The 70,289-nt window shown below is 37.6% G+C and overlaps 7 protein-coding genes across 11 annotated transcripts in view; 5 read left to right on the top strand and 2 right to left on the bottom strand.

Moving 5' to 3' along the window:
- LOC109012769 (flavonol synthase/flavanone 3-hydroxylase-like) overlaps positions 1-538 on the top strand; it is a 2,373-nt gene extending 1,835 nt beyond the window's left edge. The window contains exon 3 of the mRNA XM_035695146.1: positions 184-538. Coding sequence (XP_035551039.1) covers positions 184-396 — 213 coding nt within the window. The 3' untranslated portion in view covers positions 397-538. The remainder of the gene's footprint in view (positions 1-183) is intronic.
- Positions 539-2,491: 1,953 nt separating this feature from the next.
- LOC109012768 (oxysterol-binding protein-related protein 1C-like) lies at positions 2,492-9,453 on the top strand. Of its 2 annotated transcripts, XM_018994570.2 has the most exons (10): positions 2,492-3,147; positions 3,274-3,633; positions 4,577-4,676; positions 5,372-5,802; positions 6,414-6,569; positions 6,769-6,936; positions 7,011-7,151; positions 7,712-7,942; positions 8,034-8,147; positions 8,546-9,453. In XM_018994570.2, the coding sequence occupies exons 1-10, from the start codon at positions 2,590-2,592 to the stop codon at positions 8,711-8,713; spliced, it is 2,427 nt and encodes an 808-aa protein (XP_018850115.1). In that variant the 5' UTR covers positions 2,492-2,589; the 3' UTR covers positions 8,714-9,453. The 2 variants fall into 2 exon arrangements, with proteins under 2 accessions (XP_018850115.1, XP_018850117.1); XM_018994572.2 differs by lacking the exons at positions 8,034-8,147; positions 8,546-9,453 and having other exon boundaries at positions 7,701-7,872.
- A 17,366-nt stretch (positions 9,454-26,819) lies between these two features.
- LOC109012767 lies at positions 26,820-28,706 on the bottom strand. The gene is made up of 2 exons (XM_018994569.2): positions 28,609-28,706; positions 26,820-27,591 (listed from the first exon to the last, which is right to left on the bottom strand). Exon 2 carries the CDS (start codon positions 27,512-27,514, stop codon positions 26,837-26,839), a length of 678 nt encoding a protein of 225 aa, XP_018850114.1. The 5' UTR covers positions 27,515-27,591; positions 28,609-28,706; the 3' UTR covers positions 26,820-26,836.
- Positions 28,707-28,805: 99 nt separating this feature from the next.
- Positions 28,806-30,543, top strand: LOC109012764 (tyrosine--tRNA ligase, chloroplastic/mitochondrial). Its single transcript, XM_035693154.1, has one exon. It carries the CDS (start codon positions 28,866-28,868, stop codon positions 30,312-30,314), a length of 1,449 nt encoding a protein of 482 aa, XP_035549047.1. The 5' UTR covers positions 28,806-28,865; the 3' UTR covers positions 30,315-30,543.
- Positions 30,544-34,618: 4,075 nt separating this feature from the next.
- LOC109012763 (DDT domain-containing protein DDB_G0282237-like) lies at positions 34,619-40,996 on the top strand. Of its 3 annotated transcripts, XM_018994556.2 has the most exons (13): positions 34,619-34,779; positions 35,379-35,467; positions 35,893-36,060; positions 36,355-36,527; positions 37,560-38,002; positions 38,085-38,163; positions 38,392-38,738; positions 38,829-39,274; positions 39,367-39,526; positions 39,632-39,793; positions 39,871-39,959; positions 40,064-40,108; positions 40,581-40,996. In XM_018994556.2, exons 3-13 carry the CDS (start codon positions 35,948-35,950, stop codon positions 40,729-40,731), a joined length of 2,208 nt encoding a protein of 735 aa, XP_018850101.1. In that variant the 5' UTR covers positions 34,619-34,779; positions 35,379-35,467; positions 35,893-35,947; the 3' UTR covers positions 40,732-40,996. The 3 variants fall into 3 exon arrangements, with proteins under 3 accessions (XP_018850101.1, XP_018850100.1, XP_018850103.1); XM_018994555.2 differs by lacking the exon at positions 35,379-35,467; XM_018994558.2 differs by lacking the exons at positions 35,379-35,467; positions 40,064-40,108.
- Positions 40,997-41,586: 590 nt separating this feature from the next.
- Positions 41,587-52,547, bottom strand: LOC109012766 (alcohol dehydrogenase). Its single transcript, XM_018994567.2, has 8 exons — positions 52,134-52,547; positions 46,413-46,548; positions 46,204-46,273; positions 45,948-46,041; positions 44,848-45,061; positions 43,782-43,923; positions 43,417-43,587; positions 41,587-42,203 (listed from the first exon to the last, which is right to left on the bottom strand). The coding sequence occupies exons 1-8, from the start codon at positions 52,450-52,452 to the stop codon at positions 42,012-42,014; spliced, it is 1,338 nt and encodes a 445-aa protein (XP_018850112.1). The 5' UTR covers positions 52,453-52,547; the 3' UTR covers positions 41,587-42,011.
- A 2,352-nt stretch (positions 52,548-54,899) lies between these two features.
- LOC109012762 (TOM1-like protein 5) lies at positions 54,900-69,890 on the top strand. 2 transcript variants are annotated; one of them, XM_018994551.2, is made up of 11 exons: positions 54,900-55,340; positions 55,717-55,805; positions 56,914-57,027; positions 61,806-61,884; positions 62,126-62,227; positions 62,332-62,445; positions 65,915-66,072; positions 66,744-66,819; positions 67,676-67,761; positions 68,852-69,010; positions 69,204-69,890. In XM_018994551.2, exons 3-11 carry the CDS (start codon positions 56,927-56,929, stop codon positions 69,625-69,627), a joined length of 1,299 nt encoding a protein of 432 aa, XP_018850096.2. In that variant the 5' UTR covers positions 54,900-55,340; positions 55,717-55,805; positions 56,914-56,926; the 3' UTR covers positions 69,628-69,890. The 2 variants fall into 2 exon arrangements, with proteins under 2 accessions (XP_018850096.2, XP_018850097.2); XM_018994552.2 differs by having other exon boundaries at positions 55,083-55,340; positions 56,909-57,027; positions 69,204-69,847.
- Positions 69,891-70,289: the final 399 nt, after the last annotated feature.

The following is a 70,289-nucleotide window of genomic DNA, read 5'->3' as shown; positions in this document are numbered from 1 at the left end:
AATATATATACGGCAAGTTGATCATGATTAGATCTCAAACAATTAAACTGAGACTAACTATTGAGCTTAAAAATGGTTAACTTATTTTGGTTGGTATATATAAATATATATATTTATATAGTTGATTAATTAACGGTTGAGATCACAGATACTTATCACGGTACTTAATAACTTGGCACGCAGATTCTCAGCAACGGTATATACAAGGGCGTGCTGCACCGTACCACAGTGGATAAAGAAAAGGCGAGGATGTCTTGGCCTGTATTCTTGGAGCCACCTACGGAATGCGTAGTCGGACCTCTTCCTCAACTTGTTAATGAAGCAAACCCTCCCAAGTATAAGGTCAAGAAATTCAAGGACTATGCTTATTGTAAACTCAACAAGCTTCCCCAGTAATCAAATTATTTAATTAAACCTAATTAAGAGTACTATGACTATGAGGATATCCGAATAATAAGGGTATTAAAAGGGTTCTCCTGTTTTTTCTTGTGATTTTTTGGCAATGATGGAGACATGATGTTGACATTATTTGTGTGTTTCTATATGTGTATTATGTTTTTAATTTATATTTATGAGTTGGATGATTTTGTTTTTCAATTTTTTCATGGTGGTAACTTGATTATAGAAGTGATACAGTTACAAAGAGATCAAAAGCAAACCTCCAATTGATATAGTTTTATACGTTAAATCTATTTTATAATAAAAGTAATTTTATAATCTAATATACTAAATCAAGTCACGTCAATTTATAAATTTATTTTAATAAATTTATTTGTGATTAAAACTTAAAATATTTCTCTCTCTATCAAGATAAGAAAAAATCTTGGGCTGGATTGAAAAGGCATTTCGAGCACAAGATTAAATGGGCCCATGATCAACAAAGAAAGAGGCCCAGAAAATGCCTCAAAACAGCTTAAACCTATCTAATCGAGATTGAGTAGTCCACGTGCGATCCAAAGACTTTATATCTTTTGGTTTGCTAATAAGATTGAAAGCCCAATCTATGCACCCTCGTTGTATTTTGAGGAAGAAAAATTTATTTTCAAATGGGTGTTTAAAATATATCTAAAAAATTATTTAATTTGAAAGATAAATTTTAATTTTATAAATTAAATTTTATAATTTAAATAAAATAAATAATGTGATTCATCCATTTGATAATAAAATAACTTTTTAGTGAATTATGTCACTTAATTTATAATTGATAAGAGAATATAAATTATATCATATATATAAATATTGTGTGATATAAAGAATTTCAACACTTTTCATAATTGGTATAATTATCTCGTAGAGAAAAAAGGGGATGAAATAAAGATATCAGTGACATTGCTCTTCGCATTCAGTTTTCAAGTCTTTTAGATGGAAAATTCTAAAGTCAAGCGAAATTGCGTACCGAAGTGCACCCATGTGCTGACATGGATCAATTTAATGAAACGAACCGTTTTTGATTTTACGTGAAGGAGCTAAAGTTTGAGAGGGATCTGAAGATAAGTAAAATATTTTGACAAAACGCATAGTTTTGAACGAAGGGCACAGTCTTCGTGCCTTCTCTCTTCCTCTTCCTCTTCGCGCCCTCTCTCTTCTCTGGTTTTTTCTCCTTCGTGGTTGCACGCAGAGGAGACCCTCGCCATCCCGTCGCTGTCGCGCACAGAGGAGACCGTTGCGGTCGCGCGCAGAGGAGACCCTCGCCATCCCGTCGTCCTCGCGCGCAGAGGAGACCATCGCGGTCGCGCGCAGAGGAGACCTTCGCCATCCCGTCGTCCTCGCGCGCAGAGGAGACCCTCGCCATCCCGTCGCTGTCGCGCACAGAGGAGACCGTCGCGGTCGCGCGCAGAGGAGACCCTCGCCATCCCGTCGAGGTCGCGCACAGAGGAGACCGTCGCCATCCCGTCGTCCTCGCGCGCAAAGGAGACCGTCGCGGTCGCGTGCAGAGGAGACCCTCGCCATCCCGTCATCCTCGTGCGCAGAGGAGCCTCGCCATCTTGTCGTCGTTGCGCGCAGAGGAGATTTGGGAGAGATGCCTGTGTTGAGGAAGAAATTTGGGGGAGATAATGCGTTGGGATCACTAGATTTGGGGGATTTGAACGCTGGCTGCCTTTTTTTTTCCTCCGTTCTTTCTATTCTCTGCGTTTTCTTTCATTTTATATTTTTTTTTTATTCTTTGACAAAGTTCTCCACGTAGGCCGTTGGTACGCAATTGGTACGCGGCATCGCTTGCACCCAGAAGAACTGCTTTTAGATAGACCCGACCGCTTGGCATTCACGCACGCATGCGGAGGAATTTTGCTTACGTCGCCAACTCGTCGTCGCAAACCAGTCAAATCCAAACCGCGTCCCAATTTACGTTTCGTTCTCCGGCGGAGTTTTCGGAATCGCCATCTCCTGATAATTTCTTAATTAATTAAATATTTATATATATAACAAAACAAAAACCCATTTAATTTTTACTTTTGAAATTTAACCATGCTTCTCACTTTAAAGAGAAAATTCGAAAACAAATAATCACAAATTACCGCCCGATTTTCGCGGCGAGCCACCACCGTTAACAACTCATTATGATCATTCTCTGATCGTCGGATCCAGAATATGTATCAGTTCTGCTGCGTCGCGCCCGTACCGGATCGCACTACCCAGGCCGCGGCCGCCGCCTCTACTCATTCGTTCTCCTCGTCCTTATCGGAGCTCCTGAACATGCAACGCCGGACGATGTCGGTTCGATCGCTATCCACCCCGAGCCGCAACCCTGGGTCCTCCCATAGCTTACGCATCCCCACCAATAACGGCGACGACGACCAAGACAACCGTCTGATCCCGCGATCCAAATCCTCAGTGTCGGAGTGGTTCTCTAGGCAGCTGTCCATTCGGGATCACCGGGAGGTCGTGATCAACGACATTGTCGGGAATGGGATCTCCGGCATTCTGTACAAGTGGGTCAACTACGGCCGGGGATGGCGTCCCCGGTGGTTCGTTCTCCAGGACGGTGTTCTTTCCTATTTCAAAATCCACGGCCCCGATAAGATTACGATCAATCACGAAACCGAAAGAGGATCGATGGTTATCGGCGAAGACTCCATCCGTCGACTCTCCCGCCGAACCCGCTCTCAATCCCGCGTCCGTAAACCCGTCGGTGAAATCCACCTCAAGGTCGGTCTGATTAGAAGCAGTTTTCGTTAATTAAACAGCGGTTTTCGGAAACAATATCCACGGGAAATTTGTTGCAATGTGATGTGATATATGATGTATGATGATGTATGTGTGTGTTGTTCATAGGTGTGTTCTATTCGGGAGAGTAAGTCGGACGAGAGGAGGTTCTCGGTGTACACGGGGACGAAGAATAGGCTGCATCTGAGGGCAGAGAGCGGGGAGGACAGGGCATCGTGGGTGGAAGCGTTGAAGGCGGTGAAGGACATGTTTCCGCGTGTGTCGAATGCTGAGCTGATGGCGCCCGCTGCAGATGTGGTGTTTTCGACGGAGACGTTGAGACAGCGATTGTTGGAGGAGGGGGTGAGCGAGGTCGCCATCCAGGATAGCGAGACCATTATGAGGAGTGAGCTCTCAGAGTTGCATAAGCACCTTGTGGTCCTCAAGCAGAAGCAGTTGTTGCTCATTGACACATTGCGTCACTTGGAGGTAGCATTATCTACACTTGACGGTTATTCTCATTTTCAGTTTCTGACTCGGTTTGACATCTCAATCTGAGATTGTGCTCTTGACTCATCCCAAATCAGTTCTCTTCAATCTCACTTAATTACTTCCTTTTAACTATTATTTTCCATTTTTCGGTGCATCTTGTTCAAAATTAACTCCATTATTTATCATTTAGCGTGAAATTTCGAACCAAACAGGTGGATTGTTCCAGAAGGTGATAATACGCAGTTTTACTTTTATCAGCATTATATATAAGCTACTTTATTTCTTTGTTGTACAAGAGTATGTACTAACATAATCTGGACATGAAAGTTATTGAATACATGTAAATAGGCATGAAAATTCTGGATTTCCTTGATGTCTTCCCTTTTTGCCCAGATTACATGTTTCGTCAACCCTTGCTACATTTTTGAATTTATAGTGATTTTAGAATGCAGAATGGATAATTCTGGGTTTTTCCGAATGCAGAATGGATAATTTATGTTTCTTAAAAAAAACAGAAGAAAGTGTATTCAGTAATTAAATGTCTACTTCGACCAGTTTTTTAATACCTTTTTCTCTCATATTTCTCAAAGAAATCAAATAAGTCGTCTTTATATTGATTTTGCCAACTGCCTTAAAATTGTATTTTTTTTAAATATTCCACCGTTTTAAAGATAACATCGTCGAAATGCTTGACATGGTGAACTTTTCTCTCTCTCCTTTGGACGTTGATTTTTATCCTTTCTTTTATTTCTACTTTTTTCTGTTCATTCTTTTAACATGTCTTCGATGTTTTGTTATATAAATTTGTCATGTTATATACCTGAAATCCTTTTCTTGAATCAGCATTCTCTCATCTATAGTACTTATGAGTTGATTCTATGAGTGTCTTTTATTTTTAATTTTTTTGCTGTTAAATACTTTTATCTGTTGCTTCATCTAGACAGAAAAGGTTGACTTGGAGAACACGCTTGTTGATGAGAGTCAAAGGCAAGCATCGGAGCCAGGAAATTCCTTTAGATCAAGGCAAGACAAGTACAGCGGTATGACATCAACTTTATTTTCTAGGGCTTTTTAAAACCTTTTACATAGTTAGAATGGGATTTTGATCCCCCAGAGTTCCTACCTGAGTAAATACTATGGGGCTCTCTTTGTTTGTTTATCTCTCTTCCACTCTAGTCCTTGGAGGTCAGGTAGGAAATCTGAAGCCGTTAGCATGTACTCATTCCTGAGGAATTGGAGTAAAATTATACAAAAATGATTCTTTAGAAAAAGTGAGTTTGGATTCCCTTTTCAATATATTGTCTTGTGGATTAACTTGGCTTTTAGAGGATTTAGTTCTCGCCGTATGCTCTGTTCACTTAGTTTTCATCCTTCAACATAAATTTGGGGTCTACAAGTGAGCTTGCTTTCTGAGTATGCCTCTCATATGTTTGTGGCATCTGTTCAGCTTGTCTTGTCACTGTATACATTTAATCGCTTGTATTTTTGCAGTTACATTTTGAGGGTTCTTTCTATATCGTTTTGTTACCCGTTTTAACTGAGTTATGTTTTGATGAGTTGCTGTTATAAACTGGCGAACCCAGTTGTCTTTATTTTTTAAAGTTGTAGAAGAGAAACCATAATAGACTCGTGCATTGCTTCTTTTGTTTTGTATGCTATATTTACTCATCCTATATAAGTACATTGTGTTCAAACTTTAACAACTCCCATCATGTTTTTGTGAAATGTATTTCAGAGGGAAGTGCAAGTGATTCTTATGATGACATTGACAGACATGAGGGAGACGAAGAAACTGATGATGAAGACAATGCATTTTTTGATACTAGAGATTTTCTTTCGTCCAGTTCTATCAGAAGTAATGGATCTGATTTTCAGAAATCGCCACTTGGTTCTGATGAAGAAGAGGATCTAGATGGCATTGATTGTTTAAGTAGATCTGTTGGACATAAGTATCCTCATGTTAGGCGCCGTAAGAAATTGCCTGAACCAGTTGAAAAAGAAAAGGGTGTTAGTCTTTGGTCAATGATCAAAGATAATATTGGGAAGGATCTTGCCAAAGTCTGCCTTCCAGTTTATTTTAACGAGCCCATCTCTTCTTTACAGAAATGTTATGAAGATCTGGAATACTCATACCTGCTAGATCGTGCCTATGAATGGGGTAAAATGGTAAGTTTCAACTTAAAAAATTATATTATTATTGCTTGCCTTTCCTGAAAGTTGTTTTTTTTTTTCTCATCTTCCTGAAAGTTGTTTAGTTGCAAACAACTCCATGTGTTCTATAGTTATAGGTTGGTACATCTTTTTGTTAATACTATAACTAGTGGCATTTATTGAGTATTGAATGTACTAGAAAAGTGAGAAGGCTTACTTGTGCTAGATTCTTTTCATTACTGGTGCTAGTTATTTTGCAGCTACAGACAACCGGTTGCAGCATTTGAAAGTCTGTAAAAAATGTCTAATCATAAAACTAATATATTACTCAAGCTGTTAGATTTAGAGCCTTGGAGGTGAGTGGCTTCAATCCTTCAAATTTGGCAAGGATGTTCGCCTGCTCTTTTCTGTTCATATCATGTTGATCTTTTATTCAAGAGTCCAAATTCATTTTTCATTTTTTTTGTTTGGTATTTATATTTTTTTAAGAGTCCAACTTCTCATCTTTTGTTCGCTTGATTAATTTTACTGTTATTTTTATTGTTTGTACAACCCTTTGATGCCTTTGTTGCAGCCAGTTTATATCCTTCCAGGACTTCTTTAACGTCCTTGGTAAAAACATGTAGGGTAATGGCCTTATGAGGATTCTAAATGTAGCAGCATTTGCGGTATCAGGATATGCTTCTACTGATGGAAGAACTTGCAAACCATTTAATCCGTTACTGGGTGAGACATACGAAGCTGATTTTCCAGATAAAGGCCTTCGTTTCATCTCCGAGAAGGTATTTTTTCACTGTTAGAATGTTTCTTGATGTTCCATACATTTCATCATACCTTCTCGAATTTGATATCTTCATTTATACTGTGTTAAATAATTTGTTTCTAGCATTTTTTATGGTTCATCTGGTAAAATGGTAAAATGTTCTGGTGTTATTTCTTGATACTTGGACTCAATCATTTTTTCTGTTCATCTTGAGATAGGTTAGTCATCACCCGGTGATTGTTGCATGCCATTGTGAAGGGCGCAACTGGAGAATTTGGGGAGACAACAATTTAAAAAGTAAATTTTGGGGTCGTTCGATTCAGCTGGATCCTGTTGGTCTGTTAACTTTGGAGTTTGATGATGGTGAAGTTTTTCAGTGGAGCAAGGTATTCTTCTTACTTTAGATGTCCAGTTCCACTTTCCATAAGCTGACTGCTGATAGCTGACACTCTACTGTCAGGTAACGACTTCCATTTACAACCTCATTATAGGAAAACTCTACTGCGACCACTATGGTACAATGTGCATAGAGGGGAATCGTGACTACTCGTGTAAACTAAAATTTAAGGAGCACTCGATCATTGATAGAAATCCGCATCAGGTGCATCTCTCTCCCTCCCTCCGCGCATGCGTGTGGGAAGTTAGTGTAAATGTGTCTTTGCATGTGTGAAGAGATTTTTCAATGTGTTTTGAATTTTGATGAACGATGCATATATGTGAATGCGAGTATTTTTATTAGATAATTTATTTCTCCTTGGGATTAGTATTTGTTAATAAGATGTGAAAGGGGGGCCTGGCATGCTGGAAGCATATAAGTGAAGAAAACGAGGGGAAAAAAAAAAAAAAGAACGCAAAAAGGTATGGAAGAAAATGAAGAAACGGAATTGGAGATTTAACTATACTAGAGGTCAGCAGATGATGTGGGAGTAGATGTTATTGATTAAATCTTCCTTTAAATAAGAAAATGTATTACCTTATGAAAACAAGCTTGAGGAAAATTCTTGATCCAAGACACAGGCTGTAAAGTATCCTTGGCATCCAATATAATATGCATCTCCATTGCTTTGAGAGTTGGTTAGCATCAGCATTGCATAATTTTCTCGTTCTAGCAAAACTAGAGCATTGTTATGATTTCTGTTTGTAATTTAAGTTGCATTGCAGGTACAAGGTACCGTCCAAGATAAGAATGGTAAAACAATGGCAACTTTGATCGGAAAATGGGATGAGAGCATGCACTATGTAACAGGCGATAATCCTGGGAAAGGGAAAGGGTCAGGGTCATTGTTGGAACCCTGTTTGCTATGGAGACGGAGCAAGCCATCCGAATATCCAACCAGATATAATCTAACACGCTTTGCCATTACGCTGAATGAGCTTACACTTGGACTTGAGGTTCTTGCCTTTTCTTTTTCTTCCCCTTCCCTTTGTAATGGGAAGAACAAATTCTAGCGTCATTACTGCTGACATTAAATTTGATAAACAGGAGAAGTTGCCACCAACAGACTCAAGACTCAGACCTGATCAGAGGTATTTGGAGAATGGGGAGTATGAAAAGGCCAATGCGGAGAAGTTGCGGCTAGAACAGAGACAGCGACAGGTATATAATTCATGTCTATCTTAAATATTATCTAGGGAAAATTACACCACCCTGAAACTACTAGGAGTTTTACACACTATATTTTTTTATAAGTACTTTACACACTGTATATCAAACTACCAAAACCAATTCATTTCACGCTTGAACTATAAAAAACTGATCCTTGCGCTCCAATTCAATTATGGCCATTGACATAGCGCAATCTTGATGCTCAGATCTTAATAAAAGGTGCAACGCATCAGTTTTTAGTACTTTGAGAGTGCAATCTGTCAGTTTGGGGTGCAATGCTCAAGTTAGTATGAGGGTGCAAAGTGTATTTATCCAGATTATCTACATATGATTGTTTTCAAACCATACATGATAAATATAAGGAAATCTTGTCAAATATGACTTTGCAGGCACGGGGAATGCAAGAGAAGGGTTGGAAACCAAGGTGGTTTGAAAAGGACAGCAGCAACAATACCTACCACTATATTGGTGGTTACTGGGAAGCGAGGGAAAAGCATAACTGGGAATCATGCCCTAATATCTTTGGCCAACTCTCAACTGATCAAAGTTTTGACTAGCCCCTTCCTATCCCACCTTGAAATGGAAATAAAACGAAAAAACCATTCTTTAACCATTTCGACTCTTTTTCCTTGTTTCTTTACAGAATCCATTTCTTTTCTTCAATTATTTCTTCAAAAAATATACGGACGATGGGCTTTCATGCTTGCCACTCCAAGCAGTTCAAGAGGCCACATGAAACGCAATAAACAGTCATGTGGAGATGGTGCCCCACAATTCAAATAATTTCATCCTGGTTGAAGGCTCTCTCTCCAACTTGTCATACCCAACTCTCCCAAGTTGTGAACGCTTAGCTGCTAGTACATCACTTTCTGCTCTGCTATATGCATGCTTAATCCTAGCTGGGGGCCGTGGATTTGGTTGGGTTGCAGGGGCACCTACATAGACACTTTTACCTGAATTGATGTCCAATATTACAAAAGAGAGTACATTTTGTTGACAAGTATCGAGCTAGCTTGTTGCTGATGACCCTAAACACCAAGCCACAGTGTAAGCTTCAACATGTTTCACCTCACGGTTAATGGGCATGACTCACTCTCTTCCTAAGTGGGCAGGGCAGCACAGAGATTCCTTGTTTGATAGAATTGGACTAGGAAAATAAAAGGATTAAATATTAAAATACTTTATGTTGTTTAGCTTTTGAACATATATTGACCTCTAAATTATTTTGACCTCTTTGTTTTCAAGTTTGATCATGCCATTATAAACGTGAGTCCCAATACAAATGAAATGTCTACAATTACCAATTAAAATTAAAAAAAAATATTAAAAAATAAAAAAACCTTCAAAAATTCTTAAGACAAGAAAAAAAAATTATATATATATATACACACACCTCAAACTAAAAAGAAGGAGAAGACAACTTCAAACATGAATCCGAACTTCAGTAGCAAATCGAGCAAAAGTTAGAAAAGCAAAATAAAATGCAATTCAATCAGAAACAACTGAACATGAAATAGTCGGGGAGAAAAAAGAAGATGAGAGAGAGAGACCTGGGAACAGAGCTCGGAGTGGGATTGCTGCCGCGATAGCTTGGACATGGGATTTTCGAGGGTGGCGACTTATTACTCACCGCAAGCAGGCAATGATGATGATTGATGAAAAGGATAACGACGGGGAACTTAAAGCAGACGTCAAGAAAAGACCCGGCAGTCGGTACACTCCGTATACAATCTCAAAGGATATGAAAGGATTCGCGACCACAGGGGACGGCCTTCGCTACCCACCACCCGAAGATGGCGTAAGACGGCTAGTTTGCGGGGTTGGGAATAAGAGAAAACGTTATAGCGTTGGTTAGAGTACGCTCGTTGGATTATGTAAATGCAAAATTATAATTTATATAATAAAATTATAATTTGTATAATATCACGATATTTTACATTTGATTATTTCATTTAAATTTTATTTTTGTTTTAAATTATCTATCTATTAATTAAAATAATAAAATATTTTCTTCTAATTTATTTTTGTCAATATTTTCATATTTTACAATTCTACCAATCATAAGATTTCATTTCGTTGGCGGACAAAATCCAGTTATTTTGAACTAGTGTTTTAATGGGTATTTGTAAAGGAAAAAAGTGCTTAAATTTCACCCAGAGGACACAAAATAAAACCACTCGGATGCGAGAAACAAGTCCAATTCCACAATTCCTTGTAGCGTTCCAATTCCAGAAAACACCCAAAAAAAAATCACTTGACTGACAAAACACACAGAGCAAAGTGCTTTGAACTTGTATTGACCCAGAGTGCTTTCACTACCTTTCCTGTAATAGAATATGCAAAAAACAAGTCCAAGCTTTCATGACTTGCAGATCAGTGTTACAATTCCACAATTCACAGCAATGTTACAATCCACAGCAGGTAATTAAAACACTGCCCATCACCAAAAATTAAGAACAAAGACGATTGATAGAGAGTGAACTGTGGGCAATCACAAAATCAGCACATCTGGTTTTACATTTTCGGCACAAAATCAGACTGAACAATGGGCAATCACAAAATGTTACATTTTGTTTGTAACATTTCAACCCATCACAAAATCAGCACAATCACCAAAAATAAAAACAGGCCCAATTACAAAACTAAAAGTGTCTAAACCATATATAGCCACATAGTTGCTGCCCAACCATATATATTTCCATCACATGTGGTTGAGCAACGACTAAAATCAGACAAAGTGTTCATTAAACATCCACTAATGTTAATTACAACGTCGACATAGGCTAGATGAAAAGTTACACACCTCCAAAAGGTGTGGATGGATCATCAGGTGTAGATGTAGATGTAGTTGCAGACTTCTTTGAAGTCTCGTAAATTTCATTCTGAAGACTCTGGAAATAATCTTGTTGCATTGCATTCATGCCAACAAGATTTAATTTCATAATTTTAGCTTCGAACTTCTTCTTCTTAAGTGCAAGATGTTCACTTCTCTCCGATTCTGCCTTGGTGATTGCTTCTCTTCTCTCCAACATGCACATCTTTCTGTCATTGGACATGAGAGTTAGAGAATAGTTAAATTAAGCATCTGATCCTTCTCTGGACCTCCTCTTTCTCTCCCTTAGCTTCTCAACCTTCTTGCATGGAGGCCTCTCATGGATGACATCGACGTTGTCATTCAAAATGTCCTCTTTGTTTGGAGCTGAGTTAGCACTGGCCGAACATTTCACAAGTGGTCTACTCCTTGTTGACAACGTCGACATATGTTTCTGTCATTTTAGTTGGTGTCTCAATAAGTAATAAAAAATATTCTTAAAGAACAGATGAGTGTCCAAACCATTAACATTTTATTAGGACACCTTACAACATGAGTTTTAAACAGGCATATCGACATTCTACAGATGTAGGAGACAGGGCTCATCTTTTTCACAAGATCCCATAAATATAGAAAAAATGTAGTTCCTTTACCTTCTCCTATATCCTTGCCTCTCCTACTCCACAAAAGTTCAATGATATTTAAGCACGACACAAGCCATACGACACATACCAAACAAAGCAAAGACCAAAGAGACCACAAAATCGTATGATCAAAACTCAGATTAATTGCAATTTACCAGGTTTGCTTCAGACTACCAATGCCCAGATCCTCTCAAGTACTTTGAATAATCCAGAATGATTGTTCTGTGCAAGAAGAATCAAAATTTCAGGGTTTCTTTTTCTCAAGAAACCAAAAGAAAAAAGAAAATCAATCACAAAACCAAGGAACTAAACCTAAAATAAAACATAGAAAGCTCTGAGAACATGTTTGAGATTGATGGTACCCGAAATCGCGGCGAGAATGGATGGATTGGAAGGGTGTGAGGGGTTCAAAAGTTGAGGGAACAGAAATAGATCCAAACAAAAAGAGGGTTGGATCATAGGGGTGAATGATAGAAACGAAGAAGAAAGATCCTTCTGCAGTGTTGGTTTTCGGCTTAACTTTCATGTTTTTTTTATTACCTGGAAGATCACGGCAGGAGAGAAAAGGTAAGAAAATGAAACCTAGTGAAAGAGAAAAGGCATGAGGGAAAAACGGAGAGAAAGTTCACTCGGGGGAAAAAAAGGAAAAAGGAAAAAGAAGTACGGTAGAAGGGAAAATCGAGGAAGAGATAGAATTTTTGGACGGACGAAAGAGTTTTGAGAAATGTTTGGGATCCGATAATGGGTTCAGAGCATTTTTTCGATAATTTATTTTTTGTTTTTTTTTACTTAGTATTAAATAAGCATTTTTTGTTGACATGAATTTTTTTTTTAGAAAAAACTTTTAAAAATGTAAAAAATGTATAAAAACAAGGGATAGTTTGGTCGTTGGGAGAATCCTCGGTGGGTGTTTTTCTTTGTTGGTTGTAGTGCCACTCAAGAGTTTTTGTTATTGCTTTTGATCGAACTACAGTACGTATCAAGAATCTTGCTACCCGTATGCGTGAAAAACGTGCTTCGAGTTAATGTTAAGGACCTCGGTCAAGTCTCCAAACACTAAGATCCTCTAGCTCGTTTCTCCTTGTGATGACCAATTGCACCTTGTCTTCTTGTTTGGTCTTAAAATGATTATGGCAATGAAAGGTCCCTAGGTTAATGGAGGTTTGGTATTTAGTGGTGGAAAATATGATTGTAGTAGTGATGATGTATTAGGGTGATCTAAGAGATGAACTTATGAGTATGATGCAATGTGGCACGGCTTAACGTTGTTCCTTGAAGGTGGTGATGATGATTTGGATGTGAAGTGAGGCTAGGGTTTGGAAGATAGAAGATGATATCCGAAAATGTAGGAGGTGATTAGGTTGGCTAGGATTTTCAACTAGGTCAAATATGGAAGGGATTTGGTGGTTTGGATGAGACTAAGGTTGGTTCATTGAATTTAGAGAATCAAGAATGGAAGATAGGGCTTGGATCCTAGATTGTAAGAGTTGTTTATGGAAGATAGGGTTCGGGGTCCTAAATTATAGGACTTGCTTATGAAAGCTAGGGTTTGGGTCCTAAATTATAGGACCTGCTTATGGAGGCTAGGGTTTTTGGCTATAACAATTGGTGATAGATGAAAGGTTAGTTTTAGAAAATGTGATAATGTGAAGAATCAAGAATATAAAGGGTGAGGTTAAGATATGTTTGATATGCGAGAAAGTGCAAGAAAATACATGAACATGCAAGAAAATATATGAACAAAGATAAATAATTGAATGGAAAATGGAGAAATACTCATAAAATAATCATGGAATCACCACATATTCACGAATTGTAAGGTGATGTTCCTCTCTTTGGATTCACAAATTTCACCCAAGAAACTCAAGTGCAAAAATATCGAAAAATGTTAAGAACAACTCAAACTGTCCATAAAGAAAATTAGTCAAAAGATACAAATGAAATGTCAAAAAGACTTATTTAAAGCAATAACATAGGAGAAAAAATTCTAAAAAGTCTCCTTTCAAATATGTCTTGGGTGGGCCCCATGATAGACTCATGGCATGGGTTTGCCCGTGGTTGGACTTGGTTGGCCCGTGGCATGGTTGGCAGCTTGGCTGTGGGCCACTTTCCTTGGAGTCTTGATATACGTGCTGGCTACACCAACGGCTAGAGCAAACATTTATGTACACCAACCATTTGGTGGTGAATCATTAATAGCAAACATTTTGCTAAACAGGTCATTCAGTACTCAACTATTTTCAGCTTTCTATTTATCTTTCATATGCTTGTAGGAGCTATGCTAAAAAAAAAAAATGTATTTGATTTAGGAGCTTTTGTTGGGGACTTGACAATTGATGAGGTCTGTCTTGTTGGGGACTGGACCATTGAGGAGGCTTGTTTTGTTGCGAATAATCGAGAAGCAATCAAGATGTTTTTAAAGTTTCTAGATCTATATTGTTAAAGACTGGGAACACCATGAACGTTGGGACACACCATTAGGAGTGTAAATTTAAACTGGCCAAGATAAGACCGGTTCCTGTATTATGAAAATCGGCAGGACCCGGTCTGATTTCGATTCCCTAGTTCCCGGAACCGGACCGGTTCGAAAAAATATATATAAATCAATTTTATATATTATATAAAATATTTTTTATATATAATATATAATTATATATATGAAATGCAACATGGGTTATTGTAGATGAGCATTTGTAGTTTACATCTTTTTAAAAATATAATCTTATAAGTTGAATTTTAACAATTAAAAATGCAAAAGGAGCTTTCGGCTACTTTGAATCTTTGATACAATTTCATCTTGCGCAATTGGTTAGGTATTCTGGTGAATTACGTACATGTGTAGTGAATTGGTTGTAGGACTTTTAGACCTTTACAAGGTTGGGAACCATTCATTTTAATGCAAATGGTCATGTTTAAAGCTCAGCTTGGATTGTAATGTTGATTCTCAATGATACCATTAAAGCTCAGCTTGGATTGTAATATTTGCTTCTCTGTGATACCATATCTTCTATTGCCACATTATATTATTATGGGTAAAATATCAATTGATAATTAAGTCTTATTGCAATTTTATTTATAACAGATTTTATTTTTATAACAGATTTTGTAAAACAGATTTTCATAGCAGATTTTATAAAACAGATTTTCACAGCAGATTTTATAAAGCAAATTTTTATAGTAGATTTTTTCTTTTTACAGCAGTTTTTTTTATACAATAGATTTTTTTAATTAAATTGATACTTAATTAAAACCAGAAAACCGAACCGAATAGGGTCGAAAATCAGTAAAACCAGAAATACCATTTTAGGAGAGTAAACAGTGCGTAATCGGTTTTGAAAAATACAAAATCAATACATAACAATTCGGTCCTAAATTTTGTAAAAAACCGAACTGAACCTAACCGGTTACACCCCTACACATCGTGGTGATGCCCATGGCTTCAAGTTTTGATACACTTATCATGCTTAATGTTAAGGGTGTAGATGGAAAACCACTTTGTTCATTTTGTTGTACATGCTTCATTTGCTTTAACTGAAATGAAAAATCAAGAAAGGGCTTGAGAGACCGAGAGATGGGAGAAGACACAAAATGGGAGAGATGGGAAAAGTACTTATGGATGAAAAAGCAAGATGCTCTTTCTTTATAGTTTTGCCCCTCGTATCACATTTTAAAAATAAAAAAGAAAAATAAAAGGTTGACGACGTCAGCACGTAAAACAATCTGCATTTTTCATTCATCTGTTTAACATTTCTCATGTATTAAATATGATCGAATAAATTAATTTATTGTAGCTAAAAGCTATTTTGTTTTACATCTGCGTAATTTAATGCAACACATTTTTAAATTCTATTAGTCAAACTTCTTATTTTATTTGTAATGGTATAAGGTTTGCAAGGCTAAGTAGTGTTTGTGCTTATGAGAGGGAGGGCAAAGAAATGGGTGTTGCCACGCCAATTGCCACACTCTCTGTACTTTCGATCAAACCAATGTGCAAAAGGATAAAATGAGAAGGGTTTGACTCTTTGAGTCTTTGATTGACGCATCTGATTAGATGACATTAGGCAGTCTGAAAAGAAAAATGCTACGCCCACCTATGGTTGTTTTCGACTGATGTGGCATGCCCATATGGCAGCATTTTTAAATATTAAAAAAAATTGAATCAATCAGTTCCTCATTCCTGTACATGACCCAAGCTATTTCTTTCTTCTCTCCTAAATAATGAAACCCTAACTCTTGCCCTATTCTTGTATTTTTCGAATGCTCCATCCCAACTCTCGGCTAAAGACCTAGGTCTTTTCTCCACATCGTCCAGAAGGCTTTCCATCCCAATTCCTTCTTCGAATCCATATCTTTTTTCCTCTACATTGTCCAAAAGGCTTCCCATAATTCTCAATTCTCTAGAAAGCTTCCTGTCATTCTCTCATCCACATCGCCAGAAACAGTGCCTGGAAACTATTGTACACGTATTTTAAGGTGGTGTTCTTGATAATTGACAACCTTGGTAATGATTTGGTGCTGCACTTAAACCCCCATCTCCCAATTTTTTAAGATCAGATTGAAGCTAGTGAGTAAAAGAGTCGCATTCCCCAAATGGGTAAAATGCTGCATAGTTTGTATCACACGTTCTTTGTAAATTCAGGATATAGCAACATTCGAAAATATGCACTCTTAGATACTAAATGTTTTGTTCTTCGCATGGCTACTCCATCTCCAAGGGAACAATGGAGGCCTTAAAATCATCCATGTCTTCAAATTAATCTAGAAAATAAGGGGTAAGATGGCGACTCTAGATTTAACGAGTAAAAACAAGGGAGCAGCTCTTCTCTAATGAGTAAGTCTATACATCTACCTTGTACTTCTCCAACACCACACACCGGTGATGCGGCAATTTAATTTTTTTTTCAAGTAAAATGTTCGTTTTACTGAATGTCTTCCTCCCAAATGCCATTCGAATTTTTCCCTTCTCACGTGTCGCCCCTCTCCCGCGTTGGCCTTATGCCCTCCTTTGCCCAACTTGTACTTTGTTCATCACTGTGTTGTGTCGTCGCCGACGCCAACCGGCCAAACAAACTTCGATCGTCAGCTACCATCTCGCAGGTGACATTTCTCTCTCTCACTATACATGGTTGGGTTATTTTTAGATTTATTTCACAAATCCTCTCTCCTTTCTTCCAAGTGTTTGTGCTTGTTTGCATAGAAGTAATGATTGAGTTCTTATTATATTTGTTTGTCCTCTTTGTTGGGGTTTTCCAATAAAAAGCAATGTAATTTCTTAGCTCTCTATATATAGAAGAATTGGGTGGGGATTTTGTTACTAGATTTTTTCTTAATTTGCATGTTTCTGAACTAATTATTGAGATGGTTTTTGTTCAAATTTGAAATTTTTTGATGTCCCCAAAGCTCTGCATGTTTTTGAATTGATTATTCGTAAAAATGGCTATATTGTCATCAAAATATATGACAATATAGACATTTTTGAATTGATGTCCCCAAATCTCTATCCTCCGTCGGGTAATGCGGATGAGTTGGGGAGAGTTCAAAATATTATCTAGGTAGATTCCTTTCGAACTTTCAAAATATTTTTTTTTTCTTACATACATTTGGCCCATTCTAACACCATATCAAATTACAGCCCCTATCAATACCACCTTTTGGGCCAACGATGCTCTATCCTCCTTTGAGTAATGCGGAGGAGTTGAGACGAGTTCAAAATATTATCCAGGTAGATTCCTTTCGAACTTTCAAAATATTTTTTTTCTTACATGCATTTGGCTTGTTCTAGCACCGTATCAAATTACAGCCCCATCAATGCCACATTTTGGACCAACGATGCTCTACCCTCTGTCAAGTAGTGCGGAGGAGTTCAAGTGAGTTCAAAATATTATCCAGGTAAATTCCTTTCAAACTTTCAAAATAATTTTTTTTCTTACATGCATTTGGCCTGTTCTAACACTGTATCAAATTACAACCCCCATCAACGCCACCATTTGGACCACTGATGTTTTACCCTCCATCGAGTAATGCGGAGGAGTCGGGGCAAGTTCAACATATTATCGAGGTAGATTCATTTCTAACAGTTGTTATATTTTTTTATTACGTATATTCGAGCCATTCTAACACCCTAATTACAATCTCCATCAATGTCATACCCTTCGTCGAGTAGTCTAAAGGAGTTGAGAAGATCTGGAATGACCGCTAACTAGCAAGTGAATCATAAACTGTGCCATTTACATCTGAAAGTATAAAATTTTTGGAAGGTACATCACACATGACTAATCAAAGCTGTTATATGAGTAATGGTATTACACTTTTAACCCGATGAGTAAGCATTCAATGCATGTATATAATATAAATGCTAATCCAAATTATGCATTTTCATTTTCAGAAAATTCATCGGACGTATGTAAAGAGAGAGAGGCTAAGGGGACTGAGGCCGAGGGGACTAGTGAGATATCGGGTGATGAATGAGTTGAGAAGCCAAAACCTAGTATGAAGTTTGCCACTGATAAAGAGCTTATGGCCTATTACAAGCGATATGTCAAGCAATAAGGTTTTGGTGTTATAACTCAAATGACGAAGAGAGAGGCAGATGGGAATGCGAAGTATCTGACAATTGGGTGTGCGTGCAGCAAGTATCATCCTAGCCACAATAATATCTTAAGATCAAGACCAACAACTAAAACCGATTGTAAGACGATGATAATGCTCATTTGGTGAAGGGTATGGGTGGTGACTGTTGTTAAATTTGCCCAAAATCATAGTACCGTCAGCCCATAGAAGTCTAGATTTTTTAGATCGCACAAATGTTTGGATAAATACAGTCAAATGATGCTAGATTTGAATGACATAGCAGGTATTTGAATGAATAAGAATTTTGGAACACTTGTTGTTGATGCGGGGAGGGTTTGAGAATCTTGATTTCCAAGAGAAAGACTATCATAATTTTATTGGCAAATCTAGACAGTTAAGGTTGGGTAAAGGAGGTGGTCATGCACTTATTGACTACTTTAAGAGGATGAGGTTGATTAATTATGGCTTTGTTTCTGTTGTGGATGTAGATGAAGACTTGAGAATCAGAAATGTGTTCTGGGCTGACGCACGAAGTCGAGCAACGTATGAGTATTTCGGAGATGTTATCACCTTCGATACAAAATACCTAACAAATATATACAGTATGCATTTTGCTCCCTTTGTTGGGGTCAACCATCATGGGCAGTTTATATTGTTAGGGGTTGGCTTGATTTCAAGTGAGGACACAACTACTTTTGTTTTGTTGTTTCGCGCATGGTTGTAATGCATAGATGGTCGAGCTCAAAAAACGATCGTAACAAACCAAGACCGAGCAATGAAGTCTGCTATTGCATTGGTATTCCCAGACACTCGCCATAGATATTGTCTATGGCATAACCTGCAAAAGCTTTCCAAGAAATTGGGATCTCACTCCCAATTCAATAACAAGTTGAAGACTTCCATTCTTAGTTCCTTATATGATTCACAGATATGCGTAGAATTTGAGAAAAAGTGGAGGCAACTAATTCAAATGTATGACCTTGGTAATAATGCATGGCTGCAAAGGTTGTACAGCAAAAGGTCATTCTGAGTACCAGCTTACTTGAAGGGTGTATTTTGGGTTGGCATGAACACTACACAACAGTTTGAAAGCATGAATGCTTTCTTTGATGGATTTGTACATTCCGGTACGACATTAAAAGAATTTGTAGATCAATTTGACAATGCTTTAACGACGAAGGTGGAGGTCGAGACTACAACTGATTTCATGTCCTGTAACCAAACCATCCCATGTGTATCCCCTTTTCGCATTGAAAAGCAGTTTCAAGCGTTGTATACAAATGCGAAGTATAAAGAGGTTCAAAAAGAGTTGTTGAGGATGATGTGTTATAATTGCACATTTGTTAACAAGCAATGTAGCATTTCCACATTTGATGTTTTGAATGAAATTATCATTGAGGATAATCATGTCAAAACCATCAAGTACTCAATTTATTATAATGAGGAGGAGTGTGAACTGAAATGCACATGTGCATTATTTGAGATGAAGGGGATTCTTTGTAGGCATGCATTGAAAGTTTGTCAGATGAAGAAGATTCATGTGGTGCCAAAGAAGTACGTCTTGGATCAATGATGGAATGATTTAAAGAGGAGATACACACTAGTCAAAAGTGGCTACGATGACATACAGCAAAATGTAGACACACGGAGGTATGAGCTTGTGGTGACACGATGTCTAAAATTAGCAACTCGTGTATCCTAGTGTGATGACCATGTCAATGCATTCATGTGCCATTTGGATGAGTTTGAGAATAACTTTAAAGGATTACCACTTGAGTCTAGTTCAACCAAGGTCAAAGAAAACGTGGCCGTGGACAATGGTAAGAAAATCCACACATTGTCTGAGGGAAATGGAGGCCTCCATTGAAAAATAAAGTTCTGCCTGTGGAGAAGACTTCGACCAAAAGAAGAAAGAAACAGGTAGTAAATTTTTTTCATATTAATTATATATTTATTGGACTGCATGCATATTTCTTTATAATATATGTGTATTTTTTTGTTTGAAATTTAGACTTGCAAAAAAATATTTGATGATGAATCATTCCATGGTGAGGTATCGGAAGCTCATCTTGGTGCTAACGTGAATCAACTTGGTTTTAATGTTGATGATTTTGTTGTTGAAACACAATGTAGTACTGTCACACAACCAACACCATTGGGCAGTGAAGAGGTCGCAATGATTTTGTTGTTGCAAAGTTGTAGTATGTGTATTTTGAATTTTGTGATGAAATATGCTGGGATTTGTGATGATTTGTAAAGAATGTCGATGGGATGTCATGCGTTTTTGGACAAATTTGTTCTATTTTTTATCAGGTATTACATTTTTTATGCCTTTATTGATCTACTTTATGAAAAGAGCAATGCTAGATACAGTCCCCATTTGGGGACTGCAATGCAAGCCTAGGCAATTTTATCTTTAAATTTTTTTAAAATTACAAAACTATCCCTCCTGAAATGATATTTTTTCTCATTTAATAAGGGGCTTGCACATGCAGTCCCCAAGTGGGGACTGCAAATAGAATTTCTCTTATGAAAATATGGACAAATTTGTGATGCCTATTAACACTGGACAGATTTTTTTCACTACTTAGGTTCTGATATCATGTTTGACTTATGCCATCAGGAATGTATATCAATCACATTTAAATGTACAGTAGCATTCTCATAAATACAAAAAAGTTAACATACATTACTATACGCAAATTGTTCCACAATTACAAAATATTCATAGAGAATTCTGCAATTACAATAACGGTCGAAGGATACATCTACAATTAACGGTTATACGATACATCTATCATCCAAACAAATAAAAAACTATTACAATAGAACACACCAAATACAAACACAATAATATACGTACACATCTATTCTCTACGACCCGCCTTCGAACTTTGTCATCTTGTTTGTGCAAATCATTCTCTCTCTGTATTAGTTTATCTTATTTTCTTGACACCTCATACTCGCGCAACAATAAATCATCCTTTCTCTTTTGGAGTGCATTATCTCTTGTTATAAATTTCTCATTTACCAGCTAAAGTATATCGGCTCATATGAAGAATTGATAACTTGTTTCTCTCTGCATACAATGCAAGAATTTCAAACATTAAAATATGAAAAACTGTTAATGCTATAAAAATTATTTATAAAATAATAATTTAGCTTATCGTTTTATACTTCGAGCAAACATAAAATTTTCTTCCTGGATTTTTGTTAGTTTGTGAGGTATTTAGTGGTACTTTCAAACCATACCAACAAGTTGGTGATTCCATTTGAAATGCATCCACTATACATATGATGATTGACTTGATGTCATAGCTGATCTAAATGAGAAACATAAATGACAGTGAAAACAATGAGAAAAATGTCCATGCTAGAAAAAATCAATTAACAACATAAAATTTACTTAAGACTGCATTTATTCAATATTCCATTAAAACCCATGCATTATTGGACATGTAAATAAATCTTTCATTATCGTAGGGCAGCAATAGTGGTAAGTACAACACAGACAGGAGTGACTATATATAGGCAATATTAAAATACAAGGAACACCATGGAGTTCCATGCATCATATGGTAAAGAGCCAAGTAGATCTCTATGTGACAACCTTTGCTGAAGCAAAACCAACAGCTATTGAAAAAAGCCCAAAACAAGATAGCAGCAAAGGTTGTCACACAGAGATGCTTTGGAACAAAACATTACACATACTTGGTCCCAGCCCCATGAATATCGTTGCTTTGGAACAAAACATTACACATATGACATTTTGAGAAGACAAGGTATAAAAGCAATGTAAAACATTTATATAAACACATATCCACTGTAAGCAACTTCTATCTATTATGTGCAAAGAACCATTAGAAGACCAAATCTATCTACCCTCATTATTCCTCTAATTTCTTTGGGATTTATTTTATTTAAAAAGAAAATCTAAAAGATCACCCCATCCAAATATGGCATGCTTAGCCCAATTGTTTCTATATTTGTTTTGATTGAAAATTAAATGTGGGAGAAAAGTGCTAAAGTGGTTTGATAGCAGCATAGATCCTTGAGAACATGGACTAAGAAACTCAATATAGACACTACGCTATAGCTGTTCACAGTCAACATTCGACATTTTAACATAAGATAGCTCTATTTCCTCCAATGATCACCCATTTGTTTCCACAACATTACTAGCTATGTACATGACAACAAGAAGACATACAGTTGAGAATCCCAAATGCACAGAGCTAATTCCAAACTTGTTCACAACGCTCAAGAAATATAGGCCAATGACAAAGTTAGAGATCTGATAGGATAGAAAAACCACGAAAATAAAATTAAGAGAGAGATAAAGAGTTACTTAAAACTTAAAGCGAAAATGGAAAATAGATGGAAGACTAAATATATTGACATGCTTGGAAGAATTTCTATCATGTTCTTCCTTTTTTGGCATTTAGAAACATAGAAGGCCACATGATTGGAAATGGCAATTTTGCTCTAGCACACTTGCATTTACGAGTCCATATGGTTTCCTATAAATTGATATCTAACAAAATTTTGATTTTCTTTCATCAGATATAGAAACTGAAACATGCTACAACTTAAGGGCACGATTTACTCATCACTAATCATCTTGTTTTTATGTAAATACAAAACTCAAAAATCAAGCATAAATCAATCAGAAATACAAATCAGGAATAAAAAACTCATAATATAGATCTAGGGTTGGTGAGCATACTTCTCAGATCTTATGGGATCAAATGAATGTGGTTGCACGACCACCCACGAGGATTTCTCCAGTGTTAGGGCTACTTCATGAAGTGGATTTCAAGGGACATTTCTAAGATTTGTTAGAGTTTTTCTCGATGGATAGTGTCGATGGGAGAGAGAGATTCGACAGATGGAGAGAAGTGAGGGTAAGAGGGCTACAAAAGTGAGGAGAGGAAGTGCAGTCTCGAGGTTGAGAGATGAGAGTGAGGGCGACAGACAGACAGAGGCGAAGAAAGGAATGAAAAAAAGAATCTGATTTGCTTGATGGACAAAGAGAACGGGGAGGAATGAATCTTTGGTGGGTTACGAACAGAAGGAAGTGAGGGAGACAAGGAGGAAGGGATCTGCGTGCAAACCCCATCTAAGAGGGAAGTGAAAAACCGTGATGTGACGACAAGACTGGATTCACCACATCAAGGTGTGTGGTGTTGGTAAATTGAAACAGCCTAAGAATAGATTTTTTCTTTTTTTTTTTTTAAATAAATAAACATGGTATGCCAGGTCAATCGGGAGACTGTATGGGGAGCAGCCATCGGTGGCCATCGGTATCCCAAGCATTTCTCTCTTTTTAATGATCAACCAGGTCTGGACACGGGTATTCGGATAATCTTACATCTCCGGCGCCGTCAGACTCGTCACCAAACTGTTCGTACTGTCCTCATTAATGCCTCCTCCGAACCCCCTCTCAATTTTTTTTCACGTTTTGTCGTGGTCTGTGAGCTAAATTCAGAAACCGGGTGCGGGTTAATAGTAACTAAGACCCCCCCCCCCCCACGGCGGCACCCGGGCTCGAGTTAATAGTAACTAAGATCGGTTTTGTTTCTGGCACTTTCTTTTCAGTTTGAACAAGATTTCGGCCGTCACTGGTCAAAATTAGGTGGTCAAAATCTGGCGATATAGAAGCCGTTTGATGATATGTTTGATAGAGCCTCTGAGGGATCTATGACTGTTGTTGTCTTCACAACTGGTACCTTTCCTCTGATTCCTCTTGCTGTGTCGATGTGTTTACTGTTTAGACCCACCACCTTTATTAATTAAAATCATGTCATTTTTCAAGGTCCGGTTTTTATTTCTTTGGAAAGAGTATATGGAATGTAAAGACTTTCAAGAAAATATATGAGTTAATGATCGTGATTCAAACAAGTTATGATCTTATGATGGTTCGAATGAACACAATACACAATCATTGTTTTCTCAACTTAAGAATAATCTTCCTTTAGAATGAAAATTATGAAAAGCCGAAAAGGTTGATGTTTTATTTGAATACATACTTAATGAAGAAGAAAGGACAGTTAAACTAAACACATCTGGATAAATTCTTTCGAATCTTTGTTTCTATTTGCGCATGCCAAAGTGATAGATCATAATGGATGTTTTGACGTATAAAAATCTTGATATGGAGTGGGTGAATCTCTGATACTAAATTTTGACATTGGACCAATAATGATGATGATGTCCAAATTGGAGTAGGAAGATCAGTCTCAAAACTTCAGATGCATCTGGATACTCCTTTTTGAATGTTTGTTTCAGAAAGGTCACTAGATTGATGCTATAGAAAAGAGCAACTTGATATTGCTTCTTGTCAAAGTGTAACACCGGAAGCACTAGATACCTTGCAACAATATGTATGTAATTGCTTAGCAGTTGAGCGTCAAAATTTCTAGCCCAACTACATGTTATGACTTAAGTAAGTGCAAGTAAACCTATGTTTTTTGTTGTCAAAGCCTTGGCATCTCACTCCATACTTGGATGAGATGAGCGGTACTTCAAAGGTGAGACTTGTTTGGACCCACAAAATGTGCTATGAAACTAGGGCTCTAGTGTTTTTGGATAATGGTAAAAAGATGATTGTTGACAAAAAATTTTAAGTGCTGAGTTTAAAGCTCGACTTAACTTCAGCCCTTATTCTGCAGCAGTTTACAATTTTGTTTTTTAAGTATCATTTCCTATCTGAAACTATTGACATTCATAAGGAAAATGTTACTTTTTTCTATTTTGGTGGAGGAGCTGAAGCTCTGACAACAAATTAGCTGAAGCTCTGACAACAAATTTGACATTTGAAAATCGTCTTGTCCTTTTCTTTTCGTGCCTTCACATCTTAATATCTTGATGATTTCTTGAACGATTTCAATTTTCAGTTGCGCAAGGGCAGTTTTTGGGTAGATTCTTCGTCAAGAAGGGTTAAGAGGAGCAAGTGTAGCTGCTACAACTATAGTCCCAGATGATGCGACAAAAATAAAGAATGTTCTTGATTGTTACCAAGGGTAAGATTCTTACTTTTCTTCTAGCTTTCAACCTCCGATGAAAGAGAGACACCCATATCTCCATAGAACCATATGAAATTCACAAAAATAAAGAAGTCAGGGAAAGAGGCAGACGGAACACTGCTTATAGCCCACATTCAGTCATGGAATAACGTCAAAAAGAAGACTTAATGATGATCGAACTTTACCTTCCACAAGCAGCCAGGGCAACAACCCTCTTGGCATCAGCCATTGAACCCCAACAAGAGTTATTTCTTTGGATGAAATCTACCATGATACTTTTATGTTGTTTCATAAAGCTTCATTTTCCTTTTTACCATAGATATTCTTAATGAAGATGGCACTCGCTTCAGCCCAAGAGGCATAACCTCTGAAAATATCAAAGAGTTGATAGTGAAAGAAACATGGTCTGGCGTGCAATGATGCTAGCGGGATTAAAGAACTGCCAATTATACATGTTGGTGAGGAGTCATTTTTTTAGAACACTCCCATGAGATGGCTGAGAGCAGGTTTATGTATGTACATTGTTTCGAGCTTTTTATGTACATTGTTGCCCCACTTGATTCCAACGTTAGCTGCTGATAATTTTTAGTTGAATATTAGGGTGTTGAATCTTTAATCTTTTTGAAGTCCTCGTATTGAATCTTAGGGAATGTAGAGCACTCGATATCCTATTGCCTTGCATTGTTCATATTAACATATACAATAATACATGAGGTAAAAATCTCTCTTGCAAGTGTAAAATGTAGCTTTCCACAATATGTTATGACCAAGGTGACACAATCCTTTCTGCAGGTTACATACTTATATTCGTGCAAGTCATTTCTTTCTTCTTCTTTTTTTCTTTTTTTTTTTTTTCCTTTAAAATTTGAACTAGAACTCATTATACAAAATAATTAGACTAGGGTCGGAATATAAGTACTACGAAATAGTTTAACACGACACGACCTAATACGTTTCAACCCGTTTATGTAAAGGGTTGAACAAATCCAAAATTAACCCGTTTGACCTGATTAAGTTTAGTATAATTTTATATAAATATTAAAATCACAATATCTATAAAAAAAAAATATAAAACTAATTGCAAGTCCAAAATTACAATCCAAACAATAAAAATATCGAAATTAAAATCTCAACAATTTTACTTTTAAGTATATGGTATATTTGTAACTTTAACTTTCGGGTTATAACGGGTCAAAATGAGTTGACCCATTATCAACCCGTTAAGAAGTCGTGTCTTAACAGGTTAACCCGTTTTTATCCGAACTCATTAAGACTAAACCTAAACTTGCTATTATCGTGTTGTGTTCATGTTAGATTAACAGGTCGTATCACACATTGCCACCACTGCCGGTACACGCCCTCTTTACAAAAGTGACAGTTGATAAGAATTCCATCTGTTCCATCTATCTTAATAGAACTTTAAAATAAACATTAGCAAAGTGATCAGACAAAAATTCAAATCTATCTATTTCGACTAGTGACAACCATGGCAGATAAAAATAAAAATGCCTTGTGATGTTTCACTAAAGCAAAGAAAAGAAAACTACTTAATGCCTTCCAAATGAGTGCCGACAAGTTTCTATTATGTTTCAGCTTAAACGTATATCTGATCTCCACGATGCAGAAGCCTCATGGTAGAGATTCAACTGGTGTAAGCAACCCAGAATGCAGTATATGCATACGTAACATGTCCTCAAATCCAATGTATTGGAATTGTGATAGGAATAGACATATAGCATCATTCAATTCCGTTTCACGCTCCAACCTTATCCACTCTTGCTGGCGAGCAGGGTCAACCTGCGATGGCCAACTTACCGGGTGCTCTCGCCTTGTATGATTCCTGAGTTGTACATAAGTCCCACAAAAATCACATGCCTCATATGGACAACTCCTTGCTTTGGAATTCATGAACTGGCGTGCAGGCTCTATGACATCCCAACCACTAACTTGCCCTCGACAGAGAGGGCATACAAGCTTGGACTTGCTCAAGGGAAGGGCTTCTTGTTGTTTACTGGAAGAAGCACAAAACTGCGAGAGGCAGTTCGAGTGGCGGTAGCTTGTATTGCAAAGGTAGGAGCGGCAACCCTTGCCATAAGAAGAACATCGCAAGAGGACAGCACTATGAGGGTGTTCCATGCATATGGGGCACCTGACTTCTTCCCATTTATTCACATCCTTGTTCGCATCCTTGTCTTGTCCGGTGAGGTTTTTGTATTTGTCTTGCTTGGCTGTCTTGGAACATGAAGGAACAGGACATGTCCTAGATTGATGATGATGTGTGGATCGAATTCTTCTGTCCTTCGGCATTGTATAAAGTTAAGGTGTAATTAAAATTCTTCAATGTGTGAAAGTAATTCCGCTAGTATCAACTGAATGCGTGATCCCTAAGAAGATAAAGAAAGAATACCAACAACATTAGATTGTGAAACAGAAACAAAACACTTTGAACTAAAAATAGATGTTGAAAACAACATTCAGGTCTAAAACCATCGAAACACAAGAACATATCAATTAGTTAAGGCATTCCAAACAGTTATGTGGTTTAAGAAAATAAAATCAATCCTTGTAGTCTCTAAATAAATATCATTTTCCACTATAAATCAAGTATTTCATAAAAATATATTCACCCCAACAGTATCCACGTCCCACGCAACACAATTTCTCACCAGTTGAGGAGCTTTCAACATTGAATGTTTTGTCTCGTAATTGGCAAGAGTTATGCGCACGAATGAATCAAGATAAGCAACAATGCAACACCAAAGCAGAGGATATAAAAACGACTATAACACTACTAACAAAACTCAAAAGGCAAATCCCTGAATCTGAATGCAAGTGCTCTTACAAAATACACTTTTTAATTTGCAATGGAGAGTGTTTGGTTTTTGTGCTTGTCAATGAAGAAGGCTGAGACAGGCAGTCCTATCGCTTTATTTATAAAACAATACCCAACTATAAGAAATTACTATTATGGTTTTAAAAAGAAAAAAGTTTTGAAACAGCCAACAATATCGACACTCAAATCCTGAATAAGAAAATTATAAGAATTCATTGATCTTAATCCGATGCAATCATAACAATCCCTATATATTTAGAGAAAAAGAAAGACTAAAAAAGTTAAAAGCTGGCCATGAAGATCTCCCATAACAGTGATTGTAATTCGATAGAACTTTCGCATTAGGCATTATCAGTACTAGAACATGAAACCGATTTTAGCAGCAGCAGATCCCATCAAAGCACATGAGAACCCAAGACAATTTCCATGATCAGAAAGACAGAAAAAAAAAAAGATAGAGAGACAGAACACAGGACACATAAACATGAATTTTGATAAAACCCAGATGGGATTTGGAAAGAAAAAGGATGAAAAAGGAATCGCGAGAAAGCTTTGATTGAGAGCATACCGAAACCTTGGAGGAGATTACAGCCTCAGCTTGTGTGGAGATACAGTGGAGGCGCAAAGCAACGGCTTATATAGAGCGGCTTCGTATTTCGAGTTTTTTAGAAGGAAAATACAGATAGTAGGAAACTTCCTTGTCCAAACCGGGCTTTACATTAAAAAAAACCGGGCTTATTTTTTATTACCTTCGAGTGTGATATTAGATGATGAGTAGTTGGGGTGAAAACAGATCCTATCGGTGTGATATTACCAACCGCACCTATGGCATCCGCAGCCACAGCCATGTCCTCCGCCTCCAGAACTCTCCTCCTCTTCTCCCCCTTTAAAACATCCCTTTCCTTTCGCAAAATTCCTAAACTACCTTCCTCCATCAATACTGCCTGCTTCTGCTGCTGCTCCTACTCCACTCAATTGCAATCTCAATTTCAAACCTCTCGGCGCCGCGACGTCGTCGAAATCCTCCAGCAGCGCGGTCTCCTCGAGTCCATCACTAGCTCCACTATCCACGACGCCGTTTCCTCCGGCCCCGTCAAAGTCTACTGCGGCTTCGACCCCACCGCCGAGAGCCTCCACCTTGGCAACCTCCTCGGCCTCATTGTCCTTTCCTGGTTCCAGCGCTGCGGCCACCACGCAGTTGCTCTAATCGGCGGCGCCACCGCCCGTATAGGCGACCCCTCCGGGAAGTCTCTCGAACGCCCAGAGCTTGACATCGACACGCTGCGCAAGAACTCCGACGGGATCCGCGACACCATCTACAAGATCCTGCTATCGAATTCTGAGAACTTCTCGATTCTAAACAATTACGACTGGTGGAAAGAGGTCAGGTTGTTAGATTTCTTGAGAAATGTGGGTCGGTACGCGAGGGTCGGGACGATGATGGCCAAGGAGAGCGTGAAAAAGCGGTTAGAATCGGAGCAGGGAATGAGCTATACCGAGTTTACTTATCAGCTCTTGCAAGGCTATGATTTTTTGCGACTGTTCGAGAAGGAGGGGGTGAGTGTGCAAATAGGAGGAAATGATCAGTGGGGTAACATAACCGCCGGGACCGAGTTGATTCGGAAGATTTTGCAGGTTGAGGGGGCGTTTGGATTGACATTTCCTCTTCTGCTAAAGAGTGACGGTACCAAGTTTGGAAAATCGGAAGAAGGCGCGGTTTGGTTGTCTCCGTCAATGCTCTCTCCATATAAGTTTTACCAGTACTTCTTCTCAGTGCCGGATGCGGATGTGGTGAGGTTTTTGAAGATCCTTACGTTTCTGGAGTTGGAGGAAATTGGTGAGCTAGAGAGGGAGATGGGCAGACCTGGGTACGTTCCGAATAGCGTGCAGCGGAGGCTTGCGGAGGAAGTTACACGGTTCGTACACGGGGAGGAGGGGTTGAGCGAGGCGGTTAAGGCGACCCAGGCGTTGAGGCCGGGGGCGGAGGCCAAGTTGGATTGGCAGACGATTGAGGGGATTGCGGAGGACGTGCCATCTTGTTCTTTGGCGTATAATGAAGTGTTAAATCTCTCGCTCGTTGATCTCTCAGTATCGGCCGGTTTGTTGGAGAGTAAATCGGCTGCGCGGCGGTTGTTGAAGCAGGGGGGTTTGTACTTGAATAACAGTAGAGTGGATGGTGAGAACAAGAGAATTGAGGCAGAGGACATCGTTGATGGGAAAGTTATCCTACTGTCTGCGGGAAAGAAGAACAAGGTGCTTGTACGGATATCTTGATTGCTTGATCTAATCTATATCCTACTATTTATTGAGCAGTAAAGTTTTGAGTTTTCGTGCTAATCATGAACCATTTCATTGAATGAATTGATTCTTAGTTGTCTATTTACTTCTTTGAATATCTTGTCTGCTCTACAATGCTTTGATTTTCATGCTTTCAAACACTTGAAAGTTGACATATGGAACGGTAAGTTACGATCTTGAAAGTTCAATATATGAGACATTGCTATGGAATGAATCCATTATTTATCCTTTGCTGTCTATTTATCAAAGAAAAATTCTACTCATCATCTTCACACCACACACTAAACATAATTTTTTAATTTTTAATTTTTTTCTCTTACTAAATATGTAGTATATGGATGATAAGTAGAATAACTCAATTAATTTATAAAGAATAAAATAAATAAATATCAAATAAATAAAAATAAATATGGTGTGTGGTGTGTGGAGTGAGGAATAACAAAACTCTTTATCGAAACCCTCCAGAGGGGATACAGGGCCATTAAATGATAAATACTTTACATGATCCCCGAGGGGACTGTTTCTGTTACCCTAACCTGGCTTTAACAGTTCTGGTTAGGCTATCTTTCTCTGTATCTGATTGGGCTCTGAATTCTCTAAATTTGTGTTTCTTATTTCCCTTCTGAGAAAAAGTGGTCTAAAGAAGGCGAAGAAGAATGACTTGTTAACACCATCAAATTGGGTGGGCAGAGTATTTGTTTAATGCATGTTCTCATGGAAGAGTTATCTGGGTTACCACTCGTTACCCAGAGAAAAGAATTCAGACATGATCAATAAGTTTTGTTTAAAATTGGACAGACTTGCAACTACAATCTCTACGAGTCATGCCTATATCTCTCTTGAACCTGGATTTCATGCAGAACATGTTCTTCTTTGAACATAATGTTTCTCAGGTTTGACACAACTAGCTGGAAAGGTGGTGACTGCTCTCTCTCTCTCTGTGATTCTTTCTTTATTTGTTTTCAGTTCGTAAGGAATTCAAACATTAATCTGTTCAAGAAAAGGGAAAGTGGTATATTTCAAACTCATCAAAGTGAAACCAAAATCTTAGGATTTTCAGCACATTTAGAAGTGTTTGGTCATCTGACTCAATAAAATATCTGCTTTGGTTTTCCTTGGTTAAGTTTATGTGATAGATATTTAAGTTATTGTACCATCTAATTTCTATCATCTTTTTTTTTTTTTTTTTTTTTCCAAGTAAGCGGGGACTATTAATGATGCACTGTTAATTTTGATAGTTTTTATTAAGTGTGGGCTACTGCATTTTACTCAGCTACTGCATTAGATTGCGCTACTACTATTGTTTCTTACTTTTCCATGTAACCAAGTTTCCTCATAAAAATGTACAGGACCTAGTAATAGATCTCCTATCCGGTAGTCTTTTTAATTAGCTTCATTGAAATATTCAACTTGAAGATCTCAATTTGGCCTATACAATAGTCCAAGACCGGAAGCTTGTTTAAGATAATGAATAATATGAATAATGGTAGCCCAACGTGGGGTGGGCTAAAAAGTAAAAACTGACTAGCTGCTTCTGAGACATCCAGTCTAATGATGGTCAAAGAATTCAGCTTCCCCTGACTGGTTGATGTCAATAGAACTTCTTAAGTATCTTTCAACTGTTAATGGCTTTCTCGTAACCCCCAGCTATGTTGTGATGAAGGAACTGAAATACAGCTATGTTGCAAAGAAGGAACTGATATTTCAGATCCTTTTTCAAGGCATCCCATTAATCAATCTTCTTCCTTCCACCATCATCATCCTCCTCAATCCTCCTCCATCCGGGTTCTCCTCTAGAGCTTTTCATCCCTGAAAAAAAAAATTGCCATAAAGTATATATATGAATAATGAGCAGATATAATGTAGCACTCTATATCCAACAGAAAGTTTTCTAAATCCTTGGGACTCCATTTGCTATTAGAGAGCATCGGTTCTGCAATTTTCACCTTCTTGGGCACTTCCCCTCTGGGTATGGCATGCACTGACAGTTCTCTTCAAGATTGTCAGCTCATCGTTGATGTGATTGGATGCCTCCTTGATAACAGAGTCCTAAGAGTCAATGTCATTAGCCATGCTTTCCATTCTCTGCAAGGTCTTGACAGTGTGCTCTTCAAAGTGCTCTCAAGTTCTGGACATCGGCCAATGCAGGATCCAACCATTGGCAAGCCAAAGTCTACCACCACTAATACAATTGAATAAAAGGGCTGACGGTGACATGTAAGGCCAAGATGGTTAAGAGTCAAATAGTACCAAAAACCAGCAGACTTCAACTTCTACAAAAGTAGGTCCTACTGTACATCATTATTTGAATATGTTATCAGGGATTGTAGCATACTTACATCTGCATGCATTGATGCATGGTGCACAATGGATAAATTCCTGTCTCGTGTTGGGCCAATTCTCAATCAGACTAAATTTGTTCAAGGATCAGGTACACTAAATTAATGCTTGACGTTCACACTTGTACACCTTACATTTGGTTGTTATAATTTTATGCTGATGCAATTTAGTTTTGTATTTTTGAAGCACAAATACCTATTGTGTTTTTGGTTTGGGGAGGGGCGTGGTTGAAGTGCTGGTGGCGGCATCAATGGCAGATTGCAAGTGGCTGCTGGTTGAGTCAGTTTTTGGGAGAGGATTGATTGGTGCTGGAGCTCCTATTTCTCATAGATGGCAAGGTGGAGTTGTAGGCACTAGTTGGTCATGGTAATGGTCAGAGTGTTAGTGCTGGAGTAGATATGGGATTAGGTGGGGTCAGAACGTCTGATAAAAGGATGGCTGAAATTCCTATTAGAAGCAGTGGTGCTGCTGCTGAGGGGAAGGAAAAATTTTTAGGGTGTTGCTGCGGGGAAGAAAGGGTTGTTAATGGTACTGGTAAGGTGATGGATCTGGTAATAAGTCACCGGCAGTGCACATGGGATTGGTGGTGCACTCCAATACAAGTGCCGTGGTTCTGTGTCCAGACGGTCCATAAACTTTGTCATCAACTGGCAAAGCCCCAAAACAGCGATATTATCGCAACTAACAGGGTTTTGATTTTATGAATTATGACTATATATTATGTAGGATTATTAATTTTTTTTTTTGGGACATAAATAAACGTAAAATATAAAGCTGAAAAATATTGATTTCGGAACACGAGTTTCACATGGAAGATTCTAAGAACTTCCCGGGTTTTCAAATTTCAACTTTGAAGAAGTTGGTATTCTAAATTTCTATACCTCGTTTGACGAATTTAAGGCGATTGAGCATTTTGTCAATTTTATTTATTGAGTCCTTTGAGAAGGATGCTTAAGACCACTCCTTCCCTATTGACCACAAGTTTCACTGTCGTGAGCATCATGGTGACCCTTAGGATATTCCTTCAAAATTTCTTAGTTTTCATTCTTCCCCCTTTTTTCCCCACCAAGCGTCAAGGTGAACTTGAATCACTCCATATTGGAGGCTACATACCCAAAGTTGGGGTCCATCCAAAAGCTCATCATAAACCAATGAACATGTCATGGGATTAAAAGAAAATTCCCATTTTTTATTCAATCTCTCAATGCTTATTTGTGACTTTAATCAATATCCGAATTATTAGGTATGGACCTCGAGAATTATTAGGTCTTGTTTAGTTATGCAATTTAGATGAGATATTTTGTTAAAAATTGAATAAAATATTATTATAATATTATTTTTGTTTTGAAATTTGAAAAAATTGAATTATTTATTATATTTTGTGTAGGAATTTGAAAAAATTATAATAATTATATAAGATGCGATAGTTTGATTTTATGTTGGAGTGTGAGAGTTTGTTGTACTTCTCAACTCAAGTCAATATGTTAATATGTCAAATTTTCCATTTTATTGAGAAAAAAATAGAAATTTTTTCTTTTAATTAATATAAATATTTTAAGCAACTGTTCATTTTAGTGCTTGATGTATAAAGTTACTAAAAATGTATTAAATTAGCATATAGTTGAAGATAATAGAATATAAAATGAAAAATAGTATCGCTCAACAATCTAAGTTAATATCTAAATATAAGTTAATATCTAGATATAAGATAGTGGATAAAACAACTTTCCTTAATTTAAATAAAAATAAGAAAAAATAGAGCTTATTTTATTTTTGAGTTTCCAAAAATAAAAATCTTTGAGTTAACCAAAAGATAAGGAGGAAAAAACGCAATACGTATTCGTAAATAGCCATTTCTCGAAGGGCAAAATTGCAATAAATTAATTCACGCATCCATCCTATATAATATAAAAGGACTGGGCTTCCAACAACGAGGGGGAGGAGGCAGCAAGTGAGAGAAAGAAAGCGTGAGAAACTTCTCCCCTTCTCTCTCTAAAAACTGAACATATTATAGACAAACCGAAAGAACCGCTCTCTCCTCATTTCTCACCAAAATTACGCACATTTTTGCTTTCCCACATTCAGCCAACGCTCTGACACTGTAAGAACAACATGCTCGCTCGCTCTTTTTTCTCGTATTGCCCTGTTTCTATGCTTTTAACTCAATAAGTTCCAATTGTTTCTGGCGGGAATGGAGGTTTTGCCTTGTTGTCGGTGGCTTTTGATTTTTTCCCCATTTCTTGTTTGAATTTTCTTGTTTCTAGGTTCTAGAACTTGTTCGGTTTGATGGGCATTTTGCTCTTGTTGAGTGTTGATGGTGATGCGTTTTATTGGTCTTGCACTTGGGCTGATGTGCGTCTTTTTTAAATGGGATCCCGTAAACAGAACGTTCTAGGGTTTCTTTTTGTTCTCTTAGATATGGGTCTCTTTTTTTCTTTGTTGGGTAGCTATGAAGGCCAACACAAATATACTTACCAGTTTTTTGTTTTTTTCCATTTTTGTGAGATTGAAAGTACCCTCATCACGTTGTTATACTGAAACTTGACATTATCGGGTTTCTCTGTTTTTCTCTACGGCATCCTCGTAGCCATGCACATTACTTTTATATTAAATTAGTGCAATTATGATTACGAGGTTGTTGTAACACTCTTTCTTGGTTTGAGTTACTGGAAGTGATTTGGTCATCATTTTTTCTTGTAGGGTTTATGTATTCTACATATAGCTTTTGAACCCAATCGATATGACTGAGGATTGCTTAATGAGTCATTCCGAGCTATGTGTTGTGTCATGTAAGAAGTGAATGTATCATATCCTGATGTTTAGTTGATTACCTTCTTGGCTCTGTGATTGATTAAAATTTGGAAGAACGAAAATGGAATAGGAAATTCGAATCATATTTAGGAAAAATTATATTCTCAAGCCGGTATGTAGTACACACCTAGTAAAGTGCCTATAATTTGATTTGGAAGATAAATTCTAAAATTTGAATCTTACAAATCAAATTTTATTATTTAATTGATGTAGATTGTGTGCTCTACTCGCCGACTTGAAAATAGAACAACTCCATATTTAGTATTACAGTATTATGCTTTTTGTTCCACACTGGTAGGAAGAGGAAACCTTACCAAACTGTTTTTATTGTTAAGTTGCAGATGCACCCACTGCATATTGAACTCACAACCTCGAACTTTCTATATGATTGCCTTTGATACAGGAAGTGAGGGTCCTTGTTTGGGTTGCTATTACTGGTGGTGGACTGAGCCATCACAATGCCTTTGCTGAAAAGAAAGCCTTTTTCCTTGGTAGAACCGCCTGAAGATTTGGAGTCTAGTGAGCTTGTTTACCAAGTTCGTTTCACGAAAGAGATATTTAAGGATTATTTGTATCCTTCTTTTTAGTTCTTATTAAGTTTTTGTTTTTGGATTTTTTCTACTCCACTCGGTTGCTGAGGAAACCAGCTGAAAGAAGATTACAATTTCAGTTATGCTGTTTTTCTGCTTCTGGTATTGACCAGATGAAAAACTCGACTTGATGGAGCCAAATAATTTTATTTGATTCTTTTGGGAAAAATTTCTGAGTCCCCAATTATGGATAACTTGTTATCAAGCTTTACATAATTCAGTAACCAGATGCCACTGGGCATTACTATTTGTTTGTCTTTCTTAACCTAGATCAGGGAATATTTGAACCGAATAAACTTGTATCGACGAAGAGTTTGGGTTTGTAAAGTCACTGGGAAAACTAGCTTGACTTATGAGGAGGCTTTGGTGTCAGAAAAACGGGCAGCAGAAAAGGTTCAGCAGTTCCCCAAAGAGCTTATGGCTCCTTCACTATGTATCATCCAATACAGTAAGTACCCATCAACCCATATTACAAATAAAATCTTTTACCTTGATTTGTTATCCAGATTTCCTCCCTCCCTCCCTCCCTCCCTCCCTCTCTCTCTATATCAGTGTGTATGTGCTTCATTGCCTTTAGAATGCTGTTTGGTTCATGGGTATCCTGGATTCCTATAAAACTCCATATATACACGCAAACACACATCATGGAATTCTGGATCAAAATATTTACTGTGTCAGGGTTTGTTAACTTTGTTTGGTGATACCAAGAAAGGTGATTGATGTTTACCTTTGGATGACATGGGAATAGTCCCATGGCCCTCTTTGCATTATGTGAATAATATGGAGAGGTGAAAATAAGCACACATGCAATGGTTTGGAGCTACGTACTATTGATTTGAGTTATTCATTCTTGTGATTTGGGTGGGTCTTCCTTCTTATTTAGAATTTATAAACGGTCCAAATTCTAGACTGTAATTGTAACACCCCTTCCCATTAAGGATATAATATTACTTTTCATTCATATCATAACGCTGAGATTTAAAATTTTCTAAATCAAACACTTAGCAATTTTAGATAAGGAACATAAATCTGCTTACCAAAACATTACTAAGTACTCATGGGGTTAATATCGGACTCTTAATGGCTTCTTTGGATGGTCTGACCAATTGGCTCTCAGATAAAGTTTCTTTTAGTGTATTCCGTGTGACCCTGAAGGTGATTCATGGAGACCAGACGTGCACTGATAAGCTTGAGGCATGTGAATATATTGATGCTATATAAATTAACTTCTTGAGCTGTAATTGTTGTGAATAGTTTGGGAAAATATTAGAATGTTATTGGATAAAAACAGTCCATTAAGAAAGAAAGAGATTTGGAGACATGCTTGTCTCAAATTGATTTTAGGTGTTATGATAATGTGCTTAACATTCCAAGTGTGTTGTTGGCTAATCATGAGTTGGCTCACTCCTTCAAGTTATTATTTGCCTTGGAGTGACAATTTTGTTGTAGTTCTATATCTCCTGATCTTTTGTTTTTGCAGGTACGCTTTCACTGAAAGATCTTGCTGACAAAATAGCTGAAAAGTTGCGGCACCACTTGTTTGTAGGTGCTGAGTTGTATGGAAGGAAGGACAATGATCTATTTCCATGCAAAATATCAAAAGTTCTAGAGGAAGCTCCTGAAAAAATCCAATATGAGGTCACATGGCTTGATAAAAATAAGAAAGTAATGGAAAATTCATTGGTGAATGGAGAAGATTTAGTACATAAGAAGTTGCCTTTTAGCAGAGCTGTTTTGAAGTCTTTTATTCGGGAATCTACATACCGAAGTGCTCCTTGGGTCCTTCACGATAAACTGGCACAACATCATGGAATTTCAACTGATCCTCCAGAAGAGTTAAGGAGCCAAGTTTTCTTTAAGGATGGTCAAGTAGTCTGCTACAAGAAGCGAAGGAAAAATGAGGAAGATAGCAAAAGTGGCATGGTAATTATTTATAGCTTGTTTGGTCCTTTCTTTTGATATGGTTATGATGTCATTTTTTTTTTCTCGTATCTATCATATTCAGGAAGTCAAAAAAGAATCTGGAAAAAATAAAAGGAAGAAGATAGATGGTGAGAGATTTGGTGTTGCAATCATGGAGAAAGGTACACATACTGAAGTGACCTTATTGTGGGTCTGTTTTTTGGCCCTTTTGAGCTTGCAGTATGTTTTATATTGTTGCTTGTGGCAGAGTACAGTATCAATGTTTACAACTTTTTAGCATTTTGTTTTGGGAGAGGGTGCTTCAGGCGCTTTTTAGTAGTACTTTCTTGTGAGGTAAAAATTGTTAGAATTTTCATTTCATTGTTTTTATTGTTTTCTTGAATTTTTAGAAAATGATCGACCAGTGGAAGAACCTATCAAATATCCAATTGATGACCTGTTGGTGCAACCTGGTCCAGATGATCCTATTTTCCCTGACCGCCCTTCTCCATTGAGGGACTTCAATGTTCCCATGGATTGTGTTGGGGATCTTTTGATGGTCTGGGATTTTTGTTCATCATTTAGTAGGCTGTTGCACTTGTGGCCGTTCACTTTTGAAGATTTTGAAAATGCCATCTGTCACAAGGACAGCAGTCCGATTCTCCTTGTGGAATCTCATTCAGCTCTTCTTCGATTGCTCATAAAAGACGATGGTGAATATTTGTTGGCTGTAGAGAAAAGAAATCGGAAATTAAAGGTTAACATTCCATCCTCATTTTCTTTGTGATTTCTACATCTTTTGTCCTGTTAGTAGTTGGCATGTCCTGATTTATCCTTTCCATTTCAGATCACCCAGATCAATTGGACAGAGTATTTATGCGATTTTTTGGAATTGATGCAACTTCCTGAATTATGCACTTATATAGCAACTATTAAGCGGGGGCATTATGGCCTTTTGGATGCTCATGCTAAATTGGGAATCTTACGAGAATTGATTAACAAAGTGCTTCAAACGGATATTTTTAGGGAGAAGTTGGATGACGTTATTGAACAGTGGCAGGAACTTGGCGCCACAAGAAGGGGGGAAGCATTAGAAGAAGCCAGAAAGAAAAGGGAGGAGAAGGAACACTCAAAGGCTGAGTCTGACGCCAATGGACTAACTGATCAAAAATGTTTAGAAAACATAGAAAATGTAGCAGCAAATGATAACCTGAGTAAACAGAATGGTCACATAGAAAAGAAAGGAAAAGGGGAGGTCCTTTCATATCAGCAGGGCAATGCATCCGGAACTTGGTTTTGATTCTTTCTTACGCTAAGAAAGTATATTTCATAACGATATCTTTCATCTGAGACTTGTAATTTATCTTTTTCTCATATTTTTGCAGTGATAACAATTTTCTGAGCACTGCACCAAAGAAGGCCAAGAAGCAGAATTTGGATGTTGAAGCCCCAGCAGATAATGGCAAAGATTCTAGGAAGGAAGGGTTGAAATATTTGAAGGATGATAAAAAGGAAGAGACTGAGAGAAGTAATAAAGAACAGAGGGTTAAATCAATCTCCTTACTCTCATCTTTTGTCATGTTATTTCGTGCTTGCTTGTGTTCGTGTATTTTCTTTATTCATGTTTTCTTGCCATTGTTCCTAACACAGAGAGAGTTTTATGAACGGGAGATGGAGAAACGAGTGATACGCACCAACCCCTTAGGCAGAGACAGACATTGTAACAGGTATTGGTGGCCTAGACGCGATGGTAGAATATTTTTTGAGAGTTCTGACTCCAAGGAGTGGGGATACTACAGTAGCAAGGAAGAGGTATTCATTCTACTTAGCTAGTTTATACTGTGTTCCTTTCATATATTTTGTAATTCCTATTTGGCATTCTTGATCAGCTGGATGCTCTGATGGGTTCACTGAATATCAAGGGTGAGAGAGAGAGGGCACTTAAGAAACAACTGGAAAAATTCCATAGCAGAATATGGTGAGTTACTTGACTTTTTCATTGAATACCTTCTATACTTCCCTGGAAATCATCAGTTATTTTTCCTTTACCAAATATCACCTTGTTTCAACTTTTCTTCGTAGTTGGCGCATACCCGTGCACATTTGTACCTCCCTGTGTGTGTGCAGGTTGGCTCAACATTTTTTATTCTTTTGTCTGTACGTGTCTGTCCTAGACAGTGATCTGAGGCTAAAGGGCAGTGAAAATAGGTGTTGTATATAGGATGATTATCAAATCTGAACCTTTTTTTTTTTACATACATGTAAGGATCCTCAGTCAATTGAACTCGTCTTCATGGATGTTTAGGCTCATCATATCTAAAGACGATCAGAGGCAGCTCCCCTATTTTTTCTTTATTAGGGTTGAAGTCAACATTGGCCTGCTGCTATCAATCTGAATGAAATTAAATAGAACTTTCTTTCTTTGAATACAAGACTTGGTTGCCACAGAGGGTGGGGCAACTCTTTGTCACTGTTATTAATCTAAAGCTACACTTTCGGGAGGAAGTTGGCATGTTTGGAGAAGTCATAGTTACTCAGTACTTCCAAAATGTATCTGTAGCTGCCCTGATTGTTTAATTGATACAACTTTTTTTTACAGTGCGGAACTTCAAAAGAGATCAAAAGTTTTGGCTCACAAGATTGCACTGGAGGAGGCCGTGCTCCGAAGATCTACGCGTGTTCGGGCTCCACCCAGGGAAAATCCTGCTAATGCATTCCTTAGGTATGTCAACAAGTGGAAGGAAGACTAACTGGGCTTGAGTTTGGTACTGAGGACTATGGTTCCATTCATATAGGATAGGTCTTTTATACACTTAAATTATAGCTCACTGTAAGATGGATGAGAATAGGATTTGGTTGAATCAGTCAGAAGATCAGCACATGCTCATTATTTTGTTCGGCGGGAATTTGGTAGTTGGGGGGGGCGGGGCGGGCGTAGGGGCCATGTAAAGGAAAGGGATGGACAAGTTTTTCTTACTCCATTCCTCTTAGGCTTCATTTGGTTACGCAGTTCAGATGAGATGTTTTGTTGAAAGTTAAATAAAATATTGTTATAATATAAATTTTTAATATTATTTTTGTTTTAAAATTTAAAAAAATTAAATTATTTATTATATTTTGTGTGGAAGTTTGAAAAAATTGTAATAATTATATGAGATGAGATAAGATGCTTTAGTTTTGTGTAACCAAACCAGCCCTATAAACAAGCACTTGATAATGCTCTACTCAAATTTTGTAAATGACCTTTCTGGGCATTTATCATTATAGTGGCGAATGTTACAATCTTCGTTACTAGCTGTTGTGTGCGCGCGCGCTTCCATTCTTCTGCATGCTCTGTTTGGACACCATATGAGCAAAGTTTCTTTTTAAAGTGTAACAATGAGCTTATTTTATCTGATCATGTCAATATATTTAACCTCTCACTCCAAGTATAGCTAAATCAACTTCCAATATAATATTTAATATTTAATATTGAAGAAGTTTCTACAAATCTTTGTTTAAGAATCACAAAATAATACACCATTTACTTTTATGATAAAATTTTTCCTTAATACACCCTTGACTGTTCATCAATGGTACTGCCGGAACCACGAGAATCCTTAGAATGGGATTCCAACTCAGCACTTTGCATTTATCCAAGTGTTCTACAAACGAGGAAAATCTCTCTTTTTCCTACCTCTTTATCCCGATAGGCCGAAAACAAAGCTCTCTTTCTCCCTAATCTGTTAAAAACCACGGCAGTAAACGTTCCTAATCTCTTAAACACCGCAACAGTACACAAAATTCACTGCATCTTTTAAAAAAGATTTCCAAGTCACATTACAGGGAAAAGAAATCACAAACATGTAACCACAGCCAGCTATTAGCTATCCACAACCACACCCTGCTCAGAAAGCGGACCAGGATACAAATCAAGCATGACAACATGATCAAGATCTATCCCATAGATATTATTAAAAATGCAGGGCAGGTGCCTAGTACTAGAGGTGGGACTTTGTCATCAACAACTGTGTTCTCGCTTGACCAAGAACTACATTACCTCAACCACAGCTCGACCGACAATGTTTCCCTGGTTGAGATCGTGGAAGGCTTGGCCTGCCTCCTCAAAGGTGTATTTTCTAGAAACTGCCTTGGAGAGATTGAAGATGCCACTTTCTGCCAGTTTAACCAACTTGGGAAGATCTTGCCTTGCCCTTGCTCCATAGGAGCCAATGACTTGAATCTGATCCATGAGAACATAAGAAAAAGGTAAGGGGTTGGAGCTATAACAACTCTAAATCATACCCAGTGTGCAAGGAAAATGTAAGTTATTAATGCGAAAACTTCCTAGTAAATATGTAGTTGTAGGGGAACCAAGCTGACAACTTCATGGCCTTATTTGTCCCAAGGTAAGGTGAAAATTACATTTACTCTAGCTAGAGCTAAGACTAAGATCTCTGTTTCTATGAAATTGAAGCCGATTTTATAATCTTCTGAATGCAAGTAAAAATATTATTGAAGTTGGTGACAACCAAGAAAAGCCATAATTTACAAAATGATTTTCTTTTTGGGTAAGAATAAATTATTTTAGACTACACATTTCGAAAACACCTCAATTCTTAACACGACTGTGATGCCTGTCCTTCAATAGTCAATATCCCCCATGCCACTGCGATGCCCGGATTAGGACATGAACATGGAGGGAGATCAGCAGTAGAAAGAAAAACCATCATCATAAGAAGGGAAAAGAAGATACGAGACATTTAGGATGTAAATAATAATTTGAAGTGTCGAGAAAGTATAAAGAAATAATGACAGTATTTAATGACAATATTGCTTATCAACAGATGCTAACATGTTCTATCGGGTAAACTCAAGAGAGTGAGCATACTATATTGAACCAAAGAGTGAAACCAATAAAAAAAGCCCATATAGGGTCTTTAATTTATAACATTGATGAAGAAAACCAAACTATACATGGAGTACGAGAGAAACATAGCATGCTACCAACTTTATTACTTTGGCTGACCTCTCCATAGATTCCTTGATAGCTTTAGTTACAATCTACAACCTTTACGATTAAATCACAAACACCTTCCAGATCAGACCAAACTCAAAAAAGTATAAAATAAACGTAATAGAATTGGTGCAATCAATATTGATTGAAAGGTAGTTCTCAATGAAGTCCTTGATAGAACTACATTAATGGATGAATTATTAACTACATTAGCAAATATATAAAATCCAGATATATTTTCCTTTCTCAAAATTATCAAATTTCAAGTTCTTCCCTAGAAATCAGTATATCAAAATGCTCCGTGTCTTTTCTTGAAAGCTTTCATCTCAGGCCTTTTCCCTTTCAATGACAAATGGAGTGATGTAATAGTTTGGCACTGCAACTTCGTTTATGATATAGCACACTTCAAAATTAAATTTATTGGATACAGAGTGTGCACCTTTCTACGAACAAGACGGTTTATATCCACCTCCCCTACAGCACCAGCTGGTGTAAGTCCAATCATAACAGCTTTTCCTCCATCTCTCACACTATTGAAACACTGAAAAAATGTCTGTGGTTTTCCCAAGGCTTCCACAGCAATATCCACACCCATTCCCCCAGTAATTTCCTGTTCAAAGCAAGGGAACAACTAAGGAAGCAGCGAGGTCGTAACTTTAGAAAGAATATAGTAAGTTTTAGTTTTGTATGTTTGAATAAAAATCCATGGGGGAAAAAGTTTGGCAATACCACTAACATTTTAAAAGTTGAGATCAGTACCAAGAAAAACACAGTTAAGCTCAGATAAAAAGATAAAACACATACTCTTATCTTTTCAATGGCATCTTCCTGAATTGCATTTACTGTGTGAGTGGCACCAAACTCCTTGGCCTTCTGAAGTTTTTCATCCTGAACATCCACAGCAATAATATCAGAAGCACCAAAGGCTCTAGCTATCTGCAAGCAACTGAAACAAGTAATCTAGTCAAATAAGGTTAAAAGAGTTTATTAAACTGAACCACGAATGACAGATGTAACTATGCATTTAAATCTTGCAGAAAGTCAATTGTGGAAAAGGGATGTCTTTTTGGATAAGTAATTGTGTAAAAGGGATGTCATCGCTATACATGCTATTTTTTGCCTTGATCTGTTGCCATTATTTTTATGTGGCGTCCACATGCTACAGTGAATCAACAGGAGTCTTTGACGAGAATCTCATTGAGTGCAAAAGATAAAATTCTTCAACGGCAACCCACAAATTGCAGTACTGTGGAAAATGGTCCCTATCTATCTAACATGGTGTATTTGGAGGGAAAAGAATAATAAAAATTTTGAGGATCATGAATGGACAATGATTTTCAATACTCTATTCCTTTTGGCAGCTTTTATATATTTTAATTGACTGAGTTTTCATGATTTTCTTATATCCTTTCTTGTGTACTTGGGCTATACCTTTTTGCTCTTTCTAATAAAATTTTCAAATACTTGTAAGAATAGTGTAACTTGGACCCCATTTCGTAGTTTCAATGTCAACTTGCCCCCTTAGTCAAAACCATCATTTATTTGGACAAAAATGTATAAAAGCATAAAAATACCATTAACATAAAATGGTGCAAGTTGCGAATCTGTGTATAACTGTACTATTCTCACCATCCAAAACGCCTCTCACGTTGCCGTCACCCTTTCTGATATCATGGATTTTAAGTAATTATTGTTCTCATCTGAACATGCTACTTCAAAAAACAACCCAGCACCCAGAAAATTGCCATACCCCAACCCAGCAACTGAGCAAACGCAATGCAGGTTTTAGGCATATAAGGCACCAAAAAGTAATTAATAAGCATAATTTAACATCCCAATAATTGCGAGAGAGAGGTCTTTCCATGTTTACCTTGAACCAACACCCCCAATTCCAATCACAGCAACAGAATCCCCAGGACGCACCTCAGCTGCATGGGCCATGGCACCATAGGCGGTAAAAACTGCACATCCTAAAATTGCAGACTCTGCGTATGGCAATGAGTCCGGCAAAATAGACAATGCATGTGCTGGGACAACACAATACTCAGCAAGGCCTCCCATACTATACATGAACACAGGTTTTTCTACACAATATAGAGTTGCTTTCAGTAATCCATAATGATGTAAACATTCCACTAGCATTAGTCCAGCAATTTTTAAGCAAATTTAGATAAGGATGAAAACCAAATCGACTCAGGAAAAAAAAGTAGTCTTGCCTTGCCCACATGGAAATAGAGAGAAAGTGAGTGTGTGAATAAATATATAGGAGCATGTCAATATAGAACAGTGAAGAAAAGCATAGAAAGGCCAGAAATCCTCATGTTGTCTTCCATTTTCTGCACAGACAGGATTTATTCTTTATTTTTTTCCCAGGGAAATCATAAAAAATTCTCAACTTATAGGAAAACAGCAAAATAAATCACTGATTCCAAAATTAACTGTTTCCAGTTGTAAAAGCAGAAAAATATTGTAATGGCTAAGCAGCCTAAGCTTACCTAGCTTTTAATTCATCAATTTCTTCTAGACCTGTAGGTATAGAGTGTTTGAAGAGATACCAATAAATCAATACCAAGCGAAGGGGTTATATATGCAGATGGAAACAAAATGCTGATTGTGATGAAGTTTCCTGACATATATTGGAAATATGAGTATGTATGATATCCAATACAAAGCCACTACAATAGAGGGAAATCAGCTCTTACTAACGTGCAACTGAGTATGTAGATATCAAAAATGGGGTTCACACTATTACGGCTTCTAGATATTGAATAGGCCAACAATAGAATTTTATAAGTGGATGATGTAGACCATCAAAGTATATATAACATGGATATTTAGTAAACTGTGAATATATTTTATAAACCATATAGTAATAATAATAAGGATAACACCAAAGCGGCATGAGCAAATGATAAACAGGATATGATTATTATTAAGGATTGAAAAAGTGGTACATGAAAGCATACTTACCACCACTGCGGAGGAACAGCCGAGTTTCACCATCATAAAGGGTTCCTTTGGCTCGGTTATATGCAAAAAAGTCCTCACATAAATCGTCATGGCCCTTTATTCAATTACGTTGATATTCATATCAAATTTGTGCCACATATCTTTCTTCAAGGAGATGGTGAAAATTACAGCATTGATTACAGCAGCTTTGACAGCATAAAAAAATTTGACTATGAAATTTACAGAAGGGAAAGTGTGGCTTTTGTAAGTAAAGTACCTTTGAACAGAACAAGCAATTACCACAAGGCATGATGAAAGCTCCCACAACACGGGATCCAAGTGGATATCTGAAAAATCAAGAAGACAACAACTTATCTATGTTGCTTGCTATCTCCCTCAACTAAAATAATTGTGTTTTCTGAAGACTTAAGGCTCCAAAATTTTAATACTGAACACAGGACCTTTTAATCTATCAAATAATTGCACCTTTCAACTATTTTTCTGTCAGTAAGAGGCCCATGTTCAACAACTTCACCAGTTATCTCATGCCCCACGACACAAGGACTAGCAAACGGAAGTTCACCTTTCATAACATGGAGATCAGAGTGGCAGACTCCACAGGCTGCATCACAGATACAACTATCAGATGCCGTTGCAGAATAATCACATATAATAAAAAAAGGATCAGGTCATGAGCTGCCTTAAACTATAAAATCAACAAGAGCAAAGTTCACACGAGCAGCAGACAATGAAGGTAATGCAAATTACCACATAACAGTCCAACAGTCAACTTCTGCAAATATTGCAGAGAGCTTTGAAATTGGTATAAATGTATCAACCTTAGCCTCAAAAATGGAATCACAACAGAAAGGCAAAGGATCGAATATCACCTCAGATGATGCAGCAGCAACATAGTGCTCAGGAATATTCTAGTGACAACACTTTTCTGTTATTTGTCATATTGTACAGCAAATGTAACTAACTTTTATTCCCTTTTTCATTTCCGTCTTTTACTCTGTATCACTCCTATTGGACCACTTGTATTTTTCATATGTCTATATAAAGAAATGCATATCAATGAAATCTGCACTGAGGAAATTCTTCACAGAATTGCAATGCTTGTGTTCTCTCATTCCTTCTTTCTCACATGGTATCAGAGCTGCTGACTAGCAGTCTCTTGATCCTTTCTTCTTCCCCCCATGACTGCAGAACCCACGAATCCCATCGCTCCTTCTTCCTCTTTTTCTTCTTCCTTCTCCCATATTGTATCCATCAAGTTGAATACTGATAATTATCTACTTTGGAAAGTTCAAACTTCTGCTTATTTGAGGGATCAAGATCTTTTCATTTTGTTGATGGGACTCAGACTATTACACCAAAATATCTTCCCTCTGATTCTGGTTCTATACCAAAAAACATACCAGCCTATCTCTCCTGGAAAAAAACTGATCAAATGATTCTAAGCATTTTATTCTCTTCACTCACCGAGTCTGTTGTTGCTCATGTCATGTCAGCAGAAACCTCAAAGGATTTATGATCTTCTCTTCAATCAATATTCAGCTCACATTCTCAAGCCAAGGAGTTTCAAATGCGTTTTCAACTTACCAATCTGTCCAAAGGAGAACACTCCATACCAGATTTTTTTAGCAAAGTTAGGATGCTTGTAGATACTCTTGCAGCAACTGGTAATCCTCTACTTGATAAAGAACTCATAACCTACCTTCTGAATGGACTTGGTCCTTCGTATGAGTCCTTTGTGACATCCATAACCACCAGAAGCGATCCGATTACTACTCTTGAGCTTTATCATCTTCTTCTTATTCATGAAAGTAGGATGTCTCATGCCTCACGCACAACTGCCTCTTCCGCTTCATTTGCACCATCTATGAACTTAGGTTCTACAACTCCCCGTGACCAGTGAGGTAGAGTCTCATATAGGGGGAATAGATACAACCGAGGCCGAACCAAACCCTTTAACACAGGTGGCTTCTCACCTTCACAAAATAATTCTTACACTCCAAACCCAAATCGTCCAACCTGTCAAGTATGTTCCGAACAAGGTCACATAGCACTTCAGTGTCACTATAGGTTTTAACCATGCCTACCAGCAAGACCCACCACGCTCATTGACCCAACCTGGTACCCTGATTCAACAAACTACACTACACTTTCTACCACCATTGACCCAACCTGGTACCCTGATTCAGCAACCACCCACCACATAACCCAGGACATCTCTCAACTAAATTTCTCCTCTGAACCGTACTCTGGCAACGAACAAATTAGAGTGGGCAATGGCAATGGCTTGCCAATTAACAATATCGGTGATGCTTCTTTTCTTTCTAACTCGTCCTCTTTTCAACTTCATAATTTACTTCATGTTCCTGCCATTACAAAGAATCTTGTATATGTCTCCAAGTTTTGTACTGACAATGCTTGCTTTTTTGAATTTCATTCAAATCATTTCTCTATTAAGGATTCATCAACCGGGAAGCTCCTCATCAGCGGACCAATTCATGATAGACTTTATCAGTTTCCTCCCCCTTTGTTTTCTTCCTCCCCATCGGCTTCTCTTGGTGAAAGAACAACGACCAATGGCACAAACGCCTTGGTCATCCTTCTTTTGTTTTAGTTTTCAAAAAACTGCGTGCCAACCGCTTGCCATATTTCCCCAACGTCTCCAACTTCAACTGCCCATAGTGTCCCCTTGCAAAGGCACGGCAACAACCCTTTTATTCAAGCTCCACAATCACTCGCAAGCCTTTAGAATTAATATGGGCCGATGTTTGGGGCCTAGCTCCTGTTTTGTCTATGAATAGTTTTAAATACTATTTGTCAATTGTTGACCATTTTACTCGTTTCTCTTGGATATTTCCTATTAAATTGAAATCAGATGTTTTACAAGCTTCATTCACTTTGTTGAACGTTTCTTTAACACTAAAATAATTTCTCTTCAAACCGATGCCGAAGGTGAATTTTGTCCTCTTACAACAATTTGTAAAAATCTTGGAATTCTACATAGATTTTCTTGTCCACACACCCATCAACAAAATGGACTCATTGAACGAAAACATCGGCACATTGTAGAAACTGGGCTCACCCTCTTAGCCCAAAGCTCTCTCCCACTCCCCTTTTGGGATGATGCCTTTGCAACGGCCACTTACTTAATCAATTTAGTCCCAACTCCGGTCCTTCAAAATAAATCTCCCTATTTCATGGTTCATAATAAATCACCAAATTATTCTTTTCTAAAAAATTTTTGTTGTCAATGTTGGCCCAATTTAAGGCCCTACAACCGTCACAAATTAAACTTTAGATCCACTCCATGTCTCTTTCCTGGATATAGCCCTTCTCACAAAGGCTATAAATGTCTCGACCTTAATACCAATCGTCTCTACATCTCACGGGATGTCACTTTCAATGAACATTTTTTTCCCTACAAAAAAGCCACTACCCCCATCTCTCCGTCCAACACCTCTATTGTACCCCTTCCTTTCCTTACTCCTTCTATCTTAGGCCCACCACCAACTTCAAACCCAACTTCAAATTTGTCTCCCCTCAATTCCTCAGCTTTCACGAATCTGGTCCATCATAATGCACTCAATACAAGCCCATCCACTCCATCTGGCCCATCTAATCCTCCTCCTAATCTATCAAACCCAACTCAACTCACTCTCTTTGTTGACCCACCTTGTCTCACTCAGTTCATTCACTCCCCTTCGTCTTCCCAGATACCATCTCCCACTGACCTCTCTTCCACCCTGTTTAGTTCCCCCTCGATCCCCGATCATCACCAGGTCCCAAACCAATTCCTCTCGCCCTCATGTTCTCACTGATGGGACCATCCCTTATCCCACTCGAAATTGTTTTCTATCAACCCAATCTGTCCCATACGAACCCTCTAACTTTGCTCTAACTTCAAAATTCTCGAAATGGTGTGACACCATGACCAAAGAATACGAAGCTCTGGTGAACACCCGTAAATGGACCCTTGTTCCCCCTACGAATGTGTCTAATCTCGTTGGTTGCAGGTGGGTCTTCAAGACCAAGTTACACTCGGACTGATCAATTGAACGAAGAAAAGCCAGGCTTGTTGCGAAAGGCTTCCACCAACAGCCCGGTGTCAACAACACGGAGACCTTCAATCCCGTCGTGAAACCCACCACTATTCAGTTAGTGCTCTCTCTTGCTATTTTACAAAACTGGCCCTTAAGGCAGATTGATATTCAAAATGCATTTCTCCATGGGAGACTCAATGAGACTATGTTTATGCAACAACCACCTGGCTTTGTTGATCCTAAGTGCCCTAACTATGGTTGTCTTTCTTATTTTCCTGGTCTTGAGCTCGATTATCTTCCCAGTGGTATGTTACTTTCATAGAGAAAATACATCTCTGATATCCTTAGGAAAACTAACATGCTGGAAGCCAACCCCACATCCTCTCCTATGTCCGCTTCCATTAAACTCTCCAGGTTTGATTCACCATCTTTTGACAATCTCACCTTGTTTAGAAATGTTGTTGGGAGTCTGCAGTACCTGTCCTTAACTAGACCTGATATTTCATTCACTGTGAACAAGGTCTGTCAGTTTATGCATGACCTTAAAGTCACTCATTGGTCTGCAGTTAAAAGAATTTTGAGGTACTTAAAATTTTCAATCAATCATGGTTTGTTCTTTGCCAAGAAATATGGTTCTGTTCTTCATGCCTACTCCGACGCCGATTGGGCTGGCTATCCCGATGACAGACGATCTACAAGAGGTTTTTGCATTTACTTGGATAATCATCTTATCTCTTGGAGCTCTCGGAAACAACATACTGTGGCCAAATCCAGTACTAAGGTTGAATATAAATCCTTAGCCAACACCACTTCAGAACTTATTTGGCTTCAAACTTTAATCAAAGAGCTCGGCTTCACTCTTTTCATCCACCAGTTTTATGGTGTGATAACATGGGCGCCACATACCTCACCTCCAATCTAGTCTATCACTCTTGCACTAAACACATGGACATAGATTTTCACTTCATTTGTGACAGAGTTACTACCAAGACTCTACAAGTTTCTTTTTGCAGTAGCAAATATCAATTGGCTGATATTTTCACCAAACCGTTTGTTGCTGATAGATATTCTTTCTTAAGGTCAAGCCTCAATGTGGTTGACACCTTATTGGGCTCGAGGGGGCGTATCAACCTTAGCCTCAAAAATGAATCACAACAGAAAGGCAAAGGATCGAATATCACCTCTGATGATGCAGCAGCAACATAGTACTCAGGAATATTCTAGTGACAACACTTTTTTTTTTATTTGTCATATTGTATAGCAAATGTAACTAACTTTTATCCCCTTTTTCATTTCCATCTTTTACTCTGTATCACTCCTATTAGACCACTTGTAGTTTTCATATGCCTAGATAAAGACATGCATATCAATGAAATCTGCACTGAGGAAATTCTTCACAGAATTGCAATGCTTGTGTTCTCTCATTCCTTCTTTCTCACAAAACGGAACAAGGATTATCAAACTAAATTAGTCTTAGTTTGAGATCTCCGGTTTATGTCCGCTTAGAGCTTAGATACTTGTAAAGTAACACAGAATCTAATCGTGCACAAACAAATAAAGCTGGACTGCTAAAATGTGCGAGATGTCCGAAAATTACATTAACTTTAGCCGTGTTATATTTAAGTGGCCTAGATAAATAGATGGACCCTACCACAATTATATTATTTTGAAATGCTATCACTATAATTGACTTATTTATTTTCACTCTACAACCAAACAAAATAATTAGCAAACAAAAAGAGGCAAACAAACAAATTAAATTCTTTAAATAGATGAACCCTTTCAGCCCGGCGGAGCTCCTTGCTTCCTCGGGATTTTAAATCGTTAAGAAGTTAACAATTCAAAATTATGATTACTCTTCTACAGGATTTTGTCACGAACCAAACGAAGACGAACAGGAAATCAGATGGACTAATAGATTGTACATTGCTCGTATGAATTATGCTTAATCCAGTAAGTAACAAGAATCCATGATCATCCAACTTTACGGTCTGTGCATTAGAGGAGGATCAGTTCAGTGAAGCATTTGAAAATCCAAAAATCTCAAAACTGCAGAATCTCTTTCTATCCATGCATCTCCTCCGCAACAAAACAACATCAAGTGTAAAACCTAAAAAAAAGGATCGGCGAAGCATGATATTAAAAATACCCTTGGTCTTGATGAGAACTTCGCCCGCCTTGGGACGAGGCATGCGGAATTCTTCGATTGTAAGGGGCTTATTGGGTTCCCAAAACACAGCTGCGCGCATGTACGAAGGCAGTCCGACTCCCCCCAGTGAGCTGGAGTTAGAATAACGACGAAACGAACCATGACCACCCCAACCATTATCGATGATCTTTTTCTCGTTGTTGTTGTCGTCTACGTTAGAGATGGCATGGTGGGTCGAGAATCTGTTGCCGAAGCACCAGGAAGATCTCAAGTAGTGGGTCTCGGCGATGGCTCTGCGAATCATACGAGGGTAGGCCATCTGGTTTTGCTCACAATGAAAGATTTGATTGACTGATAGAGATAACGGCGAAGGCTGATTTGGATATGTGCATAATGCTCGCTTCTCGAGGGCCCACTGTCCCGACCAATCCCATTGAGTCGATCCGTTTGGCCTTTTAATAATTCTCTTCGGGTCTTTGTCCAAAATTTTTGACCCAACCCTTTTGGACTTTCTTCAATTTTTTTTTTCTTTCTTTTTCTTTATCGGTTTTGATAAGCCCATGCTATACTATGAAACTATTAAAGATGTATATTACACTCCTATTTAATTTTTATTTTATTATATAAAATATAATATTTTTATTGCCCTTTAATATATTTTTTTTTAAATCTAAATATAAATGGATAATGTCATCTAAGACTCAATTTAAATTAAAAAATATTTTTAATCTATCTCATCTCAAAATTATTTATGTTAACATCTAGATAATCTCATTTAAGGGCTCATGTTTCCTTAGTTATTAGTGGGGTTGTTATTGTTTCTCCAATCAAAGTCCATCAATATTATCTTTGGCTGTCTATGTGTGTAAAAGAGTACCTTTCAAATTGTGATAGGATAGTTTCCACCGTTGAAAAATTGCTTATAATTGTTAAATTAAAGTTGAGTCTGAGTTTATGTAGTGGCAAGCTTGCCATTTTTATTGCTTGAGCCTCAATGATTGATCAGGCACCGAGATATTCACGGGTATGTATGTTCACTTAACTTGGTTAACTTATTTTAAAAAGAAAATACTTTAGACACAACGATACTATACAAAAGTAAACATACAAATTGATGTGATACGTCAGATTATAAAATTATTTTTATGAAATCAAATTAATTTATGAGTTTATTTTTATATAATTTTTCTGTATATGTAACAGTTCTCATTAAAAAATATGAATAGTTTTTTTACCATAATAATACTACTCTAGAGATACTAAACTATGATTATAATTATAGTCTTAGAGGGAAAAATGATGATATTTAAAAAAAATGTAAAAAATTACATGATTCGCAATAAATAATTGAGTATCACACGCCATTGAATTCTAAGATAATCAGAATACAAAATAAGTGGTCCGTGAGTTTTGTTAAAATGGAGTACCTAGTAAATGTTAGACACACTCGTAATAATTAGTCCCAATTCCTATGAAATAATTAATGATAATCATGCTCCTTCAACGACGTATGCACGAAAGTTTTTATTTTATTTTATTTTTCTCATTTACCAAATCCTAAGGAGACCGTTTCAATCATTGGATGCACTGAAAGCTGAAATCCAGCGGTTAAGACAATCAACCAGACAGCCACGCATTCAACTTGCCCCAGCCGAAAAGGCCAATTAAAAAAAAGCAAAAAATAAAAGGAGGATTAAAACGCTAAATTCGGGGGTGATACAGTGACCCAATGAGGATCGGAATACAGTTGTTCCGATTACGTGGTGATCTTTTATTGGACAACAGATGGAAAGGGAAAAGGTTGGGGTATGTAGGAGAGTGCTGCTTTTCCATGTTAATCTAAAGCAGGATCCAAGTGCCAGCAAGGCACACAACTCAAACTCTCTGCCAGGCCAAGTTGGCCAACACTTGCACCGCCCCCGCACACCCTGTCCACCCATTTTCTTTCTCCTTTCTTTTCCCGTAGTTGTCATATCACCACATGCGAGAGTACAATCTGTTTCCCCACTCGCTTTATTTTGTTGGCATTTGTCCCCGTCAATGACAGGATCCCCAACCAGGCGACCTAAGTCCTCTACAACCGGCTGTCCTTATGGGCTCGGACACTTTTTTTTTTTAATTTTAAAATTTAATTTAATTTTAATTTATGTTCAGTGCAAAATAAAACAAACTAAATAGGAAAGACCATCCTTTGATTTTGTAGATAAAATAAAATAAAATAAATTTAAATTTAAAAACTAAACAAAATATCGTTATAATATATTTTTTAATATTATTTTTATTTTAAAATTTAAAAAATTTGAATTATTATTATTTTTTATAAAAATTTAAAAAAATTATAATGATTAAATGAAATTAAATAAAATGAATTAAAAAGAATTATAAAAACAAATTAAGCCTAATATTTATTTATGTCTTATTTAAAACACTAAATTATTTTAAGATAAAAATAGTTAAATTCACGGGTTGATGAATATCAAGATAGAACATAGTTGAACTTTAAAACTTATTTGACAAAATTCTTTAACTCAAATAATTGAATAATAAAAAATATTTTAATTACACAGAAATGTTATAAAAATAAAAATTGATTTAAATTAATATAATACATTAAATAATAAATTTATTTTAATATATCACATCAAATCAGCGCTTTAATAATTGGTATCTTATGCCAAAACCGTTTAAAAAGACACGTATACCAGAAAACAGAACAAAATAAAAACCAATATTAGTTACACGTGTGAGATGAAGAGAGGAAGGGTCAGCATACAGGTGAATCAACAAGTGACGGTAGAAACCCCCAAAATTTTCTCCTTAAAAAAGCAGCTTTAGCTGCTTTAGCTTTAGACGGGCCCCAATGGCGGTGCCGCTGTTCTGCTTCTAATACCTTAACTAGCAACTTGCTAGTTGCTACCGTGCTAAACAACGAGAATAATACCCAGATACTTCTCCTCCCACCCCTTTCCGTTTTCTCGCCTTCCAAACACCAGAACGTAGCATCCTCTCCGCCCCCAAAAATTACTTTTAGCCTACTCGAAAAGAGAGAATAAAGCTTTAGATAGAGATCATTTTTTTGTTTGGGTTTTTGTGAGTTGTTCTCATTTGATCAATTATTATCGCTTGAAATGCTGAGGCTCTTTAAGGTTTACCAGCTCTTCTTCACCGTTCTTCTAATTGTCTCTGTTTTTCTCTCCTTCTTCACCGGTATGCCGTCTCCTTTTCGTTTGTTCCCTTTTTTCTCTTGGCTTGAGAATTTTGGTTCCTGCAATTTACAATTTGGATATCTTGATTTTGAACGAACCCTCTGTATATATTGTTCTTCTTGATGCCTTGACTGAGATCTGACCCAAGCTTTAATCTTAGTTGTCTGTTCTGGGGGTTTTCCATTTTGTTTCCTAAATTTCAGTTTTTCTTTGGGAGATTAAAACTGGATGAATATTATTTTGTACCTTTATTGTTCGCTAACAGTTCTCCAAGTTGTATGATATAGATATATATTTTTAAATGTCAGTTATAACGAAGTGAGGTACTGTTTTGTTGTTATCTAACCTCATAAAGTTTCTCGTTTGATTGGTTGCAGAGTAGCGTGCTCCGGGTTCGGCGTCGAAGTCTCGGTTCCACTTAGTCAACCCTTTGTGCTTGATTGGGCTCTTGCCTTTGTCACCGAATGTATGTTTATATTCTTTCAGAACATCCTCAAGTAATCGGATATAGTTCTTCCCTTTTATCAGTTGATGCATGGTTATAATTATCTTCAGCTGCTTCTTTGACGTTTAATAATTGTGCTGGTTTTTTAATCTGCATTTACATAATGAAATTAGTAATTCTAATTTCCAGTGGTGTGATTGATAGGATGGTAGCCTGGGTTTAACTAAATTATTTTTATTGCTATGTAATTCGATTGAAGGTGAGAAGTTATTTAATTAAGTTATTTTCACAATTTTTTGAACCATTAGTGCGTATTAAGCTACTCCTTTAATTAAACATTCTTAGTTATGCGCATTTGATTGTTCTGTCACCATTTAGTTTGCTTTTCTTCTGCTTCTATATCTGGAGCCGTGTGATGGTTGTATTGTGGATCAGGCACTCTCAAGAAAGTTACTGCCTTTTGGATCGTCCCATATAATTTAGAAATAATGGCCTAAGGTATAACCCTCATTGTGGATTTGACTCTCCTTCGCATGTAGCACTAAAACATGGTCTGAACACACTTTTTAAACTATTTTTCATTTACATGTTCTGTTCTCTCATGCATGCTTCTGTTGCTTGACTTCTAAACCATTTTTTACTTCAGATTGACCATGATCGAGTGTTGAATGTATTATGTTAATGCAATAATGACTTCCAATTCTTAGGAGACGTTTGGATTCGAAAATGACTTGAGATAAGTTGAGATGGATTGTGAATCGTAATGAGATGAGTTGTGAATAGTAGTGAGATTTGTGAGTTAAAATTGTTGAATAGTAATGAATAGTAGTGAGATGAGTTGAGATGAGCTGAGATGAACTGCGAATCCAAACATCTCCTTAGTGTTATCTCTTGGGGATTTTAATAATTTATAAAATAATGACTTCCAAGATGATACTGCGATATTGATTATGCTCATTTATGGAGCCTTCACTATTCTTAAGTGTGTATGCACATCTGTATTGTTTTCTCAGGTGACGCTATTTTGGCTACTTTAGGAGTTGCATATGCAATTAGTCAATTCTTTTATAAAAATTTTATTTCTTCTATACCTTAACACGTAATGCTGATTTTTTTATTTTAAGTCCAGAGTTAAGCAAAAGATGGCTGCTGAGCTTGTCAGTTCTGCAACAAGTGAGAAACTGGCTGAAATGGATTGGGCGAAAAACATTCAAATCTGTGAATTAATTGCTCATGATCACAGGTAGCAGTTCACTATATATCAGTATTCTTTATGTGAATAGAAGATTATGGATCACATAAGATAATAGTTTGCATAGGCCATCTAAAGTTGTTAATTAATGAATGGGTACTTAATTATCTTGTATACTTTCCTTGGGAGAGGTATATTGGAGTGATTGCTTGTTATAGAACCTTTGTTCTGCATTAAATCATTACATAGAATAATATATATTGCACATCGGCATTTTTGGCAGTAACTGCACTGGCAAATGGGACTTATTGTAAAGGAATTTCTATATATTGATGTGATGGCTAATTCGTAGCAAACTGCAGATGAATTTGAAGCAAATGTAATTTATTAAGCTGTCTTCTTACAGAATTATGGGTTATGCATATGAATGCATACAGGGGCTGTGTCTGTTTGTTTTTTAATAAAAACTTTGATTACGTAGCAAAAACATGTTATTGGTTCTCGGTGATGGTTATTGATTTTGGGCAATAAGGTTGCAAGAGTAAGCCAAATGAAATGATGGAAACCTTAGCTCTGTCATGAATAAGATGAAATGTACACTTGTATGTGTCAAATATGGATGCCAATGAGTTCTAGCACCTAATCAAGCCTTCTTCCTCCTAAGTACATGGTGGTGAACATGTTTTTGTGTGTAAAACATGTTGGGTAAATCCGTTGCTTACAAATCCGAAAGGTAAAAAAAAGTAAATTTTTAAATATGGATGGCTTGCATAAGTATTTGTGGGGTCATGGGTTTCCAATAGCCAGCCTGAATGTTGTCTTGCGATGTTTGAGCTAGACTTGTGTTCAGCTGGATCAACTAGTGCTGAGATTAAATTTATCCCAAATTGCTTGTTCATGTTCAAGCTGGTACGAGTTTCTATTAATAACATTAAAAAGTGTTGAATTTACCGTAGGCAAGCTTCAGGTACTCGTAGTGGAAATGAGATTAGTACTTTCTGATGGGATGAAGCTTGGCTTGTTGAGTTTCTCTTGAATAATTTGTCTTGAAGGAGCTCAACTACTTCCTCTGAGCTTCCTTTCTATGGTTTTAGGACTCAAACTGTTGACAAGCCTGATAGATAATGCCATTTGTACCATCCAATGTTGATATCCTGATTAAAAAAAATGGCTTTTTTAGTTAAACTGAAATTATGCTAGTTGATTTTTTTTTTTATAAGTAAACAATTGCATTAAAAAGAATAGGCATAGCCCAAGTACATAAGATGGTATACAAGAGGTGACACCCATCTAGGAAGGAGAAATAGAAACCTCTTGTATATCGTCTTCCTAGATGATAATGCCTATTCTTGTGGTGCACTTGTTTAAAAGTAGGGGATCAGAGCATAAAGTTCTTCCATAGAGTTGCTAATTCCCACAGAAGAACTAATACCATTGAAAGACTGAATATTAATGGTATGGAATGCAAGGAGTCCCCTAGGATTTGGGAGCATGTGGTGGACTTCTATGAACAATTGCTTTCAGAACGAGAGGGTTGGAGGCCTAAGCTTGATGGCCTTGGCTTTGACACTATTGAGCCTCAGGCAACGTCTTGGTTGGAGCGGCCTTTTAAAGAGGCAGAAGTTTTTTATGTAGTGAGACCCATGGCTAAAGATAAAGCTCCCGGTCCAAATGGCTTCTCGATGGGCTTCTTTCAAGCTTGCTGGGAGGTAGCAAAAGAGGACATCATGAATGTGTTTCTGGAAATATTCTCGGTTGGGAAGTTTGAGAAAAGCCTTAATGCCACTTTCATTGCGCTGATTCCAAAGAAGATTGGAGCCTCTGAGATTAAGGACTTTTGACCTATTAGCCTTGTGAATGAGGTGTACAAAATCATCTCTAAGGTGCTTGCAAACAGGTTAGGGGAGGTCTTGGGTCAGATCATCTCGAAGCCACAAAATGCGTTTGTTCGTGGTCGTCAAATTCTGGATTCAGTCCTCATAGCGAATGAAGGCCTGGATAGTAGATTAAAGTCGGGTGCCACAGGGGTTATTTGTAAACTAGATATGGAGAAGGCCCACGACCATGTAAACTGAGACTTCCTCTTATACTTGCTAGGGAGATGCAGGTTTAGGGTTAGATGGCGGTTGTGGATTAGTTGGTGCATCTTAATGGCAAGGTTCTCAATCTTGATCAATGGCTGTCCCATAGGTTTCTTTAGTAGTTCTCGTGGTTTGAGGCAAGGTGATCCAATATCTTCACTTCTTTTTGTCGTCATTATGGAGGCTCTTAGTAGGATGATATCGGCGGTGGATTCCCGATAGGTGATCCCAATAGAGGCATTAGTACTTTGTCTCATTTACTTTTTGCAGATGACACTATTATTCTATGAGGCAGACCGCAATTAGTTGAAGGCATTGAAGGCTCTCCTCATGTGCTTCGAAGCAGTGTCAGGCTTGAAAGTGAATTTTGAGAAGTTAGAGTTAGTGCTAGCGGGGAATGTCAGCAATACTCGGCAACTAGCTAGTATACTTGGGGTGCAAGGTAGGCTCTCTTCCCATGTCTTACTTGGGATTGCCTTTGGGGGCGACCTTAAGGGCCTCATCTATTTGGGATCTTGTTATTCAGAAGATAGGAAAGAGATTGGCTGGGTGGAAGAGATTGTATTTGTCGAAGGGTGGACGTTTGACTCTCATTAAGAGCACTCTCTCTAACTTACTTACATATTTTTTGTCTTTTTTCCGTACTTGCTAGTGTGACAGCTCGGATTGAAAAATTGTATCGGGATTTCTTTTGGAGTGGGATGGGGGACGAATCCAAATTTCACCTGGTGAAATGGGACAAGGTGTGTAGACCAATCTCGTCAGGAGGTTTGGGTGAAAAATTTGAGAACTTTTAATTAGGCTTTACTTTGGAAATGGTTATGGAGGTATAACATGGAATCAGATGCCTTATGGAAGTACGTGGTTGATCGCAAATACGGGACCTTGTGGGGCGGATGGTGTACTGAAGAACCACATGGGGCTAATGGTGTGGGGGGTTTTGGAAGTATATTCAACGTGGACGGGGGGAATTTTATAGCCATGCTAGAGTAGTGTTTTTTTTTGTGTTGGGGGGGGGGTCCCAAATCAAGTTTTGGAGGGAAGTATAGTGCGGGAATGAGGCCATTAAGGATTCCTTTCTAGCTATTTTCTGTGTGGCTTGTAATCAAGATGCTTCAGTAGCGGACCTCATGCTTTGTTCAAGGGACCAAGTGCAGTGGTAAGTATAGTGGTAAGTATTCCCGCTTTGTAACTGTTTCTAGTTCTTAAATTGGTGTACTGATATGTATACGTCCGGTGTACTTGGGCTATGTCTTATCTTTATCAATACAACTACTTATTACTTATAAAAAAAAAATGTCACTTTTAGTAGTGGCGCAAGATTGGGAAGTAGATTTGAGGCTTTTTTTCAGCCTATTATATTCTGTGAAGCCAAATAGTCAGTAAACTGATAGGTTGTGGTGGACTCCTATGGGTAAGGGCACTTTTTTGGTCCGATCTTTCTACAAGTCCCTTTCACATCTAGCAAATACTCAGTTTCCATGGAGGAAAATCTAGAGGAATAAGGCACCTCCTAAAGCGGTTTTCTTTACTTGGACAGCAGCGTTGGGGAAGATTCTAACTATTGATAATCTGCGGAAGCGACAGGTAGTTATCATCGATTGGTGTTGTATGTATAAGAGATCCAGGGAGACAATAGAACACCTCTTGTTACATTGTGAGATAGCTAGAGCCTTGTGGTTTGAAGTGTTTAGCCGAGTTGACTTATATTTTGTAATGCCTGCAATGGTGGTTGAACTATTGGCTAGCTGGACGCTTCCGAGAAGAGTCCCACAAATCAAAGTCGTATGGAAGATGATTCCAGCCTGCATTATGTGGTGCTTATGGCAAGGATGGAATGAGCGGACTTTTGAAAACAAGGAGCGGTCACTAGAGGAACTTCGCACTCATTTTTTTCGTACTTTATTTCTATGGGCCATAGCTTTAGATTTAAATGGCCTAACTTTTCATGACTTTCTAGTTTCTAATACTGTGACCTAGATAGGTCTTATCTCTTGTATACCATATTGTGTACTTGGGCTTTGCCTATTCTTTATTAATAACATTATCGTTTACTTATATATAAAAAAAAAGAATAGAAACAAGAAAATCATGAAAATCAAGGCCTTTGAAATCAACAGCTTTGATCCATAAAAATAAGGTTCTGATAAAAAGTAATCTAAGCTCTTCCAATGAGCGCTCATTGCCTTCAAACGTCCGGTCATTACGCTTTTGCCTACGCACCACAAAATGCAGATAGGAACCATCTTCCACACAGCTGTGATTTGTGGAATACCGCCTAGATTTGTCCAACTGGCTAGAAGCTCAACCACAGTGGCAGGCATAACCTAGGCTAGCTCTAATCATCTGAATACATTTTCCCATAACACTCTAGCAACCTCACAATGCAGTAGAAGATGATCCACAGTAACCTAACTTTTTTTAATTATGCTAGTTGGTCAATGCTGACTCTCTGGAAACCCAACATCATTCCTCTGAAATTTATTACATGTTAGCTGTTCATTGAACACTTCTCTTAGAGGATGTTTGAATGACTGTTTTTTGTAAATGCTACATGATGTCTGACCCTGTTGCTTGCTGATGTAATCAAGATAAGCCTACATTGCCCTATTATAGCCTTTATGCTCTTTGGCTTGAATCCACACTTGGCTTGGTCATCAATGACTCAAGCTTTCTTATCCTATTTATTGTCTAGTTTGCTACCATCTTCTTTTTCTCAGTAGGGTCTTGTTGTTTCTAACCATGCAGGCAAGCTAGAGATGTCATTAAAGCTATTAAAAAACGGCTGGGAAGTAAACACCCAAATACTCAACTCTATGCTGTGATGGTGAGTTGGATGAAGAAAATATTTGGTTGGTGTGATCTAATTTTCATTTGCATTAATTGAAGTTCCCAACATAGAAAAAAGAGAGAAAAGACATTCTTTCACTGAAATGGGTAGTTTTTTTTTTTTCCTTTTAAAAGATGCCATGATCGAATGACCTTATAATTAGGGTCAATTTCTTTTCATGCTCTACCTGCTTGGTGCCTTTCTTTTCAATCTTGCATTTATTTCTTAATTTTTGCAGCTATTGGAGATGTTGATGAACAATATTGTTGGAGAACATATTCACAAGCAGGTGCTTGATACAGGGATTCTCCCCTTACTTGTGAAGATAGTCAAGAAAAAGGTTCAGCTTTGCTCCCATTTAGAAAAACTCGTTGCTATTAGATGATCTTTTATATTTTTTATTTAAATAGCTTACCTTTGTTCGGCCAATTTTGTTGGTTGCAGTCAGACTTGCCTGTAAGGGAGCGGATTTTTCTTATGCTAGATGCCACACAGACATCCCTTGGTGGTGCTACCGGAAAGTTCCCCAAGTATTATGAGGCATACTATGAATTGGTGGTAGGTGTATTATGGTTGGGTCAAAACTTGGCATGTTTAGACAAAAATGAGATTGGATCTTGTAAACTGTTTTGTGTGAAGGTGAGAGTATATAGCTATAATGAATATTTTTGCTATTTCTCTAGCATGATGACTAGTACGGACTCGAGTGACTTTGTTCGATCCCTTATCTAGATTTGAACTTCTAAAGCTTGGTCTCTGTGGATACTTGTGACTAACTGATCAGATATGCCTAAGTGTGTGTTCCGCACTATGGCGCAACACTCGATTCATAGCATATGGTTGGGTCAGAGCATGGCATGGTTAGACAAAAATGAGAGTAGGTCTTGTAAACTGTGTTGTGTGAATATGAGAGTATAGCAATAATAAATGCTGACTGGTAAGGACTCAAGTGACTAGTGAGTTTGTTCAATTCCTTATGCAGATTGAAATTTATGCATGGTCCTTGTAGATACTTGTGACTAATTGATCATATATACCTGAGTTTTTGTTCCACACCTTAGTGGGTAGTGACCATCAGGCTATTTCACAAATGGTGGTGGTGCAGGTTGATGGAGTGGTAGTGGAGATGTGTATTTAGTCCAGCTGAATTAACCCCAAGGGATTGGCCCAAGTGGTGAAGGCCTTGGTCTTAGGGTATCACTCCATTCAAGGTCCAAAGTTCAACACCTCATGGGTGCAAACAATCCTTTGGGGCCACACCTCCTGACGAAAAGCCAGCGATTTAACCAGTTGTGTAGGGAAGCTTCTGAGGGTGCGGTGCATGGGACTGGAGTTTACTCTGCAAGTGTGGGTCCGAAGGGCCCTGCCTTGGAGAGGTTCTCCGATATAATAAAAAAAAAAAAAAAATTTAGTCCAGCTGAACATAGTGCCCATGAAAAAGTTGATGTGGGGTTTTGAAGGTGGGCCTAGCTATGTAAAGTGCAAAGCTGCTAATGGAAATGCACTTCTTGAGCGAAGAACATTTGATGAAGTGCAGTTGAAATGTATAAAGCATATGCACTTCGAAATACTTCCGATGCAATTAAGTGCACTTTTTCATTTATTAAAACAGATGTGAGGCATCGAAAAATTGCCATTAATTAACAGCCAATTAAAGTTGATTCCGATTAGTGATACTTTGTTGTTACGCATATTTTAGGCATATTTCTCAGCCCTATATGCTTGAATTTGATCTTCTTCTTTTTTTATTTTATTTTTTATTTTTTTATGTCGGGGAACCTCTCTAAGGCAGGGCCCTTCGGACCCACCCTTGCAGAGTAAACCCATGTTCCGTGCACCTCACCCTCGGAAGTTTTCCTATACAGAACTGGTTAAATTGCTGGTTTTTCACCAAGGGGTGTGGCCCCAAAGGATTGTTTACACCCATGAGGTATTGAACCTTGGACCTTGAAATGAGTGATACTCCAAGACCAAAGCCTTCACCACTTGGGCAATCTCTTGGGGTTATGCTTGAATTTGATTATTGCTACCACTTACCAGAAAAAAGGAATTTGTTGTTGCTACCATGGTTTAGTGTATTTTTTAGTACTTTGGGATACGTAAAACAAAGACATAGTATTTTTTAGTACCATCACTCGAGAATTTTGTTTTCATTCCCGAGGAGAGGGGTAGTGGCTGGAGAAGGATGGGGGAGGTGTTGCATGATTTTTCCCACGGCAAGATCAGTCCCGTGGGTGTCGTTTTGGGAGTGATGGTATGGAAGGACAAAGAGGTGCTGTAGGACATGGCTCTGTTAGGGAGTCACGTCCAACTCAAAGGTAGGGGGTTTGTAGCAGACATGAAGGTGGCATGGAAGAGAGGGAGAACTTGGAGGTGAAAGACCCAAGTACATCCTCGGTGTTGAGGCGATCCTATGCGACAGCTTTGAAGACGGGTCATGCCTCGGAGGTTTAGAATGAGGGGGGTCTGCAAATCACGCCTCAAGACTAGCTTGTAGAGATGCAAAATTCTTGAAAGGAGATGGAAACCCAACTCGTCGAGTTGAAGGCAGCGATAGCTTGCTTGTCTACGAAAATAGACCTGCTTTGAGCTAGAGGCAATAGGGTTGTAAGAAACAAGATAGGCCCAAACCCTTTAAACTCTGATAGAGGAAAACGGAAAATCGGATTCGGCCTTGTTCTTATAACCAGATCCAGGAGAGTATGGTGGGTCAAAAGGAAATCTGACATATTTGAAGCGGGGTCTACATCTGGTATCGGCATTGAGGCATCAGTAATGGAATGTCATTCGCCTTTTGTTACACAAGATAGACCAATAGTCGGTATTACACCTTTGGTCCTTGAAGAAACTATGGCTTCCTCGTCGGAGTTAAAGGAAAATGGTGTACTGCCAAGGTCTGAAGGAGATGTAGAATCCGCTACCACCCCAGAGGTGAAGGAACTTGCTGTTATTCCAGAATCTTCAATGGGGACCTTGAAACCATTGGAGAGAACCAATGGAGTTATTGGAGAACCAATGAGCTTGGCTTTGGTGCCTTGCATAGAGGAATGTCCAGAGTCAGGAGTGCAGTTGGATACTGTGCCTGGGGATAATGTTGCTCCCTTGGTCTCTCTTCCTACAATAGCGGATTGGATTCTTCCTAAAGTTAATGAGATTCAGCAGTTCGTGAGAATTTCACATGGAGGATGTGAAGACCAATTTAAAGAACTAATCACTGCGATTGAGGCAAGCCACGCACTTGAAACCAAATCAAGTTTCAAGAAAAGTAGGGAGTTACAACGTCTTCATTGGGAAATCAACTACAACGCTAAAGGTGGTAGCTCAAGTAGCGGAAAGTCTAAAGAGAGGGCATTGTGAAGTTTTAGTTCTAAGGGAAATAAGGAGTTGGGGTTGGGTTTTCAGGTAGAGTTTTATTTCTACGGGAAACAAGGGGTTAGGGTCGGGTTTGGTGTATGCCTTGTGTATCGAGTATATGGTTATTTTCCACTCTTTTTCTTCCTGAGGAATTTGAAGTCTATTTGCAGAAAGGATGACTTGAACCATTTTATGACTAAGGCCATGTTTAGATATAGAAATGGTTTCATCTCGTATTATCTCATCATTACAACTTTCCCAAATTCCTACATAAAATATAATAAACAATTCAACTTTTTCAAGTCCCAAAACAATAATAATATTAAAAATAATATTCTAATAATATTTTATTCAACTTTCAACTTTCATAAAAAACCATCTTATCTCATCTTACTATCCAAATGGTTCCTAAAAATGTGGTCCTTCCACTCACTCTGTCAGCTCGGTAATTTTTGCTGTGTAACTTGTCATAATTGGCATAATTGCTATGTCCGCTTCTGATATTTAAATATTTCGTACAAGCTTATTGTATTCAAGCCAAGCAGTAATATTGAATTATGTCTTCATATAAACTGCTGTCTTGAATTCCTGTATACATGTGTTTCTAAATTCTTATTTACATACTCTGGATGTTATGCTATTTCACGGACTTATATTTTTCTGTATCTTTCAGAGTGCAGGAGTACAGTTTCCACAAAGGCCCCATGCTGTTCAATCAAGTAATCCTACTCCACAAGCAAATAAGAATGATTTACCTAATGGGGAACTAGCCTCCTCTAGGAATGAAGAGGTTACTCGGCAAGCAGAACCACAGTTTGTTCCCGAGTCTAGGTATCATCTGCTTACTCTATTTATTGATGTATTTTGGCCTACTTTATGCCCTATTCACTGTATATATGGCCCTGGAAATTACGTATTTGTAGTCCATTTTGAACTATTGGTGATACCTTCCTTATGATCAAAGCTGGTAGACAAACTTCAGGTCTAATATTAACTTAACATGCTTTGGTTGGACCTTGTTTTGGGTAGTGTGTCTATGTCACAATGTCCCTGCTTCTTCTACCTGTGGTTCAGGCAGATAAAGAGATCATGTGCAAGTGATATATAATATCCTCATGGTCAAATCTAGACTCTAGACCATCTTGATTTTGGCCCTGCCTTTATTTTATTTTATTTTTATGTTAAATGAAGGCTGATGTTCTAATAAATGGGATGGTAAATCATTATGTTACAAATTTAGGTTCTTCAATCTGCCTATTTCCATTTTTGTGTACTTCAGGATACTCATATATCCTATTGAATTGGGGTTCACTTGTATTCTTCCTGTATACCTGGGTTGCACCCCACATTGCTTTTTGACGAAATTATGTTACTTATAAAAAAATGATATCCATGTATTCCTCAAAGAGATTACTTATAAAAAAAATTATAGTCCTCAAAGTCTTGATAATTTGATATGCCTGCAAATAATACCTTTTTCTAAGTCTATCCATTCCATACAGTATAATTCAGAAGGCAAGTAATGCTTTAGAGGTTTTAAAGGAAGTCCTCGATGCTGTTGATACTCAACATCCTGAGGTATGATGGATTATGATTCCTGAATTTTGTATATGACGTGATCAGCAATGAGTTGCTTTGATATGTTTCATTGCACTATGTTATGTTGATATTATAACACCCTTTCATCATCTCTTATAATGAAAAAACCCCTTTATATTCTTATTATAATGGTTCTACAGTTTGGAATGTCTTAACTCTCATATTTGATATGCATTTTTGGGTGAGATTAATGGCTTCTAGCTAGGAATCTTGTACCTACTTGGTTGAAGCTTCCAGCAACTTGATAGACGAAAAAGTGATTAATAGTGAATGGGTTTTGTGGTGGGTGGTGACTATCCTTTTATTATGATGTTCTAATGCTGTCAACTTGAGGAAGATAATATCCAAGAGCCTTATGACCTTTTGTGCCATAAAAAGAAATGGCATGATGGCTAATTTTTTTGGTTTGAATCTGAATTTTTGAAAGCTTTAGAAACTTTATGTTGAACTTGCATTGGTTATTAGATGGTTTTATGTACCCTTATTTTCTATGGTTAATTATATATAAAGGCACTATTGGTTTGGAGGCTACATGCCAAATATGTACATCACTCGTACCTTCTAACTGAATCATGTGATTGCAACTTATTTGAATTGCATTTCACTTTGTTTACCACATGCCAAATATGTACATCACTTGTGCGTTCTAACTGAATCATGGGATTGCAACTTATTTGACTGGCATGTCACTTTGTTTACCTCGAATGAATCGAATCAAACAGTCTGGAACATACTTAATGGCATGTCAGTTGTTTTATGAAATTTCTTTCCTTGATTATATGTGAAACTAAAAACTAGCATGTCTTGTCAAATTTCATGGTGTCATATCGTTCAGGGAGCAAAGGACGAGTTTACACTTGATCTGGTGGAACAGTGTTCATTTCAAAAACAAAGAGTGATGCATCTTGTGATGACTTCTCGGTAGGGCTGAGTAATCAATTTATTACTTATAGCAATTGTGCATACTATTATTTCTCAATTTAATTTTAGAAAAAGTGAAATCAAAGTTGGATCGGTGTACAAGGAGTTGCTAAAAATCATGATATTAGATTTTTTTTCTCAGAAGTTATTCAGTCACTGGAGCATGCTACCCTTGGAAGAATAGTATATAATTTTCATAACTTCTCATTTATGGGTGGCTTAGGCTACGTTTAGGTAGTAAGGTGATCTCAGATGATATATGAATCGTAGTGAAAAAGTGGGGAAAAAATATTGATAAAATATTTAATAGTAGTATATAGTAGTAAAAAGTATGTGAAAAGTAATGATAAAATATTAAATAGTAGTAAATAGTAGTAAAATATTGATGAAATATTGAATAGTACCACTACCCAAACACAGCCTTAGAATTGTTATAAAATTTAGTAAAAGGTCTCATCTTCCTTTGGTGGAAGTACTTCAATCATTCAATCGTTGAGCTAATGTTGAGGAAATAGCTTACATGAGAATCAACTGTTGTGAATATTTGGTAATATTTGTTATGCGCGTTCAAATTTTCATGCGAACCAATCGTCATCATGAAAACAAGACAAGGTAGGACATCGATGGGAAATTATTAGATGCTCCCAGAGTAGAGATGACATGGTACTCCATCCTATCACAATATGTCATGTAATTAAAATTCTTATGTAAGCATCAGTTTTAATTGACATGGCATCTTATAATAGAATGAGTATCGTGTGTCCATATTCTTGGAGTACCTAATATTGCTCGACATCAAGTTGGTGTTTTTTCTAAATATTAGAGTCCATGGCTCCATGGACCATAACTAGGACTTGGGTCTCTCTCTCTCTCTCTCTCTCTCTAACAGATGGCTGAATTGTCTAATTAGCATCCATGGATCCATAACTTGTGCGCCTGACAACTGACTAGTTTACTTAGCACAATACATGCATGTAGATGTGCATAGAGACTTGCATGTACACATCATGTGCTCTTATGCATACGTGTTCTGTGTTCTACGCATACTTAGCCCTTGCAGTTTCAGTTGATTCCTATGTTATGCACCCAGGGATGAGAAGGTGGTTTCTCAAGCAATTGAATTGAACGAGCAACTCCAGAAAGTTCTTGCAAGACATGATGACCTTCTTTCAGGTAGGCCTACATCAACTGCAAATCATTTTAGCCTTGATGAAACAGAGGAAGAGGAGGCCGAGCAGCTTTTCCGAAGGTATGTACATCTCCATGGGGCCTAGGCTTTTGAAATGTAGCATACCCGCCCTAGCTTTAATGGCCTACTCATATCCCTTACTAAACTGGATAGTAGATCTGCCAACTTGGCTATTTTCATTTGACTTGTGGCAATATGTGAGGAAAACTCGATTAGTTTACTGATTTGAAACTGTTGTTTCTTCACTCAACAGATTACGAAAAGGAAAAGCTTGTGTGAGACCTGAAGATGAAGAGCACTCAGCAGAGCGCCCCCACTTGGGTTTGCTTGGATCCTCCATTCCGGCAGAAAGGCTGAACCGTCCACTTATACGACCAGTGAGTTCGGAGCCATCGAGTGAACGGAATATCCATCATCCATCTGTCGCAATCTCACCCCCTCCAAGACATGTTGAGAGAGAGTCTCCACCTGTTGCAATGATACCTCCAAAACACATCGAAAAGGATGTCCCACAAGTTGCAATTCCGCCCCCACCTGCAAAACGCGTTGAGAGGGAGAGATTCTTCCAAGAAAACAAGATTGATGGTGCTGGTTTGAGCGGCCATATGAGGGGCCTCTCAATGCACAGTCACGGCACAAGTAGCTCTCGCAGTGGAAGCACAGACTTCAGTGATTGACTGCAGTTAAAAGGACCATTTGATGTTTCAGAGTCTGTATTTTTAGTTTATAATTATAATATGGTAGCGGTGTCCGATTTGCCTGTGCGGGGTGGGTGCTGCGGAAAGAGGAATGACATGACTGCTTTAGTTTTATGATACATTAAAGGGTTTTGCATGATCTCGTGCCTGACCTCGAGTTTGCTTCCTTACAGACAAAGAAATGGCTTTTATTCTTCCTTTCTTTTTAGCTTAAGAAATAGCATTAGCTTCTGTTCTTATTAGATGGATAGACCTGGCTCTGCAATTTGTCACTTAACGCAGTGGAAGGTGTAGGGATAAATGGGTCAAGCAAAGTTCAATTCAATGAAAACTGAACCCTCTGAAAATATAGAAATCTTGAAACTCCATGTCTTGGCAATATTTGAGTTGAGGACCCATCCCCTATAAAAACCATCTTGAACTCAAAACAAATCATTCGCAATCCAAGACAAGTAGACAGCACCTGGTGGTAAGAGAGTATCACTTGATTAAGGTACGGATGGATAGTGAGATGAGATGAGATGGTTTTAGATGAAAATTAAAATTTAAATAAAATATTATTTTTTAATATCATTATTGTTTTGAAATTTGAAAAAGTTGAATTTTTTATTATATTTTGTATAAAAATTTAAAAAAATTAT

This window comes from Juglans regia, chromosome 1, assembly GCF_001411555.2.
Source record: "Juglans regia cultivar Chandler chromosome 1, Walnut 2.0, whole genome shotgun sequence".
Taxonomy (NCBI): domain Eukaryota; kingdom Viridiplantae; phylum Streptophyta; class Magnoliopsida; order Fagales; family Juglandaceae; genus Juglans; species Juglans regia.
The sequence above is the reverse complement of the archived record's forward strand: the minus strand, read 5'-3'. Positions and strand labels throughout refer to the sequence as shown.

Excerpts from the sequence above, each read along its gene's own strand:
- LOC109012768 (XM_018994570.2), top strand. The coding sequence starts at position 2,590 with ATGTATCAGTTCTGCTGCGTCGCGCCCGTACCGGATCGCACTACCCAG. Across the intron at positions 6,937-7,010 it reads AAGTTTTTCAGTGGAGCAAG|GTAACGACTTCCATTTACAA; the intron begins GTATTCTTCTTA and ends CTCTACTGTCAG. Across the intron at positions 8,148-8,545 it reads TAGAACAGAGACAGCGACAG|GCACGGGGAATGCAAGAGAA; the intron begins GTATATAATTCA and ends ATGACTTTGCAG.
- LOC109012767 (XM_018994569.2), bottom strand. The coding sequence starts at position 27,514 with ATGCCGAAGGACAGAAGAATTCGATCCACACATCATCATCAATCTAGG.
- LOC109012764 (XM_035693154.1), top strand. The coding sequence starts at position 28,866 with ATGGCATCCGCAGCCACAGCCATGTCCTCCGCCTCCAGAACTCTCCTC.
- LOC109012763 (XM_018994555.2), top strand. The coding sequence starts at position 35,948 with ATGCCTTTGCTGAAAAGAAAGCCTTTTTCCTTGGTAGAACCGCCTGAA. Across the intron at positions 38,739-38,828 it reads AAAGAAATCGGAAATTAAAG|ATCACCCAGATCAATTGGAC; the intron begins GTTAACATTCCA and ends TTTCCATTTCAG. Across the intron at positions 39,275-39,366 it reads GGCAATGCATCCGGAACTTG|TGATAACAATTTTCTGAGCA; the intron begins GTTTTGATTCTT and ends ATATTTTTGCAG.
- LOC109012766 (XM_018994567.2), bottom strand. The coding sequence starts at position 52,452 with ATGGCCTACCCTCGTATGATTCGCAGAGCCATCGCCGAGACCCACTAC. Across the intron at positions 43,924-44,847 it reads ATTGGGGGTGTTGGTTCAAG|TTGCTTGCAGATAGCTAGAG; the intron begins GTAAACATGGAA and ends TACTTGTTTCAG. Across the intron at positions 43,588-43,781 it reads ATGCCATTGAAAAGATAAGA|GAAATTACTGGGGGAATGGG; the intron begins GTATGTGTTTTA and ends TGCTTTGAACAG.
- LOC109012762 (XM_018994551.2), top strand. The coding sequence starts at position 56,927 with ATGGCTGCTGAGCTTGTCAGTTCTGCAACAAGTGAGAAACTGGCTGAA. Across the intron at positions 61,885-62,125 it reads CTCAACTCTATGCTGTGATG|CTATTGGAGATGTTGATGAA; the intron begins GTGAGTTGGATG and ends TAATTTTTGCAG. Across the intron at positions 62,446-65,914 it reads AGGCATACTATGAATTGGTG|AGTGCAGGAGTACAGTTTCC; the intron begins GTAGGTGTATTA and ends TGTATCTTTCAG.